Source organism: Delphinapterus leucas, chromosome 5 (assembly GCF_059928025.1).
Source record: "Delphinapterus leucas isolate spDelLeu-1000000601 "Yukka" chromosome 5, BTC_Dleu_Yukka2, whole genome shotgun sequence".
Taxonomy (NCBI): domain Eukaryota; kingdom Metazoa; phylum Chordata; class Mammalia; order Artiodactyla; family Monodontidae; genus Delphinapterus; species Delphinapterus leucas.
Genome location: NC_143133.1, coordinates 80,979,147 through 81,051,235, shown reverse-complemented (window position 1 = coordinate 81,051,235; position 72,089 = coordinate 80,979,147). Strand labels below are relative to the sequence as shown.

Below are 72,089 nucleotides of genomic sequence, written 5' to 3'. Positions count from 1 at the left end.
TACAACACAGAAATAATTATTCAAAAGCTTTATCTCTAGTCCTTTGTGTCTCGGTTCCTAACACAGTAAACATTCTCTTGCCAACCTATGGTAGCTTTTGGCAGAGAAAATAACCCTAGCAGGGTGTGTTTAAAAAGTTACTTACTTGTAAGTGACCCTATACATTCTTCCATTTCTCTATGTTACTTTCCTTCCCCAAGCCTGCTTAATGTAGTTTGAGACTCAAAGTTCTAAGGGGATTGCCATAAGGTTTATTGCAAAGGAAATCAGATAATAGCAGCCAAATAGCATGCAAGTCAGGTCATCCCTCCTCCATCGTCTCATTTCCAAAAATTATTTATTAAATGCCTATTCTGGGAAGAGGATTGTTCTGGGGATATTGTTAAATATTAGTGAAATAATTGGAAATAATTATTTGGCTAAGCTGTTTCCATCTAGCAGTAGTTATGTATTTATTAGTTCACTGACTCTAATAGAGTACTGTAACTTAATACGTAGTAGTAAATAAATATCTAATGGGATAATTAAATCTCAGTAGGGACATAATTGCTGAATAGCATTCTAAAACTCTGGAGACATCAGAGCTTCAGCTCATTTAATGAGAAAGGTTTTATTATTTGCATAGACAGCTTGTATTTTCCCTTTAAAGGATGGTCTTTACAGCACCTATTTTCTGTAACAGTCACATCAGGTTTTATTTGTAGCACAATGTGCTTAGTTACAATAGTCTTGTGAGTTATAATCCTTTTAAGCACTCCCTTCTCTTGAAAGCATTTTCAAACACTTTGGGCATGTGACTCTACAAGCCCCAAGTGTGATTTAATCCTCAGTATTTTGGTTTGTTCTTGAAGTTGATATTCCTCTGAGAAAAGTGAAAGTATATGTTGATTTTTTATGTTGTTAGCACTTATGTAGGGTGACAAGAAATGGTTGAACATTCTATCATCTTAAAAACTTTAGTGTCCTGAGATTATGCAACTGCTTTAATGTAAAGCATATATAGATAAAGGAAGAGGTCTTTTTTAGTAATCAAAATTCCATAATTCCAAAATGTAGGCTTTTAAATCTAGCAAACCTTCAATAAAGCATTAACATTCAATTGAATTTTACTTTTAAAATTGACAAAATTTAATCTTATCTGTAATTAAGTCACTATTAGACTTTAATTATTTGAATTAAAGATTTGTATCATTTTCTTATTATGGTTTCTCCTGTAGCTTGTTTTGAATTAAATCTACTCGAAATAGTAATTTCTTCTGACATAAATCCAAGTTTTTGCAGATTTGTAACACTTCAAACTATTTTTTTTAATGAGACCACTCAGTTTTTTAATTTTTGTCTAGCTTTTAACATTTCAGTAAATGCTTCAAAAGAAAAATCAAAATTTAGTAGCACTTCTAGTTTGTTTATCTACAAAAATCTCAATAACCACTTCCACTTAAAATAAAACTGAAGATACTAATAAATAAAACACAACTCTACAGTCATATGGGTCACTGCGCAGAAGATGCAGGACTGTAATTGTTTTTCACTTCTGACTTTGGAAATCCTATGGCACTATATACTAAGGGCTGGATCTTCTCCTTAACTCAGAGAATGTGGAGAACCCCAGAATATGCTGTATACATATACATCTTTCGTGAAATTGGGGGAAAACTGGTAGTATTCACTTTTGTTTGCTAGAATTGTGTATATATATTTTTCACTTGTTTTTTCCTCCCAATAGTTGCGTGTGTGTTGAAAAGTAAGATCGGCAACCCATGTTCAAATAAAATGCTTTTCGTGCAAGGCATACCTTGGGAAAAGTTCTGATAATTTTACCTGAAAGACTTTCTGACTGGTGGCAGCATTCTTTGTAAATATAACTGTTCTTTTATTTAGATGTACCATTGTGGTAGGGTGTATCCTCAGCTCTAAGCCTTCAGGCTTAGTAAGAATAACAGCTTTTCTGGATATCTCTTGCTAATCCTGGATTAAACCTAATAGCATTTTCATTTCTACCTTTTTTCTGAGAAAGAGTTTTCATCAAAACCAATTTAATTATCTTTTCAAGGACACATAGTATTTAGAAAAAGTAGTATTTCTCTACTTGAAAATTTCAAACTTACAGAGTGGAATTCAAGACCTTGATCTGAGAGAAGAGTGAGAAGAACAAAACATTCATTTCTGATTTTCTAATGTTTACAATTAAGGCTTATTAAAGAGAGGAGAGAAATGAACTGTAACTGATGGAAATGTGTCACTTTGTAGTATTGATTGAATTATTGGGTGCATTTGATTAGCAGTATACTGGTGAGATAGAACACGGAACTGAGTAAAGATACACAGTTAAGGTCAGTCAGACGTGAAGCATGATTTAGATAAGAAAGAGTGAAGTTTGCAAGGTTCATGTCTCAGATGGACTCAGTAAGACATAACACTGTAAGAACCGATTCTACTCCAAGTGTGTACTCAATCCTCTGGGCAAAACTGGTCCAGGGTAAGGTATAAGAACCAAGCATGGTGAATCTGAATGCTTCCTTGAGATTTTTCTAACCAAATGCCCTTTCATATTTTCATGGAGCTATTTGATTCAAAGTCCAAAACTGCTGCCAAACATGAGTCTCTATAAAAAAGAGACTGTCTTGTTGCAACAGTAAGAAAAGGGAACAATTCTTAAGCATGTATTATGTGTAAGGCACTGTTCTAAACACTTTATTAACTCGTGATTTTATCTCTATTATCTCAATAACTCTATTCAGTAGATTTTATTACCTTTTTTTTTTTTTTAATAGAGGAAGAGACTGAGCTATAGAGAGGAACTTGCTCATAATCCCAAGACTAGAAAATAGAGAAGCAGGCTTTTAACTCACAGAGTCTAGATTCAAAGTCTGGAAACTCAACCACCATCAGATACTGCTTCTCAGTAGGAAAAAATATCAAGCTAGCACACAGGGAAAAACAGAAAAAATAAGACACAGAGAAAGTCTTTACTGTGTTCATTGCCCTGGTTCCTAATTAGCCTTGGCCACACACATTTTCTCCATGATTAGGTGAGTCAATAAATCCCATTAAAATATTTGACCTAATGAAACTTAAAAGCTTTTGCACAGCAAAGGAAACCATAAACAAGACGAAAAGACAAACCTCAGAATGGGAGAAAATATTTGCTAATGAAACAACTCACAAAGATTAATCTCCAAAATATACAAGCAGCTCATGCAGCTCAATATCGAAAAAAATCAAACAGCCCAATCCCAAAATGGGAGGAAGACCTAAACAGACATTTCTCCAAAGAAGATACACAGATTGCCAACAAACACATGAAAGAATGCTCAACATCACTAATCGTTAGAGAAATGGAAATCAAAACCACAATGAGGTATCACCTCACACCAGTCAGAATGACCATCATCAAAAAATCTACAAACAGTAAATGCTGGAGAGGGTGTGGAGAAAAGGGAACCCTCTTGCACTGTTGGTGGGAATGTAAATTGATACAGCCACTATGGAGAACAGTATGGAGGTTCCTTAAAAAACTAAAAATAGAACTCCCATGTGATCCAGCAATCCCACTACTGGGCATATACCCTGAGAAAACCATAATTCAAAAAAATGCATGTACCACAATGTTCATTGCAGCACTATTTACAATCGCCAGGACATGGAAGCAACCTAAATGTCCATCGACAGATGAATGGATAAAGAAGATGTGGCACATATATACAATGGAATATTACTCAGCCATAAAAAGAAACAAAATTTAGTTATTTGTAGTGAGGTGAATGGACCTAGAGTCTGTCATACAGAGTAAAGTAAGTCAGAAAGAGAAAAACAAATACCGTATGCTAACACATATATATGGAATCTAAAAATATATATATTATTCTGATGAACCTAGGGGCAGGACAGGAATAAAGACGTAGACACAGAGAACGGACTTGAGGACATGGGTTTGGGGGAGGTGGAGGGGGAAACTGGGACGAAGTGAGAGAGTGGCATGGACATATATACACTACCAAATGTAAAATAGATAGCTAGCGGGAAGCAGCGGCATAGCACAGGGAGATCAGCTTGGTGCTTTGTGACCACCTAGAGAGGTGGGGTAGAGAGGGTGGGAGGGAGGCACAAGAGGGAGGGGATATGGGGATATATGTATACATATATCTGATTCACTTTGTTATACAGCAGAAACTAACACAACACTGTAAAGCAATTATACTCCAGTAAAAATGTAAAAATAAAATTTGATGTTTTTCATTTGTTTAGCTTAAGCAAGTTTGAATCATGGTTCTATTGCTTAAAATCAAAGGATCCTGAAATACTCATCTAGTAAGAGAGGAGAAACTAGATCACAGGTGAGGCAAACATGTTGCAGTAGAAAGGCTTAGCCAGGAAAATATTTTAAAAATAACATAGTAGAAAATATGCTGATCAGGAAGCCCTGCTTCAAGAATTAGCTCCAGCATGAATGAGCTATGACATTGAACAGTCACATGTCCTCTGTAGTCCTCAGTTTACTTATCTGTGAAGTAAAGGGATTGAACTAAATGATTTCAAGGGTTTTTTCAGGTCTGCAATTCTGTCAATTTACACTGTACATAGGAAGAACAAAGGACTTAGAGTGATGAATGGAGAAGTTCAGAGAGATGGATGAAAATGACCTAGAAAAAAAAAATGTGGTTGAGGGCTAAGACAAAGGTGGGTCTGGGAATTTTGAGAGAAAGAAGAAACGAAGAAAAGGACTATCTGATGCGTAAATCTCTAGACTGAGTGAGAGAAGATGCTGCTGATTTTTGGAGTTAAAGAAACAGCAGATAAGATAGAAATGACTTGTGAAACACAGACGTAAAAGGGGAAAACGAGTAAAACTAAGATTAAACATAAGAGGGAGACTGAGAATGAGATTGATAGGTAGGAAAAAATTAAAGAGAAAAGAGATCTCATATTTCTATGACAGTAGATGGAATTTAGCCTGTATCTGAGGGAGACTGGTCAGGGATGTGGTCAGATGGAGGTGATGACTGCATAGAGGAGGGGAGGGCTTAGGTATAGCTCTGTGAAAATAATGGGAAAGAAAGCTTTCTAAACATAGCCCAATAATTTATATAAAGCAAACATGAGAAAGAAGTGGAATGAATGATAGAAGTAATTTTTCTGCTCCCCTTGTAAAATATCAATATTTTCTATCATTGCATAATTGAAGTAGCTATCATCAAAAAGGAGTTAGGGCACTGGATTCTTCAAAAATATATGTCAGAGGTTCTTCCCTGGCGGCTCAGTGGTTAAGAATCCACCTGCCAATGCAGGGGACACGGGTTTGAGCCCTGGTCGGTGAAGATCCCACATGCCGCGGAGCAACTAAGCCCGTGCGCCACAACTACTGAGCCCACGTGCCTAGAGCCCGTGCTTGGCAACAAGAGAAGCCACTGCAATGAGAAGCCTGCGCACCGCAACAAAGAGTAGCCCCTGCTTGCTGCAGCTGGAGAAAGCCCTCGTGCAGCAACAAAGACCCAACACAGCCAAAAATAAATAAATTTAAATAAATAAATAAATATAAAATAAAATATGTGCCAGATATTTGTACTGACAATTTGTATACAAGAGATAAATATATATATATAATTTATATGTAAATTGCATGTGAGTTGATTATTACCCCTGCGGTTCTTTTCAATGACCATAGCAGACATAAATAATCCATCATGGAATTCTTTCTTACTAATCTTAGATGCAGCCTTCTGAAGACGTGCTCCAAACAGGCATTACCATTGGATTAGCTGTCACCAGAGTAAAAACTATTTGACACCCTATCACTTTATCCATGAAAGTTATGTGATAAGTATCTTGGTAAATTAGATGTATTAATTCTATATATTGTTACTAACCATTGAAGGAGAAGACTAGTGGTTGTGAGAACCCAAGAGGAGTGGTTATTTCTATCTAATGAATGGTTACTAATTTTTCTCTTACCTTCCATGGGGTCCTCCATGCTATTTAGAGAAACTTTTAGGAATCAATATTAGTTGTTTACTAAAACTTAAAAAGAAGAATGTGAATTGGGTGGCCAACAGCTAAATATAAGCTGGGAGTTATACTGAAGAAACTCGATTTACTGTCATGCATTTTAAATAATAAAAAATATATATCCTTCATCAATTTACAGCTTTATTCTGTGGAATTACAGTCAATTCACTTTTACAATGAGTAGATTTTTGAATAGCTGTGACACTGTGCTAAATACCAGGTAGATATATGGTCTGATAACAGTCAAATTTCCAGGAAAAACTTGAAGAGGCTTTTGTTCCATGTAAATAATTCTGATATTTATCTGTGAATTCTACATGATTTAAAATTAATAACTGACTTCTTTCTATATGATAATATTCATGGACCCTGAAAATGGTGATAGAAATCCAGATATTCTGAACAAGAGTTTTTGTTCTATGAATTAAGAAATGAAATATATATTTAATAATCCAGTTGATTTTTATTTTGAGAAATACAATTGTTGAGTAAAACCTCTTTGTCTCCAGCTGCTTTAGCCAAGTGGATATTTGATATTGGAAGATAGGAAGCTATACTAAAATCAAGGGATTCTATGATTAGGGCAGAATACTTAAGCCATCATTCATCTTATTAATTGCTCTTTCTCTACCTGAAGATTGGAACCATACATTTAGTGGAGAAACTTTTGTAACATTATTTTATGATGAGTTATAAAACCAATTAATATTGGAGGAGTCACACCTCCAGCATCTCATTGATGTAAAATACTCGGGGAAACTCAGCTGCAACAAAAATATTTTGGGCAGTGTTTTACAAACTGAGTTCCATGGGTTAATAGTTTTAAATTATTGCTCTTCAGGTTCCTTGAGGATTTCAGGGCCAAATTAGTTTAGGAAACAGCACGATAAATACTCTTCTACTTTGCAGCTCATTCTCTGAAATCTTGTAATAAAAAAGCTATTTTACTTTAGCCTGACATCTGCCAAATGTATTTAAACTCAAAAACATTTTTTTTCATCAAATGAGACCTGCTGAAAAACAAGACACACACACAAGGTCTATTTAGTACTAACCAAAAATCTGTTTAAGAGTTTTCTCGAGAATTTCATGTGTGCCAAGTACATTATGTGTCACATACAAATTAGGTATTGAATTTACTTTAGAGATGAGAAGGCTTATTCTTAGAAAAGTAATTTGTTCAAAAGTATAGAATCAGTGACACTTCTCTTTTTCTCTCTCTCTTTTATTTCTCCCAACTGCCTGGTAAAATGGAGTTTGCATAAACTTCAAAAGCTCTTTAAAAGCAGGCTCCAAGTTTTTTTAAGGTTTCCTTGAATGCCTGTTTCACCCGTTTATTTAAACGAGAAGGGATGGGTTAATCTCTTTTCAACTCTTCATTTAGTTGATGCAATGTAACATGGTTAAAAAAGAATAAAATGGACTTTAGACTGAGAGATTTTGGTTCAAAACTTACTAGCTTTATGACTCTGAGATCTGAATTTCAACTTCCTTCATAAAGCAAGTATGAAAAAAATCTATTTCACCATATTATTGAAAAGATCAAATGAGGCAATGTAAAGTGTCAGGCACATACTAGCCACTCAGAAGCTGCTGATTTCTCTCTGTTTCCTCTTTGGAATATTTCTTACGAAAATGTGTTTTCAATATTATAAAGTAGAGGCATCTAAATTAGATTACTCTAGCTGATATTTGTACTCATATTACTGATGCTAAGAGTTAGTAAACTAAATAATCAGAATCCCTGACACTACAGAATGATGGTTAAATAATGTCTACTTTTGTGATCCACATGTATACTAATATTTATTGTGCTCTTTATTCAAAAGAAGAATAGCATACAGTTCCTAACTCTTCTTTGGACCAAAGGTTCATTGGTGACTGACTCTCCTACTACCCAGTTTAAGATTAGGAGAAATAAATTGATCAGGCAGCAGATATAGGACTACCTCTGATTATATCACATCATTGGCAAACTTTAAGGGCAAACTGTAAGTTCTTAATTTAACTTCCTATCTTCCTGGAAAGAACAAATCGACTTACAGACACCTTGGGTGGCAGCAGTTCTCTGGAAACATAAAGAAAAAAGCCTCACATTTTATTTTCAATATATGAGAGGAGGTTGAAGGGTGCAGGGATAGTAAGAAAATATACTAGGAGTCCATGTTTCAGTTATTATCTTGTAGTTTGAAACACTGTCCCCCAACCAATGTTTGAGTATTACCATATAATAACAGTGACTACATCACTTATTGTTCACTGATATTTTTTATTGAGGTTTGTAGCTCATGACTTTACATGTGATTGTACAGAAGATTTAAGGGGGAAAAAAGAGGTTGGAAAGGTTGTACAAGGGAAAAAAATCCAATAGATTGAAATCTGGTGGGTGTATATGGTAAGAGTAATGCCATGTGTAATATATGAGAATGTAAGAGACCAAAGCTTGCAATAGCTATATTCTTGCTCCTAAAAAATGATTTTTCTTATCAATGAGAAATAGCCTAATTAGTTGTTAGTTTTTAAACTATCATTTTTTAAAAAGATGTATCTTGAATTAGATTTAATGCTTGGCAAGTGGGAAAACAGTATGAAAAACCTTTTTCAATTATCCTTCCATTTTCCAATACATTCACAGAAGCCATTAAGGGAAATCAAGTTGACCCTTTCTACAATTCTTGTCTTTGTAGTTCATAGGCAAAGAGCAGTGTTAGAATATACAAATAAGACTTGTTTATAAATGAAAACATTCTGATTGCCCACAGCTGTTTCAAGACATATCATCTTTTATTACTTAGGATGGTAAAGGAAATCTTTATTTTCAAATGCAGCATGAAAACCAACTTTAAATGTTTTTTTCCTCATCTCTTGATTCATGATGTCATTCAAAACATAAGATATTGTGACGAGTTGAAATTCAAGGCATTAAAAATGTTCTAGAGGACTAGGCAGTGGTCTGCATAAGAGGACACTGTTCTAGTCAGTGTATCCTGAGTTCCATCCCCAAAGACCTCTAGCTACTATTAGAGTTGATGGCATTCATAAATTTTGCCATTTTTTTAGGTCAACTAATACGTTTCATTTTGAAGCCAGGACTATTTTGCCAGTTTCACATTAAGAAGAATCAGAGGAATTTTTAACCTTTAAAAAGCCACTTTGGGTATGGATTTTAAACACATTTCCTTGCCAATGTACTGTGAAATTCTGCAGTCTTGGGCCACTGAGACAAATTTAACTTCTTTAAAATTTAGGGGCTTCCTTGGTGGCGCAGTGGTTGAGAGTCCGCCTGCCGATGCAGGGGACACGGGTTCGTGCCCCAGTCCGGGAAGATCCCACATGCCGCGGAGCGGCTGGGCCCGTGAGCCATGGCCACCAAGCCTGCGTGTCCGGAGCCTGTGCTCCGCAATGGGCCACAACAGCGAGAGGCCCGCGTGCCTCCAAAAAAAAAAAAAAAAAAAAAAAATTTAAAATCCTCCAATACTGGACTAAGTGTAATCTTTAATAACCTCTCCCTCAGACCACAAAGTGGAACGTTCTCATTTCAAATTTTCTCATTCTGAATGACAATATTTATCTAAATTAGATACTTAGAAGACAGCTTTACTTTCTCTTCTTTCAAGCTCTTTCCTTTAGCATTCTAGAATGAAAGAAGCACTGGAATACTTTTAGACACATTTGGATTATGGAGCACTTTGATAACATATCGTGTACAACTGTCTGCAGAATTTTATGAATTGACTACAATAATTGAAGAGAGAGAAGGACTTGAGAGTAATATTTTCAGCAGTGTAATTATTTGTTCAGTCTCAAAGTAATATACATATATAATGAATTATCCTATGACTATTGCTTGGTTATGAATTATTTTGCACAACATACATAATTCCAATTTAATATTAATTTAATGTTTATTAGAAAGATTCATAGTAAAGCTCTAAAAGGTACAAAGCTACTAGTAGCATTAACTGCGTTGGCATACAACAGAGTAAGCAGATTAGAGAGTGAACGTGAATTGAGGCAACAATACTTAGACAAGAAATGCCTAAAGAGTGTTAAAAGTGTTTTAGTGTTTTCTGTGGAATCAGCAGGTTAAAATTATAATATGGTAAACTTCAATTTTATTTTTTTCAACACATCAATAGCATTGGGTACAGTGTTTAAGATTTTTATCACTCTAAGGAATTTTATTATTTTTTTCCTGGATAATTTTTCTCTGTATCTCTAATTTAGGTCCAGTTACCTCACCATGAATTTGCCAACTTGGTTCTGCTCTCCTGTTCCTATTGTGATTGAAAAGACTTTGTTATCTCAATAGAGGTTATTTCCGTGTATAGTCTTCCTAGACTTCTTCACGCGAATCAAAGTTCTTCTTTCACATGCCTTCTTAAAAATCATAGTTTGTATTTACCTAAATGCAATAAATATTCTAAAGGGACACAAATTAAGAAAAATTTGCGTGATGTAATATTAAGAGAGAGAAAGAAACATCACAACATAGTTGAAATCAAGACATTTGAATAATAACAAAGATCCTAGATGTTAAAGAAGTGCTGACTTTTAACTTTTAAAAGAGAGAATAGCAATAATTTTATTTCAAATGAGAATATGCAAAACCATAATAACTACCTGTTTCATTGCAAAAATCACAAAGTTTGCAATAATGTAAACAAGCTATTTCCTTTGCAGGCTGGAAATAAAAGGAATGGAGTATGTAAGTATGTGTATAGGTGAAAGTTGAAGATTGATTTCCCTTTTAAAGCAAAGAAGAAGTAATCAGGTTAATTAGTAAACAGGAAAGATTCCTCTTACAGCCTAAGCAGGAAAGAAGCAGCTACCAACACTTTAACGTCTTCTAGTCTAGAAATGAAAATTTAGATATTTAGCAATATTTTCCAGATGGTTTAATAAGGACCTATTTGCTGATTACAAAATTGAATTTACAGTTTGGATCCACCGAATCTATTTTATAAGGTCAAAGATGCGTCTCATGTAGAATTCATCCGCACAAAAATTCTTGCATAAACTATTTTGCAAAGCTGCTGCTTCAGTCTTGTGCTTCCATGTTCCTAATTTACTGATGTGCAGAAATCTAACATGAGATATATTTAAAGTATTACTTAGAAATGCGTAAGAATTATCTATGTGGTGAGTTATGCATTGCTAAATGTGAACTAATTAATTCTTAATACCTTGATACTATAATATACTGGGGAGATCATACATATTGTTATTTTATCTAAAATATTTTTGTTAGAGAAGAAAGGACATTCATGTCAATATTTTCAGAATTGCTCAAAATCAAATTAGGGTTTGCGTTCTTTTTTTTTTCCTCTCTCTAAATTTCTCTCTCTCCAAATTTTAATTGACTGTATTGTAATTCTGCAGTGTTTTGTGTTTTTTGAAGAATGCCCCAAGAAGTAGCACTTTGGTACACTACTGATGGACAACTTCTAAAAATGAATTATTCTTTCACTAATAGGAGGTGATGATTGATTAATTTGCAGTTGATCCTTAGACAACCCAGAAGAAATATTTTTTCTCTCCCTTTTGGTTTCTATAATTGAGCAAAAAGTCAGTCTTTGAAGTTTTTAATGTCATTTTCAAAAAATAAGCAAATTAGTCAATGGATCTGAACAAGCATGAGGGGAAAAGCTGAAGATATTGCCTAAATTTATGTCTATGGGTTCTTTATAAAATTACTAATTCACTTACATGTTTATCTCCATTATTATGAAAACATGTCACACCAAGTTAATATTAAAAAATTACAAGATGAAATCTTAAAGACCTTTCATCAATATGTCAACATTTTTAGATTAATGGGGAATTTAAAAATACACATAATAAACTACATTTTAAGTCATTGTGAATTTGTATTACTGGAAGTTAAGGGGTTTCCATTACCTGAATTTGATTACTACATTTTCCCCACTATTTTTATCTCAAGAAGATTGTCCTCATGTCAGTTCTTTTTTGTCATTATGATTATTTTAGCATAGCAATTATTATTTAAGTATAGTATTTTTAATTGTAGTAGAGTGAAAACAAAGAGGGATGTTCAAAAATTGAATTGGAATTCCAGCCTATTCTCCTTCACAAAATTTATATTTCTCCATAAATATTATTAGTTAGGAATGTGAGCTGTGCAACAATCCAACAGCTTCTGAATCAAATAACATGAGGTTTGTTAGCTAGTGTCCTAATAAAGTATCAAGTGAAATAGACCTCAAAGAGGAAAAAAAAGTGTAAAATGTTATGAAAATATTATTTTACGTGGAAATAATAATTTGTTTCATTGGCATAACTTTTACTTCCAGCTATCCAAATAATGTGCTATGTATGTATAGTATATTTGATGAAAATTTACTTCTTAATGGAAAATCAGATAAACACATCAGAAATATGCAAATAAGGTCATGAATGTCACAGGGTATTGCAAATATAGAGACAGCCAAAATGGCAAAAAATGAGAAAATTTTAAAGTTATTAATTTATCAGTTGCTACACATGAAAATGCATGTAAAAAAAAGATTCAACTTCAGGAATTCAACCCTTGCTAGTGTAAAGAGGACTAAATGAGTACATGTTAGACATACACAAATTTCTATTGAAATGTATACATAATTAACTTTCATCCAGTTTTGTTTTCATTATAGTCACATTGAATTTGGGGGAATAATATCTTCATGTGAAAGTCTTTGGGATCTTAAGTCTTGCTGAAAGCACACCAGTTACGACGTATGCGAGTTCAAAAATCTCACCCTTTCATCTTGATGTAAGAAGTTGGTAGTAACTAACAGGACCGAATGGCTTTCCATACCAGTTTACGTATTCAAGTGATTTTCTTCAATTTGGACTATGTAGAGCTGGGAAGCTATTGGCTTCAAATTTCCATATAATGAAACACAAAAGATAATGGGCAGGGAGGTAGCAATAGCAGAAAATCAGAATTGGCAGCATCGGCAAGCTGAATTGAGGTAGTTTCCCCATTATTCTGTGAAACTAGCTTCTTATTGATGGAGCTGCTTTCATATAGATTACTGTTGGATTGGCAAAACTAGCATAAATACTCATAAATCCACAGACTACATTTGTGTTTCTGAAGTTACCTTAAACATGTCTAAAAAGGATTCTTTCATTACCAAATGTATTCTATGTAACAGATAGGCTAACCACCTTTCAGGTGCTAATATTGCCATATGTGGTATGAGAAAACCTAATTACTATTAAAGCTTGTGGTTCTCCTGCAACTTAGAGAAAATCTGTAGACTTAAAAAATACTTATGTCAAATGACTAAAAAGGAATGGTGCATAAGATATTTTGAGGTGATATTAATTTAAGGTTATGATGTACTCTGGCCCAGCACAGAATTTTTTCTTTTGTTATATATTTTAAAACTGTATGTATAGATTACTGGCTATTCTCTAAACTACTCCTTCTAATCTTAAGAAATTCATTTATAAGTGGCTGGTGCTTAAATTTTATTTGAAAAAATAAAGAAAAAGAAATTGCCAAGATATCACATAATATAACAGAAATTACAATTTGGCAAATGCATTCTAACTTTGCCCTAGGAGGATCTCCATGCTTGGACACTGCTGGTAAAGATTCTTCAGTAATTGGAGATCTAGGAAGTTTCTTTAAAAGGACTTTTTCCCTCCCATTTTATCCATATATAGAAAAACAAAGAATTAGCAAAAAACTGTCTTATAGTACCATCTTTATAAAATGGATATTCTCCTTGCCATTATTCTTGCATTTTTAACCAACTGAGTGAATTTAATATCCAACATCAAAATGAAGCATACAAAGGAGGAAAAAATATGATTCCCCCTTCCCCAGTTCAATACTGAAATCTCTGACTGAAGCTGACTTATCTATAATAAGCCGTGTGACTGCAGTTGGCTTATAAATAAGCACATAGTAACCTATATATTAACCTGCTCGAAAGTACGTTATGCATCTTATTTCAGCCAACATAAACATGCCCATCCCATTTTTCTGGATTACTTTGCAAAAACTGTATAATTTTGTGCTTAGTTTAGGCAGTTGATTTCTTTTGCATGGCTCATTTGGGCCATAGAGGATTAACAAAGTTTATATATTGAAAACAGAAGGAAAGACGAGAAAAATGAAAAGAATAATTAATCATATAGTACATACATCAATACAATACCTTCTAAATCTCAATCAGTTGTTTATTGGTTGGCAAACAAGTTTCCCTTTTACAACAAATATTAGTAATGAGGTCATCCAACTTTGAGACCATACAAAATGGATCATAAATTTAAAAAAAATTATATGTGCTGCTAATTTACCTCTTGTATTCCTACATTACTTAAAATCCTGTCAAATAAATAAATTTTCCTGTTAATAAACAGAAGTTTTTAAAAAAATCACTTCAAAATAATTGACCTTTCAATTCTTTCTACGAGGGAGTGAATTTCTTTTAAAAATTGGTAGTGCAGGTGCCCACCTGGGGAACAGACTGAGCATTCAGCACTTTCACATCCATGGGATACCATTTCTCACATGCAGAAGCCCCACTAGTTCTATTGACACCTCTTTACTTCTAGAATCATAGCTACTCTCTTAGTGATGAACTGCTTGCCAAATATGTTTTGCATTACAACAGATGTGCACTGTAAACAGAAAAGTTCTTCCTGCTCTAATTGCAAAAATGTTCTTGGAAATATTCTGACTGAATAAAGATATATAGTGAGGGAAGGAAGTCTAATTTTATTTATTTTATTTTTTTTGTAAAAAATAATTTGTTTGCATTACTAGAAAATGATTCTTATAAAGTGATAGCTTCATTTATTTTATTTATTTATTTTTTGCCATGTGAAATTTTAAAGGAAGAAAGGCAAAAAAAAAAAAAAAACGAAAGAAAGAAAGAAAAGAAAATGAAGAAAAAAAGAAGAAAGGAAGGAAACTTTGCTCTCTTACTGGTAGACAAACTTGCAAGACCAGCACGAAAGAAAAAGAAAATTTCTTTTTTTTCCACTACATTAACAGGACTCAAATTCTGGAGGAACAGAAAGCAGACTACATGTGCAATGCTAGTATCTGTACATTACATAGAATTGTTCAAATTTTTTTCTGCCATTAGTTTTATCATCAGTTAATACAGCAAATCATAAAATATGCATTTAGCATATTATTCTAGAATTCCCCTCCATTCCATTATCGATTTTGTTGTTTTATTTTGTACACCTCAGCTATTCCTGCTGTGGTGAATTCAGGTTGTGAGCGACTAAAAACCACTATGTGATAGTTTGCTTTGATTTTATGTTTGTGCAGCACTCCAATCTAGATGCAGCATTGTTACTAATTTTCAAACAAGTGTTCTGGCCTTTTAAAAAATCAGGTCCTTGTAATTATAGTAACAGAGCATCAGAGATGTTAGAACAAACACAACATAATTCAACAAGGCCACAATGAGCGCCATCTTCTTCAAATCTCGTTCATTAACATAATGAAGTCTCCATCTGAGGGGGGAAGGACAGGAAAGAAGCTGGCACAGGGGAATTTCAGCAATGATCTTTCTCCCCTGGGCTGACCTAAAAAAATCCCAGTTTAAAAAAAAAAAAAAAAAAAAGAAGTCTGAGAGTTTGTGTTTGTCGTTTAAGAACAGCATATTTAGGAGTACACACATTATTACCACTGCTTATATCAACTCAGAACAGTCAACCAGGTGTTAGCAGTTTTGTTGGCTTAAATTTCTGTCATCTTCTATAGGCTAGTGACCAAATGAGCAGGTCCTTTTGAACTCCCCTCTGGAGGGGTCCCATCTTTGTTTGGAGGAACTATAAATCCATCACTGCTACCGCGGCCTAGCTGGTAGTAGGTATGCAGCTGATGGATGTGGTTTCTGGAGCCTAGGTTTGGCATGCTTTTGTAGTAAACATCTTCGGCATCACCACATTTGGCCAGTGGGGGTTCGGTCTGGGTGCTGGTGGTAACGCTCTCTGCGGCGGGCACACCAGCCAGTGCCGGCATGCTGGTGTAGAGAGAGTCCCTATGGGGTGACTGGAGATCTTCTGTGTGCTCGTTGGTTAGCAAAGGGAAAAAGCTCTCACTGTGGTCTTGGGGGATCCGCCTTCTGGTGTAATGATGTGGCTGGTGGTTCTCTGTGGAGTAAACTCTTGGGGGCAGCAAAGGAGCATCAGATTCCTCATGAATAAGTTCTAGGCCCAGACTCTCCTCATGGTTAAAGGAGGTGGCATCATCCAGGACAATGGCATCATCTTCACTCCCACTGCCCAGGTTATTCACCAGCTTGTTCATCAGATTCCTGTTCTGTTCGCTGGAGCGCTCATGGTTATTCAGGTAAGATGGGATATAGTTGGAAGTGAGTTCCTTCAGAATCTTTTTCTCTAGGGCGGTCTCGTTATGGTTATAGCCACGGTCTATGATTTGCACACAGTTGCTCAAGTATTCGCCACTGGCAATGCTGTAACTATTGCCATGGTTACCATTCAGTGGTAGAGTATCCATGACACTTGTATCCCTGGCATTGTTCAGAAGCCCCTCTGAAAAAGATTACAAAACATTATGACATTTATATCCAATTGGCCATAGAACACATACACAAACACAAAAGCGAAAACACCCAACTATGAAGTATGTATAAATTGCTAGCAATTTGAATTAAGTATAAAATGTTTGGAAATAAAAAAATATTAAATCTGTATGTACATATCTGTATATATATATGATACTTGGACAATTGATAGAAATCTTATAAACAGAAAAGAAGTATTTAAAGTAAATCTTTAAAAGAATTTTAAAAAACCCTATAAATTTGCAATTTCCACACAAACATTGTTTGACAGTATTTGAAACATATTTGGTTATAACTTAGGGAAAAAAAACGCAAAATTTTGCTGTAGTCATTCATAGCTTTCAATTTATACACACCAAAGTCAATCTAATAATTCATTACCTTTAATTTTATGTGCTGTCTTAAAATTGAAATAGGTATAAAATTAACATAATTCATGTGTGGTACTTTGAATATACTGGTCAAAGTAAAAGATTTGAGCAGGCTCTAGTAATCTGATACGTAATTTATAAGATTGAAAATAATCCCTACACACAAAACCACAAAAGGATTATGTTAAATTTGTCAGAATGATATAGTCATGAAATAATGCCTAGTCAAATAAATGGCACTTCAAAGTAATTTGCACATAGGAACTTTCAAAAAAAAAAATTTGGATTTACTTTCCAATTTTTTTTTCTGCTATAAGTACTTTGGTTACTATTATATATTAATCCATTAGTAACTGTTTAGGGGCATTAGATAATTCTACAAAAGACTGTGTAAAGACATGGGGGATCTGATTCCTAAAAACACAGTGTCAGTATTAAAGGTTCCATTTCATAACGAGTGATGACTTTGTGTGCATATTAAACTTTGGGTTTAAAAGAGATTAAATGTCTTATTCTGGGAAGAAACAGCTGCAGTGAAATAAATTTGACCACATGCTTCTTCAAGGTTTTTGCATTTTCTTGAACGAACAGAAATCCAAGGATCTATAATAGTTCCATAAATCTCTCCAAATGCAAACACAAAAGAAAATAAAACACAAACATTTAACAAATACTGCTAAATAATAAAGGGTATTTCTTTATAGAACAATTAATTGAAGAATTCTATTAAACTTGTCAAAACATCACTAACTTGTGAAAATATAGCATTCATTCTATATCTGTGATGCAGTTATGTTTACCAAAACTGAACTAGTTCATTACTTGTTTAAATAAAGTATCCCAAATATAACAATTTTTATACGGACTTCTGATGCATACTCTGTATTCAAGTAACACAGTTTTCAAAAATAGCAATGCATTAAATACATTAAAAAAGCAGCCATCACAGACATAGGGTGAAGCGATTTATTTTCATGTTATAAGATATCTTGTAGACAAATCCACAATGTTAAGAAAAAATAAAAGTAAATGCTTTTTAAAGGGCCATATGTGATGGGTGATTGCTGCTGCAGAGGCTGCTATGGTAGGCTTGATGGTTATGGTTGAGCAACTGATGCATTGAAACATGTGTTTATTATTTCTGTTGTCAATGCATTGGGTATGGCTTGAAAACAGCCATAGTTAAATAAACTGGGTATGTTGCATGTATTTGTATGATGGAATGTAGTAATGAAAATTAAAAGTTTATGAATTACTTAGCAAAAATAAATGCTTAATTTAAAAACAATTTAACTCACACAAACATTACATGAGACTTAACAACTATGTTATGTGACACAATAAAAGAATCAGACAACAAAAGCGTCTAATCTCTATTAACATATATTTATATAAGTTGATTCATAGGTTCTTTAGTTTTTAAATTGTGAGATGAACTGTTTTTAATAACTACATCATCTATATGTGATGCAATAAAAGTGAACTGAAAAAAATTACATTTGATATGCAATGTTTAGCTTTACTCCCATACTTGTCTCTCTGTAGGGCTCTAAACGACAGCATGAAGAAAAGGAAAGAAAAAACAACAAGTAAGCTTACAGCGACAGTAGAAGAAACATGAGTAAAAAGCAAATTGATGATATGCAGAAAAAAGAGTCAAAGGAAATAGTTCCACTGCCCCAAAATTCATGAGTCTGTGTTACATGGTTTATCATAATTAAAAATACTGAAATGTTAGTCAGAAAATAAGAAACCCCCATAATACATGCTAATGAGTCTTTAATAAGCGTTTCTGCAGTTTGTAAATTTCAAACAAATACACACTTATTTTAAAGTTAAAATTATCACACCAACCAAAGAGAGTAAAATCTTGAGGGCAAGCTATGACTATTTCCACAACTAAAATTCAGTATTATGTATATGTGTGTGTGTATACGTTAGGACATACTTGCTTCTAAGGAATGTCATTTAACTTCAACATTTTTCAGCAAGATTATAAATAAATTCTTTTGTTTATATACAGAGAAAAATACCACAGTTTGAACTTTTCATAATTGTGTTTTCTCTTATGTATCTTCTCTTTTCATGTACAAAGGTTATTTTTCTCCCACTGTACCTATACAAGTGCTTTTTATCATTTGTAAATTATACTGATCGATACTGTCATTTCTGGAGCTCATATTCAAAAGTTGTATAACTATGGAGAAAGAAAAAGGCTAAATGCAACCATTATTCTGTATCAAGAAAATGTGAGGGGGGAAAAAATACCACCAATCAATATCAGGTTTTCTTCTGGACTGTTGCACAATCATATGCAATCTAACATTTTAAAAGTTAATCCTTTAAAAACAATAGTAGCAAAATTATTTAAAAAAAGAAAACTCTCATATTTTAATCCTGTCAAAAAACCTGCTCTTGCTGATTTTGTTTATAAGAAGGTTAAATCATCACAAAATAAAAACCAGCGATGTCATTGGGCTGTATCATTTCAAGAGATTCCAACTTGTTATAATTTAGCCGTTGCTTTAGAGATACTGTTTTTGTACTTTAAAAGTCGACTTGCTTCTCAGCAAAAGACCAACAATATTTCAAAATGCAGAGAAAATTTCTTTTAAAGTTTCAAAACACATTTAGAAAAAGAATTGGAAATAAAAAGCCAAACTAGTATAGCAACAGATGGAAATTGCTAGTAGGCTCATTATGGCTCCTTCCGTAAATGATAACATTTTAGAACTGGAAAGCACATAAGAGATAACTGAAGTTCAGCTCCTGCTTTTTAAGACGAGGAAGCTTCAACCAAAAGAGACTGAGCCTTATCTAACGTCACTTCTGCTAACAGTGGCAGAACTGGGATCATAATGGGAATCTTCTAGATTGCCTCCGTGCACTACTATCTACCTCCTTCTCCTCACATCTGCCTTAGGCTTTGAAAGCTATAACAGAATATTTATTTATATACTTTATACTATAACCTTGTATTCTTGACAACTATAATGTATTCTTCACTATATCCCATCCTAGAGATATGTTTTTCTTTAAAGTTTTAGAATTGAATTAAGTTACTTTAAAATGTAAATTAACTTGTAAAAGCATGACTTCTCTATATTACATTTTGTTGACAGGTTAATCTATAATGAGATTTATCTAACAAAAACTAAATTCTCCAATACTGACAAGAAGATAATGGTCCAGAAATACTATGCATGAAGTTTTAAATATTTCCACAAATAGAATCTGAATCTAATATAACAAAATTATATTATTTATCTTTATTCCTAACTCTATATGCATTAGTAATACTGTAACATATCTTTACATATTTTAAATAAAGGCATCACAAACAAAAATGGATACTTTAAATCTGAATGCTTCTTTGCTTGGATGGCATTGGTACAACAGAATTAAAGGACCAACAGAACAGAACCAAGTGGTAATTCAACATAATCCACTCCAGTACATACCGAGCCACCTATATTTCATGTAAGATTTCACCTTGCCAGTAAGAATATAAGTGCATTCATCTGAAAGCATAAGATTAGTAGCAATATGACAATCACCAAGTTTTTTGTTCAGTGGTAAAAAAATTATTTTAAGCACTATCATAGTTTCTTAATATCTCAAAAATATTAAAACATAAAGTAGTTGAACAATTCCATTTCTGACTCTGAAGACCAATAATAAAATTATTTACTTTTGTTTTTAAGAAAAGTCAGTAGAATTTAATTTACTGGCATAAACATCAAATCCATTCTGAAGAATCCTTTGTGTATTTTTTTATAATCTTAATAGCAGTATTCAGTAATAGGCTCGACAGGAATAAAACTTTGGATTTATATGGTATTATTTTAAATTTTGTCGTGAGAATTTCTCTTTGATAGTGTTTATAATAGTGTTCCATCCTTAGAAAAATCTCCTAATTTAGGATACCAGGAGTAAGATAAGACAAGAAGGCAGATAACTGAATTAAGGAAAACATACAGATTAATGATTGTTAGTTTTTCATTATTTAAGACATTAGAAATTATATCTGAATAATCAAAAAAGCTAAACAAAATATGATCTAAACTATTACTTATTTTAAAACAATTTCCAACAACTCTTTGTATAAGGTGAATAATGTAGAATAGATTTAATATGCAAATAGGGTGTAAATCTTCATTTAACATCATTCAAAACTTATTAATATGTCAGAACAATTTAAAATACTCTAATGACACACTTATGTCATTTAGCCCAATGAAAATAAAGGGAAAAACCCAAACAAGACTCTATAAGGTCTGCAAAATTGTTCTGACAAACCACATTTAGTGCATTATGTAATATACACATCATTGAGTGCTACAGTGAAATAGGGACATTGACAAATGGTAGACAATGTAAAGGGGGACAACCATGAAGAAACTTTCTCCTCCTGATAGCACTGAGGTTGCTTTACTAGAAAATGGAGGACTAAAAGAAGCCAGATTAACTGCCTTCAAATATTTAAAGGATTGCCACAGACAGCAGAAAAATGCTCTGCTCATCTTTGTTCTAGAAGGCAAACCTAAGCATCACAGCCACAGGCAAATTTCGACTTGGTGGAAAGAAAAAATATTTATAACGAATGGAGCACTTCAACAATTGAATATATAAAATCCCGAGGTAGGAAGGGCCTCATTAGAGGAAATACTTAAGCACAGGTTGACAGAACGTCCACAATGTGGTACAGAGGATTCAATGAGTTCTATCTCTTCTTTTGATTCTAAGTCTATGATTCTTAGGTGTAGGCCCTTAAGAAACTGGATAAAACTGACAGTTTGCTTAATTATTTAATCCTATTGAAAAACAACTTGACTATTCCTGAAGTCACTTCTGACTTACTGGCTTTGGTATTTTTGAAATAATTTAAAATTATCCTTCGTATCTGACAAGGTGTCACCTGGGAAACTCAGATGACCATGTTGCAACAAACATGCTTTTCTGGAATAAGCATGCACACCAAGTTTTTCGCACTCATGCCACTAATCTTTTACCTCTGACTGAGAAGAAACACACACACATACACACATACACACACACACACACACACACACACACACACACACAGACTCCCAAAGAGGATAATAGAAATTTTATTCAAGATTGCCTGGGAAAAATTTAAAATATTGCTAATCTGTCTCATCCAACTTGAAGGAACCACCAAAGTCTCTTTGTTTTTGTGAATTTTCTTTCAAATATAATTTTAAATAGGTGTATCACTGACTAAAATTTTTCTTTTATGACACTTTTACTTGAATAAATTTTTCCTGTGGTCACTTTATTTATGATATGAATATTTTAAATTTCTTGTACCCAAATACATTTTTTTAGCTTAGAAAAGGTAAAAAGTCATGTAAAAATGCTAGATTGTAAGTGGTTTTAAAGAGATTTATGCTTATGTGTTTGAGATACAATTAAATTTTTAAATCATTTAAAGTTGGAGGATATACAGAGGAACCATATTCAAAACCTTTGTTTTTAACATGCAGCCACAGTAGAAAAAGCATTTCATGACCTTCCTGAGCCAGTTCATAGAGGCAATATCAAGCTATGGTAGAACGTGATCTGCTACTGTTCAATTCACTGTTCTTTCCACCACAGCTTATTTCAGTGTTTTCCATGGAGTTGATCTAAGTGCTTTCACCTGTAGTGATGTTTGTGCCTAGAGTGTGATTCATGGTATAACAGAGTAAGATTACTTTCTTGATCTTAAGATTGCTGAACCAAGTCTTCCTTTATCTTACTTACCTTAGGCAAATATATCATTTCTTAAAATGAATACATAGGTATTTAATATAGAAACCAATCAACAAGAAAAGTACTGACAAACCACAATACATTTTACAACATTACAGAGAAACAAACACATATTGATGAATCAAGCATTTGTTTATCAGAAGGAAGGAATCCATTTCTTACTAAGGAAAACCTAAGGAAAATGGAAAATAAAAGCACCAAGAGGGGTGGAAGGCAAAAAGAGTCTGTGCATCTGCTTCCAAAAGAAAGAAAAGGCAGGAAGAAAGAAAGAAAAATAGAATGTGGCCATAAAAGCTACATAAACTGGGACTCTCACTTGAAAAAATTAAAATAAACTCCAGCACACCTTGTGCGTTGTACATGCTGACAGAAGGGTTGTTACAGACCGCCGGTTCCCCAAGCAATGTATTATAGGGATTGTTAGTACCATGCGGACGAAGCAGAGCATTGCTTATAAGATGATTAGCCATGGCTCCTGGAGCAGCCCCATAGAAAGACAGAGAAAAAAAAAAGGTCAATCAGGCAAATGTGTTTGAAAAAAAGGAAAGGAAACATTTAGAGTGACAACAGTTGATATAGTCCTGATTACAGGCAGGCAGCTGGTTAGACTCAAAAATATATGCCACTAAAGCACACGTTTCCATCAAGGCACAAATCCAACTCAAAGGGAAAGAAATTAAATGATTTACAATGTTGATGAAGCCACATTTAGGGTCTTCTCTTTCCCAGAGTGTAAGCAAAAATATATTACCATGCTTGTTAAAAATGAAAAAGTAAAAAAAACAGCAAAATATAGTCTTCCATATAAACAAAACATATAACACAAAACAAAAGCTGAAAGAAAAGTTTAAAACACAGAAAGAAAAGTTAAAATTAAACAAAACATTTCCTCAATCACGGAAACCATTGGGTTGTTTTCAATGAGATAATAAAAGGCAACATTTATGATAAAACACTCATTTGGAGAGCAGCTGTTGACACAACAGAAGATTTTGACATTACTTAAAATTCTATGAAGAAGAATTCTTTAAATTGAAATAAACTAAAATGCAATCACACTTATTAGTACACCATAGTAAGCATACTAATTAGGTGAACTTACAAATCTGATAAAATAATCATAAGGATATTATTTTTAAATATTTTAAATAAAATATTAACTTCATGGTATCAAGCAATATATATAATTCCATTTTCCATTTTCCAACTGGTTGTTTGGACTTTGGCATAGCAAAGTAACAAAGTTAAACTCTTTCATCTCTTTATGAACAGATGTACTTAATCTCTAACATACTGTCAGTATGCTTACAACCTCCCACCCTCAAGAGTCATTTAACCAAAAAAACAAAAAATTGAGAATGACAGTTTTATTAAATATAATTAGGCCATGTATGGAAATGATAGGCAGAATGTATATTTATGTTAGATGATAAAGAAAAGAAAAATGAAGAAAGAAAAACACAAATTATATAAGGATAGGTTGAAAACACAGGTATATATTAATTTAAATATATATTAGAGAATAGAAATATATAGAACAGGAGAAAATACTTGCAAACAAATTTACAAATATTTGCAATCCAACAAAGGACTAGTATCTGGGATATATGGGACTTTGGACAACTCCCAAAGGTCAACAGTAAAAAACAATCAACAGGAAACAAAACCAAAAACAATCCAATTAGAAAATGGGCCAAAGGTATAAACAGACATTTTATGGAAGAGGGTATACAGGTGGTAAACAAGCTCATAATGAGAAAATAACTGTTATTAGTCATTAGGAAAATGCAGGTTAAAACCATAATGAGATATCACTACACACTTAAAAATGGTGGTGACAAAAATGCTGGCATGGATGAAGAGAAACTGGATCACTCGTTCTTTGCTGGTAGGAAAGTAAAATAGTACAGCTACTCTGAAAAACAGTTTGGCAGTTTCTTATAAAACTAAATGTGCAATTACCATACCACCCAGCAATTGTACTCTTGAACATTTATGCCAGAGAACTGGAAATTTATGTTCACACAAAAACCTACAGATGAATGGTCATGGCAGCTTTATTTGTAATAGCCCATAATGGGAAAGAGCCCAGATGTCCTTCAACTGGTGAACAGTTAAACAATCTGTGGCACATCCATACCATGGAATATTACTCAGGAATAAAAAGGAACAACTATCAATACACATAATGACCTGGATGAATTTCTAGAGAATTATACTGGGTAAAAGAGACAATTCAAAAACTGAATGATTCTATAAATACATATATTCTTGAAATGACACAATTATAGAAATGGAGAATAGATTAGTGGTTGCCAGGGTTTAAAAATGCAAACGGAAGGGAGGTGCGTATGGTAATAAAAGGGCAGCATGAGGCATCCTTGAGGTGATGGAATGACTCTGTATCTTGGCTATGGTGGTGGATACACAAACTTACTCTTGTGATAGAATTGCAGTGAACTAAACACACACACACACACACACAGAGATACAATTAAATACAAGTAAAATAGAAGAAATCTGAACAAAATTGGAGGACTGTTTCAATGTCAATATCCTGGCTGTGACACTGTAGTACAGTTTTACAAGATATTATTGAGGGAGACTGGGTAAAAGGTACATAATCTCTGTATCATTTCATACAACTGCAAGTGAATCTACAACAAAATAAAAAGTAATCTATATTGAATGAATATGACAAGAACATTCAGTCACTCATAGAAATGTTAAAAAAATGAAAATGGAAAACTTGGCCATGGCAGTTTTAATTTTTTCTTAATCATAGCTCTTTGTTTTATAGTAAATTACCAGTCAAATAAATATTTTAACCTCAAAATTGGGAAAGTGAACTATTGATTTAAAGGACAATAAAGCTTGTCTGATCGCTAGAGCTAGAAAGTTTCAGTTTTATCAGGAAATAAGCCATATGTTTGCATCCTACACATTCTGCAGAGAACTAGCATAGAACTAGCACAGAAGTTTTCTGTGTGCTTGATGAATATTTGCTGAAATTGTACTTCATATACATTTAGATGTCTTTACACAGTGAGATGACAGATCTTCAATTTATCATATAATGGGCATATCAGGTTATTATTTCCCATTGATGAATTAAATACATGGTATATTAGTATGAAAAGCTAAAAAGAGTTGGCTATGGTGCCTTTCAGATAAGAAATGGAATACTGTTAATCTTAAACATGGATATTGTTGATGTTACACAAATTTAAGATTAATTGTTTGAGACAGGATTTGGTCTGCCCAACATTTTTAGAAAGCAAACTACCTGTAAATTGTATCTGCTACCTAATATTTATTATTGCAGCCTTTTCTCAAGTAAAAAGGAAAGTTAGTCTTCTAACACAAGTAGCTGTCTTCTAAAGTTACTCTAAGCATTTAAATAAAAAATGAAAGGTGTATAAGCAACTTAAAATGAACTAGGGTAGAAACCTTAAAAATATAAAATTGCTCAAACTCTTTACACTTCCTTATAGATCAAATAAGGGTAAGATCTTTATGTCTGGGACTTATATGTACATCTCTACACATTCCCTTTATTCCTACACATTATGTAATTTAAACTAACTGGAAAACAAACAGTAGGCTGGAAAGATGGCTCGTCACTTCTTTCTCTGGCTTCATATAGCTTATAAAAGAAAATATTCCTTTTTTTTTTTAACCTGCTGATGTAAAAGAAGATGATCTGCTTAAAAGTTCTCATCAGAAGAAAAAAAAACTGTAATTATTTATGGTGATGAATGTGAACTAGACTCATTGTGGTGACCATTTCATAATATATACAAGTATTTAATTGTTATACACCTGAAACTAGTATAATGTTATATGTCAATTTACCTGAATTCAAAAACTAATAAATAAATGATAAAAGAATGTAATTTTAAAAAAGATGATCTATACGTTAGAATAAGGAAACAATTGAGTTGGGAAGAATCAAGCATAAGCAAGAAGCAGGCGACTCAATATTTTGGTTTCTGCTTAGCGTTCAGTTTACAAAAAAGCTAATAATGTGAGAATAAAAAAAGTTTAATCATACAAAAATGGAGGTCCATAATGGAATTCTAACAAAGCTATCACAATTTGTGTAGATAATCTATCTGGTTCTAGCTTTCTTAGCATAAAGTTCCTTTTCAGTTTTTCTTAGTGTTTTTCTAATTTTTGAATGTACTTTAAATTTAAAGCACTTATATCAGTGAAATCTACTAATATAGGAAGACTGAATTTTAAAGTTCACTTACTTATCATCAATTCCTGCTGAGCTAGAAAGGCAAGCAACAATAGCAGAAATGGATTGGTATACAGCTGTATTATGACACAATGTTGGTGAAACGGAACAATATTCAGTCTCCGCCACATGGCTTTGGTAAGGTGCTTCCTCAAATCCGGGTGCAACACAGAATCTGTTACTAATCTACAGCCCTAATGAGTGACATGATTGGAGATCTACCTGCCGTTAAATCTAAAATCACACAAACACATTAAAAAAATTTAAAACAAAAATAAAGTCAGTTTTCTTTTTATCCTTGGTATTAAGGACATTTTTTCCTGATAGAAAAAGAATCACTATTTAAATTAAGTTGCTTTTTAACTATCGCTCATTTTTATACTTCATGCACCATTTAAAACTAATATAATTAGTGTCACTGAAACTGATTTAGTCCTGAAAGTGGAGAGTTATAACACAAGTGAGGGCTCAGTCACAGAAACTACAGAGCAGGATGTAAAGTTTGGTGATTAATGTTTTGCAAAGAATGTAAGGTTATGGGTAAGCTCTATGAGTTTGCTAGTTTGAAAGAATGAGGGAGATGTCTGAATAACTGAACAATTATCCCTCATTTGATTCACCTAGTGTAAGAAGTTAATAATTTTTAATGGACACTCACAGCTTGCTGTGACCTCAAGAGGCCATTTTTCCTGTTGGCATGCCAAACAAGTGCAATTTTCCTAGAAAGTGTTTCCTACAGTACCCACTCACATTTAGGCATTTCAGTTATACTTTTTAAAGGTAGCACCATCTGTGCTAAAAAAACCAGCTTGTTGCCAATGCCTAGATCTTTTCCTAAAAACCTGCACAGAACCTGTCTACCTTCATCTTTTATGTGCACAGTTACTTTTGTCTTTTCTCTGTAGCTGCACTGCATTTCACTTGTCTTTGCCTAAGTCTATTCTGTTTGCTTCTAGCTGCTTCTCCAATTTAATAGGGTCACTTTGAATTCAGATACTATTTTCCAAGGTTCAGTCCATCCTGCCTCTTTCTCTAACCTCCAACTAACTTCTGATTTGTAAACTTCCCTTCTAATAGCTGTGAAATTGCTGAAGACTTCCAAGAAGATCAGTGTTTACAGACCATCTGTCACTGTTTTTCAGCTGAAAAGTTAAGCTTACTGGTTAGTCAGTTTGAAGACACAAATCAGTTGATGCTGAGAGGTAGTTACAGCCTATGTATGTGAAAAGCATGTTTATGTGCTAATTTCACTGGAATGTAAACCCCAGGAAAACAGGGAATACATAGGGTTTTTGTTTTTTCACTGCTCTATACCGCATGTCTAGGTTAGTTCTTAGAGCACAATAAATATTTCCTTAATTAAAGAAAAAATTTATGTGAAATCCATGGCATCCTGAAAATATGAAAACTAAAACAAGTCATTTTATCAATTATGAGTAGTTTTATATTTTGAGTAAATTTTTAAAGAGTGCCATTTGTCTAATTTCTAATGTGATTTATTTCCTTCTAATACTACACCAGTGGCCATAATACTGAAACTTTTAAAGCAAAGATAAACATTCATATAATTATTTGGAAATAGAAAATGCTACCTGAATACTAACTGAAGATATAAATTAGAGGGGAAAAAAACAGTACAACCTGCCATGACTCAAAAAAGCTAAAATAGGGTAAAACAGCTCAAGGTGGCTGTGAAAAATAGCTGTTCTTTAATTCTCTGAGTCCTTAAATCCTGGCTACAGTCTAGTCATACCTGCATATTTGCTATCAGAAACAAGGGTCAGCTCTTTCATAAAACCATGGAAAAGGAATTAACATTGAATTTCAACATATGTGAATCATTAACAAGGCTATCGACAGAAGACCAAGCACAAAATCTTTATTTCTGGTGAAAGCATGATAGAAAGCAAAAGAGGATTTTCATATTCCACACTGAAAAACTTAGGGAAGTTTTTCTGATGATTTTTTTGTAAGACAATAAGTTACTGAAAAAAGACTAAGTTTAAAATCACAGATAATCATTTTAAGGAGAGTTTGTTTTTCTTTTAACTTTATACCTGAAGACTGATGTTTTTGATATAAAAGTTTTTAAATGAGTGAAATTTGAATGGAATAATGAGTACACTTTTCAAATGTGTAGTTTTTACCACAAAACTGCTACGTTTCTTTCCTTATGAACATAAAATAGGTGTTTTGACATTGGGAGGCCCTGAATGACAGCACTGCCTAGGCCAGTTCAATGTGAACATGTAATTGAGGACTGAAACTCCAAGGCAGATCTGCCTGCTTTGAAACTGTGAAGTGAAGAACAGATCTGAAACAAGGTGACAGTTGGATCTCACTTGAATCTATATTATATCATTCAGAAACATAATTCAAACAACGTTTCTTCTTGACAGCAGGCTAACAAAAGTATACTGAAAAGCTCTGAAAATAACTTGAACTATCACTCTGCTCGCCCCTCACACTTCATTTTTTAAAAAATGTAGTTACATTCTTATTTTATCATATTGAATGGGCAAAGTTTTATAAATTAAGACCTCGGTGATCTAATGAACCAAATGAATACAACCATTCTCTAATAGTCACATACCAATATACATCAATTTTCAAATTTTTATGTGTAAACATGTAACATGGTAAATGTTCTGTTTTATTTCAATAAAATAGCTTTACCTGGATGATTCTTTCTTTCTTAATGTACCTCATCCTCCACTTAATTCCCTCATGGTTCTCTCTCCTTTGGTTTGACATATTTTTCTTTTATGAAGTCATTTTCATTATATATATCGACTGATGCATACAAGTCAGAGTTATACACACAGCAGAGTTACTACTGAGTGATGACTTTGTGCTTTTGTTTTCAGCTTTGTGCTTGGGTTTTGTTTTGTTTTGGGCCACATTAATTTTGGCCCAAAGCAGAGACTTCATTTTGTAACAAGTAAAAATAATTTCACTAATGATGGTATTTTCTATAGAATTAGAATACTAACTTCAGTGTAAGGCAAGGAATCTTTCACCAGGAGATGGTATCTATGAAGTTGTGAAACCCTTAAAATTGTATGTAAAATGCTTTTGGTGTATGTTTGTGTGCTCCGTTGTGCACACACATGCCTGCACTTCTTTCCGGTGAAAGGGTTCTGAGGCTTTCACTTCCTTTTCAATATTTAAGAAAAGAGGTATACAGGAAAAAAGGCATGTCTCTTTCTTTGGCGAGTGACCTCTAATATAAACAAGAAAACTGGAAAAAATGATTCAGAATACCCAAAATACATCTTATGTATGTAAGTATCACCTAATCAATTGCAGTATAACATAATGGAGAAAGGTTATAATCCAGAATTTACAATGGAATAAGATTTTAATCTTATCTAATCTACTATCATTGCTCAATATGTAAAGAAACGCAGGTCCAGAGATTTATTCAAGGTCACACATGACTCTGATAGTTTTTCTTAAACATATTTATATCAGCGATTTTCAAACATTTTTTAGCACCCTCTCCCAAAAATATGTTTCAACAAAATTTTATTAGGAGCCTTATAGGAGTGCATTACTTTTTTATAGTATGCTTTTCTGTAATGTTCAATTATTTTATTTTCATATTCACATATTAATTCACATAACATAAATAAACAAACAAAAATAAAAGTAAATAGATAAAAGAGACTTCTAGAACTGTGGAGAACTGATTCAATAGGCATTTTCTATTTTAAATATTTTGTTTCCTATTTTTTGCTTTTCTATATAACAAAACAATATCAGCACACATGCAATCTACAGAAAGCCAGTGTAAGCAATGATTAGTTCAATTTTAAAGGGCTACTTTATAAAATAGAGACAGCCATATTAATCAAGACCAAGTTGTTTATAATAATAAACAAAGTTAAAATAATCTGCATACTATCCCTAAAAGTTATACAAGTTTTAAAGCCATAGAAACCATAATTTTATATTTTTTACTGTTTTTATTCAAACAATTAATGAAATTACAAAGTGTCAAAGAAATGCTTTATTGAAAGCCAAAATCTTTTTCATCATTTTTTTCTAAAGTCATAAATTGAAGAGCTGACATCTTGATTTATCACACTGTGCACTTTTAATAGCCAACAAGTTAGCTATTAAATTTTAATCAACCTGCCTATTAAATTTCTTTCAAATGGTTCAGGGATACTTCAGTTTCTTTTAATAGCTAATTCATTCACTGGGAATCTATTAATATGGATTTCAATGACATGTCTTCTCCAGAGTACAGATCGGGTCATTGTTAGTTCAGTATAAAATGAAATATTCTGAATGTAGAGGTGTTGCCTCTATTTCAATATGTAAATTCAAAGCTTTAGAGTTGGGAACCCTAGAAATTACGTATTCTGTTCTCCCTTATTTTGCACTAATTGGCTTTATACATGTCTTCTTCATCAGATACATGGGTTTTTCTACAATAAACATTTAGAAGTAAAATTCCTGGGTCATATGTGGTCCACATTTTCATTTTACAACATATTGCCACAATGCTGTCAAATATGTATGTATCAATTCACACTTCCCATAAGCAGTGTATATATCTTAAATTCTTGCTAGGACATGGTATTGTCAGGCTGACATTTTGCCAATTTGATAGAGTATGAAGTATCTCATATTACTGCTATACTTTGCATTTTCCTGAAAACCAGACAGATGGAATAATTTTTCATATATTTATTGGTTGTAAAGGTTTCTTATTCTGTGAATTGCCTGTTCTTATCTTTTGCCCACATACATATTAGGTTGTTGAATTTTATTTATTGATTATTTATTGATACAATATATGCATTAACATTTTGTTTTTTATATGTATTGTTTACACCTCCTTCCAGTAGCTCACCTGTTTTGAGTACTGTTTAAATTTTGAGATAGGACTCTTATCTGTCTTTTTCTTATAATCTATGATCTTTGTTTTCAAGAACTCCTTTAACCTAAAATCTAAAGTATATTTTCTTCTAAAAGCTTTAAAGTATTACTTTATGTATATACATTTTTTTTTTTGCCCTGAAATTCAACACAACCCGGTTGTGCTGCAATGGAGAAACTGATACCATTAGATACTCATTATTGTTTTTTATTGAAAAAGAAGCTTCTCAGAGCTCTTATGTTTTCTGACTGCTCTAGACAACAGTGGTAGGCTTAGAAATCATAATTCTTGACGAATCTTTGCTTTACAGTATAGGGAGTGGCTGATTTGCAAGTAGAAATGATGAATCTATACCACTCAGTCATTCATCTCTAAAACTCATTTTTTGTGGTCAAAGTCATGTATTTCTGTGTGCTTTTAACTTGGACATTTTCAATACATTGGCATAGTACTCAAAACAAAGAATACTGAGCCCAAAGATAATGGGTCAAGTATGCTTATCCACAGGTAAAATAGCAGTAAATTCCATTTCTTTCTAGTAAGAATGTAGTCATTCCCACAGCTGTGTTTATTTGTAAATCACACACTGCTTTACATTTTATTTGTAAATTCACACTGCTTGTGAAGTTTTGCTGAATAAAACAAACCTCAGAACAAAGGAAAGTATAACTATTTAACAATATAAAATAATTTACCAATTTGAAGAAAATATGACTCTTCATATGCTTCTCTGCCCTCTATTGGTGTACTTTCTTATATTGTACAAATTTTACAAACTCGTATGCAGAAAGTCTATACCAGCTAAAACCTGAATTTTATATTTGGAAATTTATTTGAAAAAAAGTATGTGAGAGAAAAGTAGATATGAATTAAAACAAGATATCTATGAATAAAGAGATTCTTGATTATGTGGTTCAGAGGTTTATTTTGTCATATAATCACAACCAGCTCTGTTGTGTTTAGACTGAGACTGTTTCAGGAAACATATTGTTTCTATTTTTCTACATCAAGACTAACTGTCTTCCTTCAATCTGTATATCCTCTTAAATCTTTCTTAGTTCTCCAGTGATTTTCTGGGGTTATAAATTACTATCTACGAATGTGATGGGTAACTTGTTTTAGTTTTTAAAGCACCCACATTCCTTATAATAATAAACTATGAGGAAAGTCTATTATGAAGATTATAGGAAAGCCTATCACATAAACACTTATTTTTAAATGGCATGCAGTATATAAGGCTGAACTATATAAAGTGCAAGCCTCAGTGTGCAATAAACAGGGGCTATCTTGGATAATACACAATTATTGGTATTTAAGTGTCTTTTTTTCTAAGACCTTCTTATGCTAAACATATATCCCATTTCCATATTTTAATTTTTCATGTAAATGAACTAACTTCTATTCACTTTCAAATAGCAGATATAGGTTAATATAATCTATTTCTTAGAAAAAAAAATCTGAACAAGTGATGACTTTTAGTTAACTTTGGTTATTATATACCACATTTATAGCATCACAATTTTATGCTTATAATACAGTAGGAATATTTTTCCAGATGAGAGGTACAGTCCAGTTTTTTTTGCTTTTAAAATTTGAATTATAAGGCATTTCATAGTTTTTTAAAAACTGGAATTAGCACATAAAAGTAATAAGAAGTTTAATTTATAACATTATCACTACCTATTTGAAGTCAACTCAAATAAATTTCCTATCTGTTCTAGGCATTATTATATTGCCCTGACAGAGGACACAGTTTCAAGGAACATCAAATTCAGGAGTACGGAGATTTGGGAAAGTTTATATCTTTGGTTCTATTACTAAATGATTATAGGCAGAAGCTATTTAACAGATTTTTTAAACACAGTCTTTGCTCTGACCAAAATATTTATCCTTTTACTGAAATATAAGAAATTAAAAATTAAAGATAAAAGGATTCTACTAATAAAATATCTTGAGATTTTTGGTATTTGAGAACTTCCAGGAGAAAAGAGTGATTATAAAATTCTTGCAATCTAAGTCCTACAACTGAACAGTTATGTATAGTAATTCAGCATATTTGATATCAAATAGTTTTGTAAAAAAATGTTATTGGTCAATCCATCTCCCCATATATTCACAATATTTTAAAGCTTCTCCTTCCCTAAGTAAATAGGATGAATGAATCCACTCTAAAGAATTGCACTTATAACAAAATAAAGTGGAAAGAAATGAATAGTACATCAAGGAAATTAAGAAATAAAGATGTGAATAATTGTGCTTTAAGAATATCTTATTTCCATGAGGTGATAAAAATCATTCTGAAATACATTCTTGGAAACTTAATTCTAGTCTTCAGCAAGCTTCATGTAAAACTGTCATCATAAGAAAATAACGAACATTTTTATTATTGTAAGTAGGGCTGTGTGGTCAGAAAGCCCTCGTTTGGAATCTAGATTGTGTTCTTTATTAGCCATGTGATTTTGGACAAATTGCCAGAAAACCCAGGTTCTTCATGGATATAAAGATAATGGATAATAAATAATGAACAGTGTAAAACAGGTAAGTGATAGTTACACACACTAAAGGAGAAATCCCAACTTCACCAAGAGTATAAAGAGGCACATTGTGTTCTATCAGAGAAAAGAATACCACTAATTTTTGAAGATAAGTTGTAGTATTCACATTTAGTTCTCAAAAAAGATACTGTTTTCTAAAAAAAATTACATCCTCAGCAACTTATACAAAACAGTAATATTTTAAAACCATTTGGAAATGTTCTATAGCACCATATTTAGAAGTTATCAAGGTAACCCACTGTGGCTTGTCTGATTTATAACAAAGAGGTAAGAGATACTGTTAACTATATATAAAGGCAGTAAGATAATAAATCATAAAAATGAGAAATCTACTCTACATAAATAAGCCTTTGTGAAGGGATCTTTGAAAACTATAATAATAATAATAAAACCATTTTTAATATTGCGTAGTTGACTGTGAGAGGCTGGATGATTTCAAGGATTCCGAACAAAGAGACAAAGTTAAGAACAAAACATAAGAAGGACTCACTGGGCAAGCATTTTAAAAGTTTTTCTTTTTCAGTTCCTGCTAACAATTTATAGAAAGAACATTTGCCCCAGATTGACTAGAGATCAATATTTAATATATTCCATTTTACAATGAAAAGTTCATTCTGAAAGTTATTTGGTCTCCTAGAATTAGGAATCAGGGTATTAGTAGTATTGTTTAATTATCTATTTGATGAAGCAACTCACTTTTTAAAATCTGTACCTATTTTGCTTTTGTATATTAAACTGATTTTCCTGAAACAGAAGATATCCTTATTTTATTGTACATTTTCTGATTATTGAGGACACGTACAAAGGAAAGAAATTAACACAGAAATCACTGTTGCCTCATTTACAATCAAGAATATAAAGGTCAAAAAATACTAGATATAAATATAATGGCGAATGTCAAATGAAAAATTTCTCCATGCCATGGGACACATTATATTTGTGCTCATATCATTGTAATACTTTCTCAAAACAAAAAATAATTTGTTATACAGCCTAGTCTGATTTGTTAGCTATGCAAGAAGTACTCTTAGGCATATGATTAACTGTTTCTGCAAATTTGACAAATGTCAGATTATATTAGAATCTGGTTAATATTTATAACAAATGATTTTATAATCCTTCAAAACAGCAAGGCTTTGGGGCAATATGACACTTTAGGCATATAAGCCAAATTATATTTACTAACAGTAATAAAATGGAGTGAATGAGTTTGTGTGTTCACCCTAGTAGCTTTAATTTATAGAAATCATTAATCGCGGTGAACACCACTTATACCTTTTCATTTGTATTTTTCTTTAAAAACATAAAAACAAAATATGTTTAGTAGCCTGAATATTAATGAGACAGCAGGTGATTTATTGTGAAGTTTCATCCGTGCCAGTGACCAGCCTCCTGGGAAAGACAATACAGGCTCTGAGAAGATATGAGTTTAAAAAGGGAATGAGTCACATCCCTACTCTGCTACATAACTGGTTATTTAGCAGGACTGTCTAACTAGTGTTCTCTAAACCTCTGAAGGGTAGGAGGGCTTGGAGGAAACAGAAGGCAGTGCTTGTTTATATCATTATCTAAGGTAGGGAGAAGAAATATTGTACCTCTATTTCCTCATTGCTAAAATATAGTTACAAATCAAAAATGGAAAGTACAACTATGCAGATGTAATTTGCATTTAATTTCTAATTTAAAAGAGATAATTCAGTTTTATGAGTTTATTTCCTTTTGTTAGCATCAAGGGGAGCACCATTTTAGGTAAATTATTTCTTTTACTTGACATTCAGGTAACCACTTAATTCCTTCCACCTATTATTAGAAAATACAAAGGAAAAGAAACCTTTGGTGGTGAATGATGAATTTTAATAACATTCTTGAGAGCACTGGCAAGGACCAGTTTTCACTTGTTAGAAAATATAAGTGAACTTCTTTTTTTTTTTTTTTTTTTTTTTTTTTTTTTTTTTATAAGTGAACTTCTGAATAGAATAATAACAGTACTTATTATGTCCCTGGCATGTTGTAAGCAATTAACACATATTAACTCAGTCCTCTCAGAGTCCCTCTGAAGTGGGTACTGTTTATATCCCTATTACATAGACACTGAGAAGTTAAGCAATTTACGCAAAGTCACTGGGTTAAAACTCCTTACTCAAAACTTCTATGCAAAAAACAACTACAGATTAGACACTCTTCTGCCATATAACACTTAAATATGACTTAAATAAATATAGCTTTACTGGTCAGATCTCCATGAATAAAAATCTATATTGCATTAACTTGTATGGGAGGTTGATAAGATGGAGAATGGGAGGTAGGGGAAATAAAACCCCACAATACAGGCCAAGTCATTGTTGCAGAAGGAGAAATGCCGTTTTGCTAATTCTGCCACTCAGATGCGGCACATTTTTGCAATCCACAGCTGGGAGGGGGGCCACCTTTTGGTAATTCATATAGCAATACCATATTGGTAGCAGCTACCTAGCAAACCTTGATTTTAAACTGAAATTTCTGATGTCAATTCAACGTATTAAAAAAAAGAAAGTGGGAAATGCAATTATATTATTCATGATGATAAAGCCTAGTAAAATCTCATTTCAGAAAAATTCCAATTTCCACATAAATCTACAGAAAGAGTGGAAATGTTTAACAATTAATTGAACTACCAGAGAAATTTCTCGCCAAATGCTTCATTTTTGGATCAAACTCAAGTTTTATAGGTATTGTTTATCTAAATCGCTCAGAATGCTGTTTGGCTAGCAGAGATTGTGGGTAGGGGATACAGGTGAAAAAGATTACCTTAGCTGCAAATCGTTTCTACTACTATCAGGAACTTAGAGCTACCAGAAATTTGGATTAGAGTTCTATTGGCCTGGGAGGAGCTTGGGGATTGAGGACTGACTTTGAGGTATGTGCAAATTGTATATGTTTAAATGAACAAATGAATAAACCCTCCTGTGGGGTTTGTGAAACTTGGGTTTGGATAAGAGTTAAATTTCCTTGAAACTCTCTGTAATCAACCATCACCTTAGGGCTCTCAAAAAGCTCCTTCTACCTGTGTGTACAGCGGCATCGGTGAAGTTAACTTGATGGTAACCCTGGAGTATTGGGTATTGCCCTCAAGAAATTCTGGCTTCGTATGAGTGTGTAGCATTGTAGCAAACAAGTCAGCAGAAGAAAAATTTTTGAAAATGTATAGAGAACACCTGGAAAACATTTTCATAAATATATTCAAAGGGCAATGTAATGAAAGTTTTTAAAGAGATGAGGTGATCAAATAACAAAATCCCAAAGAGAATATATAAGAATGATTACATAAATTGAAAATTATCAACAAATGTTCCAAGGTCTTGCTTGATTACAAGGAGTAAAATCCCAATAGTAATCAAATTTATCACATTGGGAAATCTGGACAGGTAAACTGATACATAGGATGTAACAAGCTGGTTCAAGAACAGAATATTAGAGATGATTTGAAAAAATAAAAACCACTGAGAAAGATTTCTGCACTGCATGGTAGATGCTTTATTCTTAATGAATCCCAAAGATGATACTGATGGATTCTTGTTTGGAAGAATAGGTGATAAGACGTACAGAATTTTAAAATAATTATTCTTTTGATGAATTGAGCAGTGGTTATGAATAGGAAAGAAAACCTGAAGTGAAAATAGGACTAATTTTTAGACAACTTCTTGTAGTTTTCAAAGGTCAGAAGTACTCTAAAAGCAAACATAAGAGATTTAATATATCTGTTAGAAAGAAAGGAAAATGGAGTTGGAATTTAAAAAAAAAATTGCAGCTGTAAGAAACTAAGAATGAATGGGAAGTTAGAATACTGTAGATGAAGATGTAAAAATGCAGTGCCTAACATTTTATTTTAATAATAGGGAATATAATTTTTTGAATAAATAGATGTGAATAATTATGTTGCTGAGGTGACTGAACTGTTTATCTGGAAAGGTGAATCTTGGATGTCACCTACCTAAATATGATACACACGCCTGAATGCAGGGAGGATAGGACCCTGGGAAATAAGACAAGATTAAAGAAGGAAGTTAAAGACTAGCTTCAGAGATATAATATGAAGAAATAAAATTTTAAAATACTGCACTCATCTAAGATAAAAAATAATGAGATGAGAATAAAATGAGGAGTTTCTGACTAGGGGAACTAGGAAATTAATATAGGAGATCAGGAAGATTACTATGATGTCTACCACCATTAAAGTCACTGAGTGAAAGGAAGAATATATATCCTGAAGGGAAAGATCACTGCATGAACATACAAGTCATAAATTCAATTTAACCCCCTCCCCAAAGCCATCATCAAAGTAACTTATTGGATGTCACAAGAAATTTTATACCCTTTCTTCAATAACTTTAAGAACTATCTTTTAGAGCTAAAGATTTTAAAAACAGATTTAAACATATAATCAGACAATATAAAATATTATTTTCTATAAATATATTTCAAATTGACCTAGTCATCCTCATAGCACATATTCCAAGTTGAACTTTCTGAGAAGGAACTAAAAAGGGCACAGCAATGTTATATAATGTGATTGACCTTAAAAATCAAGGTCATAAAAATTATTCATTTAAAATAATTTTTAATAAAGCTGCATACCTTATTATCTTTACATAAATTTAGATCATAATGCTAAACCAAATAGTTATTTTACATATTTTATCTGTCTTCACAGTAGGCAAATAAACAGTGCAACATTAAAATTAAATCTCATCTTTTGTTTAAATGACACTTATCCTATGGCTGCTGTGACCGTTAGATGCAAGATACTTCTAATAATAAATCTTATTAATAAGGATAGTTTTCTTAAAGGAACATACCGTAAATTTTTTATGTATTATTTCTATGTATTATTTAAAGTAAAAAGAAAAATCTGTCACTATGAAAGCAAATTTGTTCCTACACTTTGGAGGCATGTGTAAGTAATCTGTTCTCTGTGGTTTAGGAAGTATGTCAGAAAGTTAAAAGTATTCATATTTAAATTTTCACAAACTAACCAGTAAAACTAAACTTAAAATGAGAAGAATACTTAAGAGATATTATGTAAAATAAACTAAAAATGAAACAAAATAAAAGAAGGTAATTGTTTTATTTTAATGTATTTTCTTCAGATTTGGAGGAATATTTGCACTCACTGTTTTAACTTAAGCAAAAGTGATGTAGAAAATTTAATATCATTACTAGCTTATAGTTAACTATATCACTACCACAAATAAAAGTATGTAAATCAATCCAAATTAAATATAATATGAATGAATCCCTATATCAAATTCAACTTAGACACTACTTGTTGTAACTTCTTTTATATAAATAAGATGCAACTTACTTGAGTAAAAGTAATTAACAGCACCAGCATCTGAATCTTTCTTAATCGTAAACCATAATTATTAAATTGTTTCTAAGTAGCATTTAATATAACAGAAAGCTCTCAGAAACAGGTTTAAAACAAACAAATAATTCTAGCTTAGAGGCTAAAAAAAATAACAATGTCAATCATAAAAATAACCACTGAATATATGCATTAAAAATTGTCTCTTTTAGGACAGTGCAATTAGAATGTGCTCATAGAAGTGCCACCCCCCAGATAAAAGTGTATTCTAAAGATTTCCCTGTACAGACTGTAGTGTACTCTAGCTCTCCACAAACATTATATCTACTCATTTTTACTGCAGTCCATTTAATTTTAATCACACACACACACACACACACAGTGGGGAGGGGGAGAAGAGGGAGAAAGAGAGAGACAGAGGCAATAAAAAGATCAACCACAAACAAAATAGTAGATTAAGGGAACTTCATTTTCAAAATCAAAATGATACCCCAGAAGCATTTTAACCAGAAGCATATACACACCAAAAAAATCTTTTTATATATATATAAGATTTATATATAGTGGGTTTTTTCTTCTGTATCTTTAAATAGCCAATATTATCTGGACACATCTTTTTGATATTAAGATTAGGTGGGATTTTTCCCCAAATACACAGGTTGCCTTAAGTATGTGTTAGAGAGTATAATTTTACTTCCACAAAGACTATGAAATTGCTCTATACGTGGGGTAATGTGGAACTCTATAATGTTTAGCAGACTATATAGCCACATAATTGCCCATTTTCACTGCTTCCGATGAGGCCTGACAGCTCACCAGTTTATAACAGTGGCAGATGACTAGAGAAAGAAGTTTCTCACTTTTTAAATTACTTTCAGAAAAGATCTCCTGAAAATTCTGGATTGAAAAAACAAAAAGGTTTATGAATAATGGAACATACTACTACACTCAACCAGGTTTTATATCCTTGCAATATTCCTATCACATGGAACAAGGTCCAGAAGTTGCAAATAAAGCAATGCATTTAAGAACTTCTTAAAGTAATCACAAAAAAGAGTGAATATGAAAAATTATTTCTAATTACCTCTGTTGAGTGACGCTGAACTGTTTATATCTCCAGTAATGAAGGAAGACTCTGACTGCTTTCGGACCGTGTCATTCCACATCCTACGAATTCGGCTCTGGATGAGGGAAAGGAAAAAAAGGAAATGCGCTCACCACACTGTGAATTTTCACACATATTGTTCTTTTTTGTTTCTATTACAGTTATATGAGGCTTATATTTCTGGCATCTGGCAAATATACAACTTCTACATGCTTGTAGTACAGTAGCATAAGAACATCAGGAACTAAATTGATGATAATAATTGGTTCTCATTAAGTGTATTCTAAAATGCCTATGCCAGAAATAATTATAACTACTTAAAAGGAATAAATGTAACATACTATACCAATTTAAACATGAAGATACATAGAAATGTACTCTAGATAGAATTTAATAATTTAAATTTCTAAGGTAAAACAAATTATTTTCATCGTAACTTTTATGGGAATGGGATATTTAAATATGCATTAATTTGTAAGTTTTATTAACAAAAGATTTACTTATGAATTCAGAATCTTGCAAGAAGAAACAGTTTGGTAAGAAAAGAACAGAGTATATTAAAATGTTACTAAACTTAACATTTTCCATAAATTTTGTAAGACCAATGTAATTTTACAAGTTACATACTATCTCAACTTTTCTTTCTTTTGAAGGAGATAAAGGAAGTCGATTCATCTTTATTCATTTCTAGACAGTAGGAAGTTTTATAGAGAACTGAACATTCTTACATCATTATATATATTCTCAAATTCAATTTTCCAAGTGTCTGATAATTCAAGAAAGCAGTGTAATATTTTTCCATTGAGGGGGGACTTTTTTCTGGTTTACTGCTTTGCTACTTTATTTGAGTTAGGGATCAAAAAGTATTAACAATCTTGTGAGCAGGAAACAAAATATTTTCAGAAGCTTTTCCAAGGATGAAAAACTTCTTAGAACTATTACTAGTGCTAATGGTGAAATCAAGCTCACAAATGGGTTATGTTCCAAATATATTTGAATTCCTTGAATAACAGGAGTACCTAATCTTAAAATACTAGACAATTGGTTTTATGAATATTGGGATATGTTTATCTTTTAGAAATGTCTATATTGTTATATAGGTCAGCAAATACATACATACACATACACATACAGCAAAACTAATAAAAGTACAATAAGAAAACTGGTGCAGTAAAACCTGCACTTGAAAAATGTTTCTATTGAAAAATACTTCAAAACTTCAAGCTGAAATACTGAGAACAAATCTCTCACATTTGTTTTATTAGTTAACTAATTAAAAATATTAATTACCCTCTACTGCATGCCGAATACTAACCTAGGAAATACAAAGGGGAAAGGCAAACACAAACATCTTTGCCTTCATGGAGTTGCTAGACTAGTAAGTGACAGACAAATCAAATGTAAATTAACAAAAATAAATGCAAAAGTACAATGTGCCCACAAATCTCCATAGAAGCATTACTTATAGCTGAAAACTGTGAACAGTCCAAATGATTATCAGTGGTAGAATGAGTGAATAAATTATATAACAATATACAGCGATGAAAACAAAAGAGCAACATAGCCTCCTGAAGCAACATAGATGTCCAAGGAAAGGAGGAAAACATAAAAGAATATGTATTGGATGATTTCATGTGGATAAGTATCAAACACATGCAAAACAAAAAGTACTGTTAAAAGTTAAGATAGTGACTATGTTTTGAGGTGAATGATTAAGAAGGGTTCAAATGGTTTCTGAGGCACTCTCAATATTCTAATATTTGGTCTGGGGAAGGGTAATAAATCACCGTGCCATACGCTTATATTTTGCATGCTTGTTTAATGTTTTTTATACTGCTTAATTGAAATAATTTTTAAGTGCACGTAACAAGAGAACATGTTTAGGAAATCTGAGAACATTGCACTGAAGAAGTGACATCTCAGCTGAGAGTTGATGGAATTATGATCATTGTTAGGTGACATTTATTTGAGCTGCCCCCATTATCTTCTATTATTATTTTCGTTAGTCTCCCCTACCTGGGCTAGCCACACCTGTTCCCCTGCCATTCCTTAACACACCAAGCACAATTCTGCCTTAGGTTTTTTTGGGGTTTTTTTTTGCCGTACGCAGGCCTCTCACTGTTGTGGCCTCTCCCGTTGCGGAGCACAGGCTCCGGACGCGCAGGCTCAGCGGCCATGGCTCACGGGCCCAGCCGCTCCGCGGCATGTGGGATCTTCCCGGACTGGGGCACGAACCCGTGTCCCCTGCATCAGCAGGCGGACTCTCAACCACTGCGCCACCAGGGAAGCCCCTGCCTTAGGTTTTGTATGATTATTTCTTCTGTCTGGAGTGCTCCTTCCTCAGATACTGGTATGGGTAAACCTTTCACCTCTTCAACTTTCGCTCCTGAAAGAGACCTAACTTGATCACCCTATTTAGAACTGTATTGCACCCACCCAACTCTGCAATTTCTGCCCCCATAGCATTACCATCTTCTACAATATTATTATAATATAGCTTTTTCTTATATTTAATGTCCAATAATTAATGTCCAGTGTCTGCATTAGGTTTGAGGCTCTAGAAAAACAGAAGTTTTGGGAATTCTGTGGCGGTCGAGTGGTTAGGACTCCATACTTTCCCTGCCGAGGGTCCAGGTTCAATCCCTGGTCGGGGAACTAAGATCCTGCAAGCAGCGCAGCGTGGCCCAAAGATAAAAAGAAAAACAAAAATTTTGCCTTTTTTTGTTCAGTGATATATCACACACCTGAAATAATGCCTGGTACACAGTGATTATTATACGTGTATATACATAAAATATGTATTATAAATATAATATTTAAATATTTCAATTCTTTCTATGTTCTAGGTTTTATGCTATGTATTTTTCATGTATTCACTCTCTTATTCATTACAAAATTGAGGTTTAGAGGTTCACATGTCCAATATCACAGACCAAATAAATGGCATAACCAGTATTTGAATCCTGATCTAGGAGATTAACAACTCACTACATTATATCAAATAATTTCTGAAAAGGAAACGGAGAAAAGGGTAAAGTATTGCAGGCAGAAGAAAAGTATACAGTATGTGGCACAGAGCCAACACTTAAATGTTCATGGAACGAACCAGGACAAGCCTTAGAATATGGCAGTGAATAAAGCAAGTCACAGAAGACTACACACAATAAGGTACCATTTTAAAGAAAGATTTTAAAAAGGTGAAGTAAACAACATCTTTTCTGGAGGTGAAGAAATTATTAGAAAAGTCAAGGAAATGAAGAACAGAAGCTAGTAGATGTCTCTGGTAGGGAGGCATAGGGATTGGTTAGGGAGAGGTTTCAACAAGGGAAAAACATATGGAAAATATTGTTTCCTAAGTTGGTTGGTGAGTTCACGGGTATTGATTTTATTATACTATGCTTCACAATTTAATATATGCCACATATATTTTTTTATGTTTCAAATATTATGTAACAAAAGTAAATACATTTACAAAGTCAGTAAAACAAATGAAAGATAAATGACAGAACAATTAATGGAAGGTCAAAGTGGAAAGGACAATACTTCAGCTCATAGTTTTTAAAAATACACACACATACCAATCCTATACACATCTCTGTGAATATATGTTTGTGTGTGATTATGGATATTACCACCTTTTTATAAGTGATTAGCACCAGGGGATCAACAGGTGGAGAGGATTTTTAATTTTTAGTCTTGCCAGTCACACTCTTTCATTACCTACATAGTAGCCACATGATCTTTATTACATGTGGATGATTTCTTGTCACTGCTTTTTCTAAATGATCCCATTACCTTTCTAAAGTAATCAAAATAAAATGTGAACTCCCATACTCTTAAAGTACCTAAGGATCTGTCTCCAGCCTTCTTTGACTTCATCTCCTACTCACTCTCTCACCACTTTAGCCAATGACATTCTTCTTATTCCCAAAGTTGCAAGGTCTCACCCACCTAAAGGGCTTTGTATTTGATGTTCTCTCACCTGGAATTCTCTTTCCCTGAACTCCCTTCCTGTCATTTCCCCAAAGAGTCTTTGCCTAGCACTTAATCTAAGTAACTACCTGGACTTTCTGTATCATATAACCATATTTGGTTATCCACCAGCTCTCATAATCTGATATTCCCTGTTGGTTTATTTGTTAATAAATTTTCTGCCTTTTACAATTAGAAGGAAAGCTCCAGATCATGGGGAAAGTTATTTGTCTTTCAACCATTTTATCACCAGAGCTTACAAGACTGCTTGGCATTTAAAGAGAAACTCAATGTTTCTCAAAAAAAATATAACAATTGTGATTTTAGAAGTTCTCTGATGTGGAAAAAGGCATCTATACTCCCAAAAGTTTACCTTAATATCAGTGACTGTTTTAGACTTTGCTCATGGAAGTTCACAGTTAATATGAAATATTTATTATTTTTACCTAAACAGACTAGATTTAAGTGACTATCATTTTATGTAGGGTTGGATTGTTGTAGTTAATCAGAATTAGTATTATATTAAGCATAATAAAAAAACCTAATATTGGGTTTTTGTTCCCACTATTAGAATTGTGATGTTATAACTGTAAAAGTGAAAAAAATGACACAGCTTTAAAATATATACCTGAAATTATAGTCTGCAATAATGACACTAGTAAGTGGTACCTGCTCCAGTTTATTGAGCATGTACAGTATGTTGTGTTTGGTATACATTAGCTTGATCTTCCTAACAACATAAGAAATCAGAAACCACTTTACTTATGAAAAAACTGAGGGTCAGTGAGATTTAATAACTTGTTTTGTGTCACAGCTGGTAGGTACATGGCAAGGCTAGTGAAATTCAAACCGAGGTCTCCCCACCCACCAAGTTTATGGTTATTCTATTAAGCTGCACTGCCCTATCATGTAGCTTAGAAGTAATGCTAAACACTGCACAACTCTGTTTTAACATAATAAATGAAGCTCCAAAGTATTGTTTCATTAAGGGCATATGTCAATAAAATAACTACGGGATAATGGTTGATGCATTCGGTTTTATGAGAAGTATGCACAAACAAATCAAGTTAAATGACATAGAATCTCGGCAATTTAAAAGCTGTGGAAAAGATTGTTACAAAAAAGAGAGTTAAGCATTATCAGGTCGAAAATAAAGGAATGGATTACAAGGAGGTCACGCTGGAAGCATCATCCAGGTATGCCCCAACTCTTATGTGAAACTTCCGATTTCTAACTGACAAATTTAGTAGTCCTAGACTAAGAAATCTCAGTCCACCTAACTTGGAACATTTGCTTCCCCTAATTTACAATTTTGCAACCTCAGTAAGGCATAGAAATAATAAAATAAATTCAAATTATTAATAGCTGTATATTATATGGAGGAATAAGTTTCATGATCATTATGATAATTAGTGCTTGTTAAGTGTTGAGATAGTCTGATAGGTTTGACAGTTATAGGTTAGTTTTAAAATTTTTAGTTGGAAATATTAGATTGATATTAGATATGTAGTTTTATTTGTAAGATAAAAGAGAACTCCTTTAGTGTGAGAAAGTGTTTATTTCCGACAATATTGTTCATTATCTTTGGTTTATAGAGTTTATCAAGTGCTAGTTAGGTGTGTACGACAGTCCAGTCTGACAGTGAATGTGTTTGAGAGAATCAGATATATTAGATTTGTAAATGATATTTAAAGGTTATGAGGATATTTAATTTTCTAAGCATATGAATGGAATTGTTTAGGTGAATTTAATGGATTAAATTTACAAGCTGATTGGAAATTAGTCAAAGAACAAATGAAGTGTTCTTTTTTATATTATATATAAAATTACCAAGTTAAAAAAATAGATTTATAGGTTGAGCTGAGTTAAAAAAATGTTATTGATTTATAACTTTATTTAGGAATTAAAATTCAAGTCTTCTTCAGAAAATTGCTATTAACAACACTGAAAAAAATGATTGTTTTTCCCACTGAACCATACAATCTTAAAAATATTAGTATGCTAGTTGGAACCCAAACTCATTCATGCATGACCCACATATGTCTTTTATTTGACTGGCTCATTTTAGTCATCCTAGAGTTGCTGAACTTTCTACGTAATAATCTTTGGGCTGACATTGTGGCCTAGGAAAAATGGCAGACAGGTTACCTAAAAGTTTAAAATTTCCTTGATGAGGGATAATGCAGCTACTATATTTAATGCTGGACTGATGGGAGTAGCACTTAGATCAGTTAAGTCAATGATGCTATTATGGTATTCTTCACTACCTGAATTGCCCTTTGATTTACCAGCATACAATAAGGTATGAGTTAGAACTGTTTTTATTAAACATACCATCTAATAAGTAAATACAGTATATGATAAAGAATTATTACACTAGTTAAGTGAAGTAATTAACTCAAGAATCATATATCTATGTAAAATATTACTTTCTTAGAATTTTGGGTGAAATGCAAAATTCCTTTCCTTACCTTCTATATTCATTCAACTGGGAATAATCTGAAATCATGAATTATTATGCAAACTTAGACCCTAAACTTCACTTCTTTGCAATTTGGTTTCTTAAATTTCTGTCATAACCATTTTCATTTGAGACACACTAAAACAAAACAACAAATTTGATATGTTAAATACTTGGGATAGAAAATAGATCTCATCAAGAAAGGATAGCAACCCATAACAGAAGATAGGTAAGAGATATTTCATTTTAGTTAACAAATATTGTTTACCTGTGAGCCTGTGGAGTACCGCCCAGGAGTTCGAGAACCAGATGTTTTCCCTGAGCCAATGGAGCTCTCTGTACTTTTGCCACTACAACAATGTGTTCGCAGACATTTCCCATACTCTTTTCGTACCTAGCCAAAAATATTAATTTCTGTTAGCAAGTAATTCATTTCAGCTAGGAAATATAAAATGCATGTGTTTTATTTTAGATAATTAATATAAAATTTTTTTGCCCTACAGATATAAAAAAGTCTGTTCGGCATATATTTTATACATTTTTCACAATATAAAATAATATTCATACTGTCAAGATTGAAATTTTGCATAATTGGAGCCTTTTAAAACACGCAAACACACATATATCCAATCACACTATAATGATACAGTCTCAGTTGGAAAAACAAAAACTTAAGACTCTTCAAGACACTATTTTTAGCTTCACAGATTTGATATGAAGTAGCCTATCTAACTCTTTCTCCATTCCCTCTTCTCTCTAACTTCCTCACTAGATTTTTTTTTTTTTTTTTTTTTTTTTTGCGGTTACGTGGGCCTCTGACTGTTGTGGCCTCTCCCGTTGCGGAGCACAGGCTCCTGACGCGCAGGCTCAGCGGCCATGACTCACTGGCCCAGCCGCTCCGCGGCATGTGGGATCCTCCCGGACCGGGGCACGAACCCGTGTCCCCTGCATCGGCAGGCGGACTCTCACCCACTGCGCCACCAGGGAAGCCCAGTTGAACTGTTCTTTAGGCAGAAGTGTAGTGAGGGAGTTAGAGAGAAGAGGGAATGGAGAAAGAAGGAGAGGGAGAAAGAGAGGAGAGAGAATATTTAAAGACAGAACAGAAAAAAAAGGAATGTGTTGGGCTAAGCATTTTTTAAAATTTTATATTTCTCTGAAGTTTATTTCTCTTAAAAGAGGTCAAATCTGCAACTTAAGACTATAAAATATTCTCAAAATATTTTAAATTCATTCCTTCAAAATAGTTCTATTCAATAATTACAGAGAAATATGATTGCTTTTCTATATAGCATTGTGACTACATTATTAATCCTTGCTGTAGTATAAAAATCACAGGATAAAAGGAGATAATCATTTTTTAGCTGATGTTTTCAAACAGGAAAATATATCAACAATTTTGGGGAAAACTTTGATCATGTTTATTTAAAAATTTTTATTACTGCCTATTTAATCAAACAAGACATACAAAAATAAACAGTAACTGTTCTAAAACTCACCTCCACTAGCAACATCAAGAAAAATAATTACCAACTACTTGTTCATCAATTAAAAACACATTCTAGGATAACTTACTGGTTTTATAGTCACAAATTTTATATTCATTATGAAATAACACTGTATATATGTTATTCTTAGCACTTTATTGATTTCACATGAGTTCATAGTTTCCAGAAATTGTGACAATGTAATATTATTTAAAACAAAGTTATAAAAACATGCTTTTTTGAGAAGTGTTATTTAGAATCAAAAACAAAAAAAGGAGTGTGAATGACACATCAAAATTAGTATTTGAAAAAAAACATTATATCTTAATATATGAACATTCATTCTATCAAAGATATAGCAAAATCAGAGACTGACTATATTCAGATTTGTTTGAAGAACTCACATTCATTAAATCCTTATTATGTGATAGGAACAATGATACAGAGTGAGGTGAATCAAAGCATGGAGGAGGAGAGCCTGATAGGAAGTGGGTAGGCAGACCAAAGAAGGCTTCTCAGAGAAGAGGACTTCTTCAAGCTATTTTTAAAAGATAGGTTGGAATGTGTTGGTTTAGAAGATCAAGTTGAAAGAATGGATAGTTAAGAGAAAAAAGGCATTCAGTGAGAACAAAACAAAGAGGCATGATGTGCTAAGCTTTGAAGCCTTTCTCTGATTTGTAATGTCAAAATTACATATTATTTAATATATTTAAGTTATATTAATGTTTTCCAACCAACCTCTTCTATGCTATATTTCTCAATAATTAGAAATAATTATTTTTATTCACTATTTACAAGCCAATTCATATTTTGTTTATTTTTTAGAAGAAGTAAGTTTGTGCCCACCTGTGTGTGTCCAAGACATGTGTAAGTTTTGGGAGGGTGAGATGAAGAAGCTTCTACTTTTTAATCACTATTTGCTAGGAACTATGCTAGGCTCCTCCCTCAAAATGATTCTGGGAAGGACTTCCCTGGTGGCGCAGTTGTTGAGAGTCAGCCTGCCGATGCAGGGGACACAGGTTCGTGCCCCGGTCCAGGAAGATCCCACATGCCGCGGAGCGGCTGGGCCCGTGAGCCATGGCCGCTGAGCCTGCACGTCCGGAGCCTGTGCTCCGCAACGGGAGAGGCCACAACAGTGAGAGGCCCGCGTACCACACACAAAAAAACCTCCTATAGGAAATATGATTGTTAAATGTCCATAAGAGCCAATACTGTCTATAGATTCAATGTAATCTCTTGAAAAAATTTCAATGATATTCTTCACAGATACAGGAAAAACAACTCTAAAATTTGCACAGAACCACCAAAGACCTCAAAGAGCCAAAGCAATCCTGAGAAAGAACAAAGATGGAGGTTTCGTGTTTCCTGATTTCACACTATACTGCAAAGCTAGAGTAATCAAAGCAGTATGGTATTGGCATAATAGACACATAGACAATGGAACAGATGGAGAGCCCAGAAATAAACCCTTGCATATATGGTCAACTAATATCTGACAAGGGATCCATGAATAATTAATGGAGAAAAGACAATCTCTTTAATAAATGGTATTAGCAAAACTGGTTAACCACACGCAGAAGAATGAAATTGAACCCCTATCTTATACCATCCACAACATTTAACTCAAAATGTATTAAAAAATTAAACATAACACCTGAAACCACAAAACTCCTAGAAGAAAACAGGGGAAAACTCCTGGACATTGGTCTTGACAATAATTTTTTGGATATGACATCGAAAGCACAAGCAACAAGAGCAAAAGTAGCAAGTTGTACTACATTAAACTAAAAAGCTTCTACACAGCAAAAGAAACAACAGAATTTATTGGCAATCTACAGGATGGAATAGAATATTTGCAAATCATATATCTGAAAAGGGGTTAATACCAAAAATATATAAAGAACTCATAAACTCAGAAGCAAAAAACCAAACAATCCAATTTAAAAGTGGACAAAAGAAATGAATAGAAGTTTTTTACCTAAGAAGACATACAAATGGCTAACATGAAAAGATGCTCAACATAACTAATTAGAAAAATGCAAATAAAATCACAATGAGATATCACTTCACATCTGTTAGAATGGGTAGCATCAAGAAGACAAGAGATAAGTATTGGTGAGGATATGGAGAAAAGAGAGCCCTTGTGCACTGTTGGTGGGAATGTAAATAAGTACAGCCATTATGGAGAACAGTATGGAGGTTCCTCATAAAATTGAAAATAGAACTACCATATGATTCAGCAATCCCACTTCTGGGTATATATCCAAAGGAAATGAAATCAGGATCTTGAAGAGATGTCTGCACTCCCATATTCATTGCAGCACTATTCACAACAGCCAAGATATGGAAGCAACCTAAGTGTCCATCAGTGAATGAATGGATAAAGAAGATGTGTTACATATATCTAGGAATATTATTCAGCCACAAGAAGGAAGGAAATCATGCCATTTGCAACAATGTTGGATGGACCTTGAAGGCATTATGCTAAGTGAAGTAAGTCAGACAGAGAAAGATGAATCCTGTATGGTATCACTTATATGTGGAATCTAAAAAAGCCAAATTCATAGAAACAGAATAGATTGGTTGTTACCAGAGGTTGGCTGTGTGGAAATGGGGAAATGTTGGTCAAAGGGTACAAACTCCTAGCCATAAGATGAATAAGTTCTAGAAATCTAAGGTACATGATGATGATTCTAGTTAACAGTACTGTATTATACAGTTGAAAGTTGCTAAGAGAGGAGATCTTAAATGTTCTCACCACAGAAAAGAAAAGATGTTAGATGACAGAGGTATTAGCTGTTCACACTATGGTGGTAATTATTTCACAGTACATAAGTGTATCAAATCAATACATTGTATACTTTAAACTTACACAATGTTATATCTCAATTATACCTCAATTTTTAAAAAAGGAATAAAAGAAAAATCTCCTAGGACTGTTTCTGCAATTTCAAAGAGAAGTATCTGGATTTTTTGTAGGCAAAAAAAAGGTGAATGATAATTCGATGTCCATATTCTCTGATGTTGGGCCATGTTCTTGACACCCAATAAAAATGCCACCAAAATCGAAAAATTCAAAACACAGAATGCATGAAAGAAAATATACTTATTACTAGTTATTATAAATCATAAAAATAAGCTTCTGAATCAGGACCTGGCACTTTTTTTCATGAAGGGCCAGACAGTCAATATTTCAGGCTTTGTGAACCAAGAGGCAAAACCAACAATGCCGTGTGTGTACTTATTTTAAATTTTAAATGTATCCATTTAAAAATGCAAAAACCATTCTTGGCTGACTGACTGCAAAAATTAAAAGCAGCTGGACAAATCTGGCCCACAAGCTGTGGTTTGCTGAACTCTGTTCTAATGAATCACAAAATTGAGCTTGATGACATATTTTTAAAAATTTCACTTCTGTTAAATATGTTCAATATACTAAAAAGTCTAGACTTGTTTTTGGATCCTGAGGTCTGGTATCTCTACCTGGACATCAAAACATTGACATGTATTTGTAATACAAGAAAAATAATAATTGGGAAAACTAATAGGTACTGGCTAATAAAAAATAATTACAATCAAAATCATTCATGCACAAAGCACAAAACTATTTTCTGTTCTGTAGAAAACTTCAATATAAACATTAAAATTTAAAAATGTGTTAGTCCAATTTCCAGCTAATACATAAAATAATTGATAAAGCTGGTTCCCTATATTTGAAGATGTTAGTATGACTAAATATGATGGCCCAATATTTCCTTATTTATATGGACAAATGCCACCCTTTCCCTTAATCTCCTGATTTTGCACCCATCATTCTACATATTGCTCTTGACAATCAGTTATAGCTTTTTTCTACCAAAATCTAGAAATCCTTCCAAGTGCTTAGTCTTTCTGACTTCTCTGAAGTGTTTTATAATACTGACCAGTGTCTACTTCTGGACATTTCCGCCTTATCTTTCATTTAGGTATTACCTTCTCATTCTTCTCCTCAAACACTTTCTTCCTTCCATTTCTATTCTTACTCATTACTCATGTCTCCTACTCTTCATAATCATCAAGTGTGGTAGACTGTTAGCTGTTTGTGATACCCAATTCCTCATCTTCCTGGGGTACAAAAAGTAGAGTATGTTTCCCAGTTTTCCTTGAAGTTTAGTTGGTACTATTTATAGTGTCCTATCTGATGGAAGGTGAGTAGAAGTGATGTGAACCACTTCCTTTTTATACAAGATCCTCTCTCTCTTTCTCAGACTATCTGCTAGATGTCAACACCCAAGGTGGTTGTGGAAATCAAACAGTGAGGTTGACTGAGCTTTCATTGGGCTGTGTCCCTCCATGAGGCACCCTCATCAATTGTGCAATGAGTAAAAAAAACCTTTATTAGGTTAAGTGATGGCAATTTGGGGTGTGTGTACACTAAGTATTTGGGAAGATTCATCCCTCCCAACACAACCTCTTTTCTAAGTTAATTCTAATCCATTAGATTAGAATCCATCCATTCTAACATCATAAACTCTTTTCTGTAACTTACATTTACAGGTCTGAGTCATCAATACAATTCTAGCCTGTATTTAAGATCATGCCAACACATTTTTAATACCTACCACCACATAAAACTGAAACAGGATAAAACTGGATGCATCTCGACAAGTGGACACATTTCTCAACTTTTATTTGAGGTTCCCTTAGTCTCTCAAGCCAAAAATCGTAGAGGTGGATATCTTTACTCTTTATCTTCCAAAAACAATTTTAGGTCTTATAGTTTCTTTCTTAGAAAAAAAATTTCACTTCTTGCCATTTCATTTTCAGAGCCACCTCTCAATATCTCATAATTATTTTTATTACCTCCATTTTACACATGAGGAAACTGGGGCATATAAAGGTTAATTAAATGGCCCAAAGTCACATAAGCCTTTAAGTAGAGGAGCTAGGATTCGGACCCAGTCTTGGCTCAGGGGTCTATATGGTCAACAACTAAAAAGACCACATTTATAATAGAGTTAAACAGTGTAAAATGAGAAAATCAATCTTGAGATTAAAAAGAAAATGCAATTTAAGTATTTAGTTGCTAAAATTAACTTTGAAAATGAATATTTTCATCCTTATAAATGTGAAAAATCATAAAAATAGACAATATAAAAATTAAATATTGCATTCTAATCATCAAAATCATAGATTTTATAAAAGATGCTTTTAAAGAAATACAGAGATCTTTACTAAGTTTCCACGATTCATTTAAAAAATAAATGTTTTTATCATAAAATGTTTAGATAATTATATTTTCTAGAATATATCAATACAAATTAGTTTAAAAAAAAACAGAAAAATATATATTTCCTATGCCATGCCATATATGTACATATATATACATATATCCCATGCCTCCATAACATCTTAGAAAATCTACTCCCTAATACACAAATTCCATGTGTCTGTCAATAAAAATATTAAAGACTATAAGGTCAAATCTATAAGAATATAGTTTTTGTACATTGTCCAAATCAAAATATTTTGATTCTGTTTTTTGCTGTCAAGCACATTTGCCAACTTTTATGCTTTCATTTTATGTCTGTTTTGTCTTCACTATTATAAAAACGAAATCAAATAAGTAATATATTTATTTCTTAGAGACAAACACATCAAGAATGATTTATGTTATGGGTACTTTGCTGTCATAGAATGTATGCTATTTATTCTTGAACAGAGAATTCTAGCTTACCTTCTTTTGTAGGACACAATGGAAAATGAATATAAACATTCCCTGTAGAGAATTGAAAATGGTGAAGAGATACGCCATGATGACTGTGCTTTCATTAATATACATGAGTCCAAAGGCCCAGGTCAATCCTAATAGGCAGAGAAGAGCTATTGCACCTATAACCCATGACCTGCAGAGAGAAGAGAAAATTAAGGGTTATCAAATAATTTGTCTTTAATTAACACAGTCATATTGTATCAACAATACTGACACTGAAAAAACTGTTACAGTTTTATTGACAGAAAATGTAAGACAGGTGGTATAAGTACTTTAAGATTTTAATGAGAACTTACATGTTTTCAAGCTTGAGGAGATATACATGAATGAAAATGCTATAAACACAGAAATTCACTTATGCAAAAGCAGATTTGTACTATTAAATTATTCATGTATTTGCAGCACATACGCAAATGGTATGGAGATGTAATTATGGTGAATGGCAAGGGGGAAGAGTCTGTAAAGCTATGTTAGTCTCCACTGGTCTCATTGGTATGATAACATTTGTTTGATTGGACTCTTTCCATTAATCAAACACTTGTTTGATTGGACTCTTCATCTGATACACTTTTACCCCATTTTTCCAAATTTCCTCTTTTTCCATAAAAAATTTAGTGTTTACAGACAAGAACAGAAGGAACCAGTATATGGAAGATTGTATAAAATTTTAAACTTCTATTTGTCTGATTCTATAGTTAAGTAGAACAAGTGTGAGATACAGTAAATGGGAAAAAATAGTTCCCCTCTAGATCACCATCTACTCTTTCAGCCTTTGGATTGCTGTGTCTTGGGTTATGTTGGACTAGACTTTGGATATCGGGCAATTGGCAGCTTTGTTGAAAAGAAGCCCAATAGCTCAGGACACCTTCATGTCTTTGAAGTGTCTGCAAACTCGCAGGAGAAAATGAAGCTGAGAATGGGATGGAGAGGGATGAACAAAGTAGTCCAGAATGGAAGACAAATTCTCACTCTCACTCCATTCCCTTAGTTTCCTCCAAGCTGCCATTCACAATAGTAATAAATGGGTGACAAAAGTCCATATATTTGTAGTTATGTATTATGTATTTACTATCAAAATAAAATGAATCTTTCCAATAGACGGGAATCCAATAATTGAAAATGGAATCTTCTCAACTTCTCTCTAAGTATATAGAATAGGACCAAAACAGTCTAGATCTCTATACTCTTATGAGCTCACCTTTTCCTTTCCCAGTATACCTTCCTGAACATGGTAATCTAATATTTATTTTTAGCAGACTGCTATCTGCTACTTACATTGTCTAAGGAATAAATATGGGGATTGAAACTTTACAAAATGAAGGGGAAAAATCACATATGTTTACTATAATCTGAAGCTGGGTTTAATAAATTTTTCAGAGAGAACTACGTCTTAAGAAACATATGTCCCAAAGTAGTCAAATATTATTAAAGTCTTATTAAAATTAATCTCAAATATTTACCATTTTCCTTCTACAACCATCAGCCACTATATTTCAGATGTAAACATCCATTAAATTTAATGTGCTTAATTTAAAACTTTAATACTCTTGAATAAAGAATCCCTAAAGGAAGCTTGCCATTGTATGTGGCATGTTTGCTTATACAAATTAGAAAACATCTTAGATATTAATATCTTATTTTACAAGCAGATTCAGAAGTATGGGAACTTTCAAAGTAAAGCTCTTATTTGTTTACAGGTATTGGAATAAGGAAAAATGGGAAGAGTCGCCATTAAGTCAAAATTGCTATTCAGATTTAGAAATAAAATGATAGGATAAAATACTCAAGCCAGCTATTATCCACTAGAAAACACATGATGGGCCCAAGTGTTAATGATATAAAAGAGTGATGAGCCCAACTTCAAAAGAAAAAAATAAGCAAGAGCATGAAGAAGTAAGTGAAATGGTATTGGAGAAAATGAAAACAAAGGACTCTTCACCAGAAGAACAAACTGAAAGTCTACAGCAAGGTCACCCAAAGGTTGCCAATCTTAATTACAGGACATGTAATTTTAAAACGTACAAAGGAAAAAAAGCCCAAATATTAGCATTTGTGTTTATGCTTATAGATTAGTACAGACTTGTAGCTTTGTTTTAGAAATTTAAAAGATACGTTCATAAACAATTGGATCAACAATCAAGTGACATATCGAATTTGAAAGAGACAATTTTGCATATGTAAAGTTTAATTTTTGAAGGAGATATTTTCCCCTCTTTTGGATATTTAACCTAAAACTTCATTAGTTTCATTTGCAGTTGGGTAGTTTCATACCCCTGAGATCATTTGAAGATGTAACACTAAATCACAAAATAATTTTAGATGAATGATGTCCAAACAAACAACAGAAATGAGGACATATGCAACACAGAGGAGCACACCGAAATGAAAGGAGAAATCTATTAAAAGCAAAACAAGTCTGTACCACATGAAATTGCTATTACTGTGGCACTAAATTCAGGTGATATCCAATTAAAAGAGGTGAAGCAGAATTTTTCTGGCAATACACCTGCAGCATATTTATTCTGCATAGAAGTTGTATGCCTGATTATTTTCCTGCACAGTTTGCTCTTCTGCCTCAATGTGAATGACAGAAGCTCTAATGATTTTTCAGTACTGATCTGACAGCTGGTTCATGGGACCACACTGATAAATGGAATTTATCAGCCATTCAGGTCATTCTTACTTGATGAAGGGTCTGTTATCCTCATAGCTAAAGAATGCATAGACATAAAGACAAGAACACCAACATTAGCATTTTATGACAAAGAATTTCATATGAAAAATATTCTCCTGGTCCCCAAAAAGGCCTCTGTCCCCCACCTCCCTAAAAGGCATCATAAACTTCCCTTTATATCTAAAAGGTAAATGCTAAGATGACCATGAGAACTTAAATAACGAGGAATAAAATCAATTTTACAATACTGCAATATCCCTTATGAGACTAAAAAAATCCATTTTTTCATCATATGCTCATATTACTTGTGACTTGACAGAGACATTTATTTCTAAGAGATCACATTTCTCTAGAGAATGAGAAATCTTATGAGCAATCTGGAAAAGGCTTGGGGGCATACTTAAAATGACAGATTTCATGTCACCTAAAGGTCTTCTTATTGTATCATAGTAGTAGGTAAGATTACTTAATTATGGACAGTACACTTCTGAGTAATTTTAACTTGCAGATGATTGACCTGAGTTAAACCTGAACATTATAGATCTTTAAAAATAATCAACCCAACTACTTTAAAATTCTTTCTGATAGTGCACTGAGAAAAAATTTTGAATAATCTTTTGTAGTAATACGAGCAAACAGATGGCACCTGTTCATTATCACTTATATATACTAATCTATTTAGTATCATCCTGATGAAATGAGATCTAAGCACCAAATTAGTAAAGACTAGTTAGGGGATATTTTGGATATTTTTTTACAAACATAGTTGCTACTCGGTGAATTGTGATAGGACAGAAAAGAAACAGAAAACTGTGTCCTCTTTTCTCTTACCTCTTGCAAGAGGCAATAGTTTCTGATATTATGCATATACAAGTAAGGCTCTTAGAAAGGCTCCAACTGTGATGCATTTTGAACAAAGAGAACCACTGATAAAAAAAACCTTACTCTCCAGGGTGATGAAAGGGTAAAGAATAGAGTGAGAGCCTGGGCTTTGAAGCCAGTTTGCCTGAGGTTTACATCCTAACTTAATTCACTTACTAGCTATTTGATCTTAGGCAAAGATTAATTAGCCTGTGGTTGTGTCATTTTATACATCTATAAAATGGTGTAATTTTCTTGTGATAATGAATGATATACTGTGTATCGAGGGCTCAGAACAGTGTCTGACATATTGTGTTTGATAAATATCACATAGTTATTATTAGACTATTTTCACAATGAAAATACAGAATTTCTTACCCAAAGAATAAAACACCAAATAATAAGGGAGAGGACTGGCAGCGTGAACACAGCCTGAAGGGGTTAGTGCACCTCGGCTAGCTGGGAGGGAGTCCGGGAAAAAGTCTGGACCTGCCGAAGAGGCAAGAGGCTTTTTCTTCCCTCTTTGTTTCCGGCTGCGTGAGGAGAGGGGATTAAGAGCGCTGTTTAAAGGAGTTCCAGAGGTGGGCGCGAGCCGCGGCTAACAGCGCGGACCGCAGAGACAGGCATGAGATGCTAAGGCTGCTGCTGCCGCCACCAAGAAGCCTGTGTGAGAGCACAGGTCACAATCCACACCTCCCTTCCGGGGAGCGTGTGCAACCCGCCACTGCCAGGGTCCCGGGACCCAGGGACAACTTCCCCGGGAGAACGCACGGTGCGCACGTGCAACGTCACGCCGGACTCTGCCGCCGCAGACTCGCCCCACACTCCATACCCCTCCCTCCCCTCGGCCTGAGTGAGCCAGAGACCCCGAATCAGTGGCTCCTTTAACCCTGTCCTATCTGAATAAAGAATAGACGCCCTCCGGTGACCTACACGCAGAGGCGGGGCCAAATCCAAAGCTGAACCCCGGGAGCTGTGCGAACAAAGAAGAGAAGGGGAGATCTCTCCCAGCAGCCACAGGAGCAGCGGATTAAATCTCCACAATCAACTTGATGTTCCCTGCATCTGTGGAATACCTGAATAGACAACGAATCATCCCAAATTCAGGATGTGGACTTTGAGAGCAAGATTTATTATTTTTTCCCCTTTTCCTCTTTTTGTGAGTGTGTATGTGTATGCTTCTGTGTGAGATTTTGTCTGTATAGCTTCGCTTTCACCATTTGTCCCTAGGGTACCATCCGTCTGGTTTTTTGTTGTTTCTTTTTCACTTGTTAAAAATATTGTTTTCTTAATAATTTTTTATTTTAATTATTTTATTTTACCTTACTTTATTTTATTTTCTTTTATCCTCTTTCTTTCTTTCTTTCTTTCTTTCTTTCTTTCTTTCTTTCTTTCTTTCTTTCTTTCTTTTTCTTTCCCTCCCTCCCTCCCTTCCTTCCTTCCTTCCTTTCTTTCTACTTTTTCTCCCTTTTATTCTGAGCCGTGTGGATGAAAGGCTCTTGGTGCTGCAGCCAGGAGTCAGTGCTGTGCCTCTGAGGTGGGAAGGCCAACTTCAGGACACTGGTCCACAAGAGACCTCCCAGCTCCACGTAATATCAAACAGTGAAAATCTCCCAGAGATCTCCATCTCAACACCAACACCCAGCTTCACTCAACGACCAGCAAGCTACAGCACTGGACACCCTATGCCAAACAACTAGCAAGATAGGAACACAGCCCCATCCATTAGCAGAGAGGCTGCCTAAAATCATAATAAGTCCACAGACACCCCAAAACACACCACAGGATGTGGACCTGCCCAGCAGAAAGACAAGATCCAGCTTCATCCACCAGAACACACGCACTAGTCCCCTCCACGAGGAAGCCTGCACAACCCACTGAACCAACTTTAGCCACTGGGGACAGACACCAAAAACAAGGGGAACTACGAACCTGCAGCCTGCAAAAAGGAGACCCCGAACACAGTAAGATAAGCAAAATGAGAAGACAGAAAAACACACAGCAGATGAAGGAGCAAGATAAAAACCCACCAGACCTAACAAATGAAGAGGAAATAGGCAGTCTACCTGGAAAAGAATTCAGAATAATGATAGTAAAGATGATCCAAAATCTTGGAAATAGAATAGATAAAATGCAACAAACATTTAACAAGGACCTAGAAGAACGAAAGATGAAACAAGCAATGATGAACAACAGAATAAATGAAATTAAAAATACTCTAGAAGGGATCAATAGCAGAATAACTGAGGCAGAAGAACGGATAAGTGACCTGGAAGATACAATAGTGGAAATAACTACTGCAGAGCAGAATAAAGAAAAAAGAATGAAAAGAACTGAGGACAGTCTCAGAGACCTCTGGGACAACATTAAACACACCAACATTCGAATTATAGGGGTTCCAGAAGAAGAGAAAAAGAAAGGGACTGAGAAAATATTTGAAGAGATTATAGTTGAAAACTTCCCTAATATGGGAAAGGAAATAGTTAATCAAGTCCAGGAAGCACAGAGAGTCCCATACAGGATAAATCCAAGGAGAAATATGCCAAGACACATATTAATCAAACTGTCAAAAATTAAATACAAAGAAAACATATTAAAAGCAGCAAGGGAAAAACAACAAATAACACACAAGGGAATCCCCATAAGGTTAACAGCTGATCTTTCAGCAGAAACTCTGCAAGCCAGAAGGGAGTGGCAGGACATACTGAAAGTGATGAAGGAGAAAAACCTGCAACCAAGATTACTCTACCCAGCAAGGATCTCATTCAGATTTGATGGAGAAATTAAAACCTTTACAGACAAGCAAAAGTGGAGAGAGTTCAGCACCACCAAACCAGCTTTAGAACAAATGCTAAAGGATCTTCTCTAGGCAAGAAACGCAAGAAAAGGAAAAGACCTATAATAACAAACCCAAAACAATTAAGAAAATGGGAATAGGAAACATACATATAGATAATTACCTTAAATGTAAATGGATTAAATGCTCCCACCAAAAGACACAGACTGGCTGAATGGATACAAAAACAAGACCCATATATATGCTGTCTACAAGAGACCCACTTCAGACCTAGAGACACATACAGACTGAAAGTGAGGGGATGGAAAAAGATATTACATGCAAATGGAAACCAAAAGAAAGCTGGAGTAGCAATTCTCATATCAGACAAAATAGACTTTAAAATAAAGACTATTAGAAGACACAAAGAAGGACACTACATAATGATCAAGGGATTGATCCAAGAAGATATAACAATTGTAAATATTCATGCACCCAACAGAGGAGCACCTCAATACATAAGGCAAATACTAACAGCCATAAAAGGGGATATCAACAGTAACATATTCATAGTAGGGGACGTTAACACCCCACTTTCACCAATGGACAGATCATCCAAAATGAAAATAAATAAGGAAACACATGCTTTAAATGAAACATTAAACAAGATGGATTTAATTGATATTTATAGGACATTCCATCCAAAAACAACAGAATACACATTTTTCTCAAGTGCTCATGGAATATTCTCCAGGATAGATCATATCTTGGGTCACAAATGAAGCCTTGGTAAATTTAGAAAAATTGAAATTGCATCAGGTATCTTTTCTGACCACAACACTATGAGACTAGATATCAATTATAGGAAAAGATCTGCAAAAAATACAAACATGTGGAGGCTAAACAATACACTACTTAATAACAAAGTAATCACTGAAGAAATCAAAGAGGGAATAAAAAAATACCTAGAAACAAGTGACAATGGAGACTGTATAGCTTTCTCTGTATATCTTTGTCTGTATACAGCAAAAGCAGTTCTAAGAGGGAAGTTTATAGCAATAATATCCTACCTTAAGAAACAGGAAACATCTCGAATAAACAACCTAACTTTGCACCTAAAGCAAATAGAGAAGGAAGAACAAAAAAACGCCAGAGTTAGCAGAAGAAAAGAAATCATAAAGATCAGATCAGAAATAAATGAAAAAGAAATGAAGGAAACGATAGCAAAGATCAATAAAACTAAAAGCTGGTTCTTTGAGAATATAAACAAAATTGATAAACCATTAGCCAGACTCATCAACAAAAAAAGGGAGAAGACTCAAATCAATAGAATTAGAAATGAAAAAGGAGAAGTAACAACTGACACTGCAGAAATAAAAGAAATCATGAGAGATTACTACAAGCAACTCTATGCCAATAAAATGGACAATCTGGAAGAAATGGACAGATTCTTAGAAATGCACAATCTGCCAAGACTGAATCAGGAAGAAATAGAAAATATGAACAGACCAATCACAAGCACTGAAATTGAAACTGTGATTCAAAATCTTCCAACAAACAAAAGCCCAGGACCAGATGGCTTCACAGGCGAATTCTATCAAACATTTAGAGAAGAGCTAACACCTGTCCTTCTCAAACTCCTCCAAAATCTAGCAGAGGGAGGAACACTCCCAAACTCATTCTACGAGGCCACCATCACCCTGATACCAAAACCAGACAAGGATGTCACAAAGAAAGAAAACTACAGGCCAATATCACTGATGAACATAGATGCAAAAATTCCTCAACAAAATACTAGCAAACAGAATCCAACAGCACATTAAGAGGATCACACATTAAGAGGATCAAGTGGGTTTATTTCAGGAATGCAAGGATTCTTCAATATACGCAAATCAATCAATGTGATACACCATATTAACAAATTGAAGGAGAAAAACCATATGATCATCTCAATAGATACAGAGAAAGCTTCCGACAAAATTCAACACCCATTTATGATAAAAACCCTGCAGAAAGTAGGCATAGAGGGAACTTTCCTCAACATAATAAAGGCCATATATGACAAACCCACAGCCAACATCGGCCTCAATGGTGAAAAACTGAAAGCATTTCCACTAAGATCAGGAACAAGACAAGGTTGCCCACCCTCACCACTCTTATTCAACATAGTTTTGGAAGTTTTAGCCACAGCAATCAGAGAAGAAAAAGAAATAAAAGGAATCCAAATTGGAAAAGAAGAAGTAAAGCTGTCACTGTTTGCAGATGACATGATACTATACATAGAGAATCCTATAGATGCTACCAGAAAACTACTAGAGCTAATCAATGAATTTGGTAAAGTAGCAGGATACAAAATTAATGCACAGAAATCTCTGACATTCCTATACACTAAAGATGAAAAATCTGGAAGTGAAATTAAGAAAATACTCCCATTTACCACTGCAACAAAAAGAATAAAATATCTAGCAATTAACCTACCTAAGGAGACAAAAGACCTGTATGCAGAAAATTATAAGACACTGATGAAAGAAATTAGAGATGGAGAGATATACCATGTTCTTGGATTGGAAGAATCAACATTGTGAAAATGACTCTACTACCCAAAGCAATCTACAGATTCAATGCAATCCCTGTCAAACTACCACTGGCATTTTTCACAGAACTAGAACAAAAAATTTCACAATGTCTATGGAAACACAAAAGAGCCCGAATAGACAAAGCAATCTTGAGAAAGAAAAACGGAGCTGGAGGAATCAGGCTCCCTGACTTCAGACTATACTACAAAGCTACAGTAATCAAGACAGTATGGTACTGGCATAGAAACAGAAATATAGATCAATGGAACAGGATAGAAATCCCAGAGATAAACCCATGCACATATGGTCACCTTATCTTTGACAAAGGAGGCAGGAATGTACAGTGGAGAAAGGACAGCCTCTTCAATAAGTGGTGCTGGGAAAACTGGACAGGTACATGTAAAAGTATGATATTAGAACACTCCCTAACACCATACACAAAAATAAGCTCAAAATGGATTAAAGACCTAAATGTAAGGCCAGAAACTATCAAATTCTTAGAGGAAAACATAGGCAGAACACTCTATGACATAAATCACAGCAAGATCCTTTTGACCCACCTCCTAGAGAAATGGAAATAAAAACAAAAATAAACAAATGGGACCTAATGAAACTTCAAAGCTTTTGCACAGCGAAGGAAACCATAAACAAGACCAAAAGACAACCCTCAGAATGGGAGAAAATATTTGCAAATGAAGCAACTGACAAAGGATTAATCTCCAAAATTTACAAGCAGCTCATGCAGCTCAATAACAAAAACCAAACAACCCAATCCAAAAATGGGCAGAAGACCTAAATAGACATTTTTCCAAAGAAGATATACAGACTGCCAACAAACACATGAAAGAATGCTCAACATCATTAATCATTAGAGAAATGCAAATCAAAACTTCAATGAGGTATCATCTCACACCAGTCAGAATGGCCATCACCAAAAAACCTAGAAACAATAAATGCTGGAGAGGGTGTGGAGAAAAGGGAACACTCTTGCACTGCTGGTGGGAATGTGAATTGGTACAGCCACTATGGAGAACAGTATGGAGGTTCCTTAGAAAACTACAAATAAAAGTACCATATGACCCAGCAATCCCAGTACTGGGCACATACCCTGAGAAAACCATAATTCAAAAAGAGTCATGTACCAAAATGTTCATTGCAGCTCTATTTACAATAGCCAGGAGATGGAAACAACCTAAGTGTCCATCATCTGATGAATGGATAAAGAAGATGTGTCACATATATACAATGGAATATTACTCAGCCATAAAAGGAAACGAAATTAAGTTATTTGTAGTGAGGTGGATGGACCTAGAGTCTGTCATACAGAGTGAAGTAAGTCAGAAAGAGAAAGACAAATACTGTATGCTAACACATATATATGGAATTTAAGAAAAAAAAATGTCATGAAGAACCTAGGAGTAAGACAGGAATAAAGACACAGACGTACTAGAGAATGGACTTGAGGATATGGGGAGGGGGAAGGGTAAGCTGTGACAAAGTGAGAGAGTGGCATGGACATATATACACTACCAAATGTAAAGTAGATAGCTAGTAGGAAGCAGCCGCATAGCACAGGGAGATCAGCTCGGTGCTTTGTGACCACCTAGAGAGGTGGGATAGGGAGGGTGGGAGGGAGGGAGACACAAGAGGGAAGAGATATGGGAACATATGTATATGTATAACTGATTCACTTTGTTATAAAGCAGAAACTAACACACCATTGTAAAGCAATTATACTCCAATAAAGATGTAAAAAATAAAAACACCAAAAAATAAATGTTGAATAGTTAAACTCATTTGAGGATGTTTCAGGAGTAATATTATGCTGTAAAATAGATGTGGCAGAAATAAGTTTGTAGATGGAGCAGGGAGTGACTAACCATGATGTCTGATATGGAGTTACTGGCCACATGGGCTTGTTTAAATTTAAATTCATTAAAATGAGATAAAGTTTAAAATTCAGTTCCTTAATCACACTAGTTACAAGTACTTAAAAGCTTCAGTAGCTGCCATATTGGACAGTGTAGTTCTAGAACATTTCTGTCTTCATAGAAAGTTCAATTGAGCAGTGCCAGACTAGAAAGAGTTTTAAGCCAGGAAATGAAATTCCAAGAGAAATTTAAATAAAGCCATGGGTATGTGAAAAGATAAAGAGAGAAGAATTTCTAAGAATTGATATTTAACAGCTGTAAACTGTGCCAAAAAAGAAAATCCTGTACTTCTGCTAACATTGAAAAGTTACAGAACTTAATAACATGATATTTATTCCATTATATGCATTCCCATTGCATCAATATGTTCCATCTGTGATGCCAAGTTCATGATTGGAATGACTGTAACTTAATCTGTATAGTACAATGTTAAGTAAAGAAAGTTTCAGACGTTAGCATGTAGGAAAACATGCAAAAATACTCTACAAAATTTTATTAAGCTATCCAAATGTTTCAAAAAATAAAATATAGAACTTGCACTGTAATTGCTGGAGTGAGATGTTTGCCTTTAATGAGAACCACTAAAGAGAGATATCAGGGTGCAATTCAGTAGTTTTGTTGGTAATTGGGGGGATCAGCCGCTTTCTCTAGTCAATAACAAAGATAGCAATTCCAGCTTTACTTAGAGTTAGCTATAGCTATGTGTTTAAGTAGTGTCCACAGGAACGTGAACAGAAGTGAACTGTGACATTTCTGGGTCTTGCCAATTAAAGGATTGGAATTGGCCTTCCTTTGACCATTTTTTTTCCTTCTCTTTTGCTAAGAGAAAGTGACAGACCTAGAAAGAAAGCTGTTTATTGATGTGGAGCCACTGTATTAGATTAAGACCACTTATTCTAGACCCATATAAGTTTAAGCAACTATAATTTAGAGTAATTTTTATAGTGTCTTAGCCTATGCAATAATTGCTAAAGCATTTAATTTGTATGTTTTAGCTATAAGAATCCCTAGTTCATATTCAGTATAGAAATTCATGCTAATGGCAAAGAACTATTCATTAATTTTACTTCCAGGATGACATGAATAATATACATGGTTCAAAATCTAAAGATCACTAAAGATTATCTATAATATTTCAGTGCCTTCCATCATTTTGTCAGATATTCTATTGGCTTAGAGTATCTAGTTTTAGAATGTCTCTCCATCAAATCTAAATTAAATTGATGATAATGTTGACACCAGTTATGGTGCTAAAGTGTATGCTATAGATTCATTTTTTTATTCTAAAAAACATATCTATGTAACTAGTTTCTAAAGCTGAATAATTTTCATTTTGATTTACCAATGAAAGTCCATTGAAACAAAACTTCATTCCAAGGTGTAGGACTGAAACAATTTTACTGCAATTATTTTAAGTTTTTATGAAAATATGGACACAAAGGCTTAAGATGTTCTTGGAAGACATTAATAGGAACTTACAGGTTATCTTAGAATTTATAAATGGTGACACTGAAAATGAGGTAAAACATATTGTACAAACAATTTTCAAGGCACAGTAAGAAAAAAAGACCCTCCTTTCTTTAGCATATCCACTTTTCTTTTCTTTTTTTTTTTTTTTTGCAGTACGTGGGCCTCTCACTGTTGCGGCCTCTCCCGTTGCAGAGCACAGGCTCCGGACGCGCAGGCTCAGCGGCCATGGCTCACGGGCCCAGCCGCTCCGCGGCATGTGGGATCCTCCCGGACCGGGGCACGAACCCGTGTCCCCTGCATCGGCAGGTGGACTCTCAGCCACCACGCCACCAGGGAAGCCCCCCACTTTTCTTTTATCAGACATTTTATCATTTTATTCTTACATCTAAATTTGAAAGCTTTATTTAAACATTAATGTCATAAAATTATCTTTAAAAGTGATCATTAGAATCAAGATCAGAATTGTTAGGGGCCTCTGCATAGATTGATAATAATTATGCATATGCTTATATATTCTACAATTCCAAAGAACTTTATAATCTAGCCCCATAGAAGCTTAGCAAAAAATATATCTTCAAGAGGACAGATTTCTTAATGAAAACATTAATTATAAATAAATTAATGCTATGATATAAAGACTCATAATATAGTATATCAGTATAGACAGATGATAAATGGACAGAAACAATATGAATGAATCACATTAGTTATAGGATATTCTTTCTCTGACCTTAACAGTTCAAAGTATAATGTTTTTTGACAAAATTTTTGAAGGAAATATTACATAAAATTCAAGATATAAAGAACATTAATTTAAAAAATAGTTTTAAACTTTCCCTTTTATTATATAAAATAGTACAGAATTGTTTAAAATAGTGGCATGGGTAAGGTTTGGTGTGAAGAAAGATGGAGTCATGAGAGCCATATTTGAGAATTTAATCCCCAAGCCAAAAGATCTGTTCATTGATAAATCACAACAGGTAAAGGAAAATGAATGCCTTTAGGCAGAATTGTTGATCTCATCAACTTCAAGACTAATACATTCTGGGATCCTCTGGAATTGTCGAATTAGCTAATTGCTGTTGGTGAGTGAACTGTGTACTTAACAGTGAGAAGGAGTGCAATCATGATGTATATATACATTCTGGTTAGTGCTCCAGTATTTCCAGGTTCAGTATGCAGCTGAATTAACTTTCCCTGATATAAAACTAATTATATCAAACGAATAAAGATTTTTCCCTTGGATTTGGTTTGGGTTACTGTAGGAATGATAAAGGTAATATGAGTACGTTTCTCAAAATGAAAGTATTCTTCACTTTTCATTGAAGGAAAAAAAAAGTAATAAATACTTATGTATCTGTATGTTGAGTGGGCTTTCCCAGTTGCCCCTCATCGATAATGAGGCTCTCAAACTGAGGATAAAAAGGATTCAGTTACCCATATTTTAGCAACCCAAGCTAACAGACTTCATTTACAAGTGATCTATGAGACACTGCTTTGTCATACTACCAAATCCAGGGGTCCCCAGTCTTTATTTAGTTAGTTTTAATTAATTTTTATTGGAGTATATTTGCTTTACAATGTTGTGTTAGTTTCTACTGTACAGCAAAATGAATCAGCTATACATATACATAATCTCCTCTTTTTTGGATTTTCTTCCCATTTAGGTCCCCACAGTGCATTAAGTAGAGATCCCTGTGCTATACAGTATGTTCTCATTAGTTATGTATTTGATACATAGTATCAATAGTGTATATGTGTCCCCAATCTTTAAAACTGGAAGCGTAAAGACATGGCCTTTTAAGATTGCAATGTTCATAGAATACATAAATTAGTGCAAAGAGGAAGGAAGAAAACACCTTTACTTATATGAATCCCCCAGCCACAAATCTTAACAGGCAATTAAGGAAGTATGTTTTAAATGGGATGTGATTTAAGTATTAAATTGGTTTAAATTTAATAACCAGAATGGACTGACAAAGCATCAAGATCTGTCTAAGGTGGCGTTAAGATATCTGTTACCAGGTGGGTTAAGGGATATTTGAGATAGCATAGTTGGAAGAGTAGTGATCAGAGAAAAATCTAAACATATCAATGTTTATACCTCACTGTATTGAAAATGCTCAATCAGTTAGTAACTCTTATGATAGAAATCTTGACAGCTTTATATTTCTTTCAAATATGCTTTATACTAGTGGGACTCTACCATCCTAGAATTACATTATTATTCAATTCTCTCTCTTTTTTTCAACCAATATAGGAAGATTAAAAGGAAACATCATTTAGAATGTAATTCAACATTTTTGAGTAAAATATAAGCAATGTTTCCTCATGGTCTTATGTTTAAATCACTAACTATCAAAGGTATTAAAAATCCTTTCAAAATATTTAAGTTATATAATATAAATATAAAAATTATAAACAGCGAAGATGATTTTATTTCAACTGTGGATTTTACTACTATTAAAGTAGTACTACTAAAAGCTATATTTCTACATTTTGTTCATATAAAAATATTGAGGAGAATGAAATGAACCAAATAACTAAAATAAATGGTTTTGAATATATCATAAACATTTTCATTCCCATGCCTCAATTTCCTTACAATAGTATTGGAGACTTGAGAGCATACACCAATATTAAATTTTTAATCACAGATTTCACACTGCTGATGAATTGGGTAAGTCTGAAATTAGGCAGAACTGAGTATAATAAATCAGGATCAATAAATATTAAATCAATGACTAATAAAACTTTAATTATATTATCTCCACAACTCAATGTTATACAAATTTTTATAACTCAATATAATATGGTCAAAGAACTAATATATGAAAGAAATTAGGGGTATCAATTATGAGAATGAATAATGAATTAGTATATTGTACACAGACAGCTACAAACTTATTACAGTTTAGTATCTCCATCTATCAGATTTATAAAAATGAATTGGAAGATTCCATGCAAATAAGATATAAAATTCTGGAATCATGTTGAAAGCAAATAAGATCACTGTATGATTACTTATTACTATTAATATATGAAAGATAGTATATCATAGTGACTGAAAGTGTGGATTTGTGAATCAGCCTGCCTGCATTTGGATGCCAGCTGAGCATTCTACTAATGCTGCAACCTTGGGCTAATTATTCAACTTCTCTGAGCCTCACATTCTTCATCTGCGAAATGCGGATAAATACAGAACTCTGTTCATAGGGCTGTTGTGTGTATTAAATAACAGGGCTTGGAACTTTTATTTAATATACAAAAATTATTCAAATACACAAAATTTTAACATACAAAAGTACTATATACAGGGCTTCCCTGGTGGTGCAGAGGTTGAGAGTCCGCCTGCCGATGCAGAGGACACGGGTTTGTGCCCCGGTCCGGGAAGATCCCACATGCCACGGAGCGGCTGGGCCCGTGGGCCATGGCTGCTGAGCCTGTGCGTCCGGAGCCTGTGCTCCACAACGGGAGGGGCCACAACAGTGAGAGGCCCGCGTACCGAAAAAAAAAAAAAAAAAGTACTATATACATATGTGCTATTACATTTACTGTTGTGTATTGACCTTCTGACCTCAAAAAACAAGCTATAGGGAAAAAACACAGTTTTCCTTTTAAGTGTTTTGGAAATTCATATATTAAGTAGAAATCCAAAGAGGAAGAGGGAACCACTGTCTCTTTCTGAAATGATATGTATTATTTACATTTAGAAAGCTTCAGTTTATCCAATATTTCATTCTAAGATTTCTTTAGGCTTAGTAAATGCTATGAATTTTTACACTCTCATTTGAAATGGGTTATATTCAGATGCCTAATGAACATTAAAATAGAAACCCAGAGTCCTCTGGATTACATGAGAAATCCAAATTTATTTCATAAATATATTGTATCTTCAGTGTCAAAAAGTCCATTAAGTAACTGCAATGTGTCACTAAATGTAATCATTTGATTGTAAAGTAAGAAACAAAGGACATAAAATTATGTGAAATGTTCATGAAAATTCATTGAGATATATGTTCTAAAATTGAACTTTATTAATATTTTCTTATGATTTTTTGAAAACTTGAAACTTTGAATAGGAAAGATAAAGTAAATGACAAAATATATAAAGAGAAATCTGTATTTCTAATTAGTAATTTTTATCTTGTAATCTATGAAAACTGGTTTTAGTAAGAAACATCTCAAGATCTATAAAATAATGGCAAGTTATGTTTTATTTATTAATACTTATAGTTAAAATCCTGTTTCCTGGTTCACTATTGAAGGGCCAGTGTTTTTCAGACTTACATGAGTCTTAGAATTCACTGACTCTTTAGAACAAGAGAGCTGATAAAATCTGGTCATTGGAATTCAAAGAGAGGAAGTACTTTAAAGAATATATTACTTTCAGGGTTTTTTTTTGCAACTTAGAAGATACACAAACTTTTAACTTAAGTAAAATAAGTCAGGGAATTCATAACTTTTTGATATTCTTGCCAAATGTGTTCTGACAGGTTGAATGGCTGTTATACTCTTTCTCGTACCATATGGTATCATCACCTCTCATTTCAACAACTTGCAACAGAAACATTCATCATAACCCTTCTGTGAATAAACACCTTATTATAAATTGCTTGTAAGAACAACTAAAACATAAAAAAAGCACAACTGAGTAGTTAAAACATGTTTGTACTTACTAAAGATGCCAATAAATGGAACAAAGGGAGGCCTTGAAACACAGTAGGAAGCAGACAAGTTTTATTTAATTTTGGTCAAGTAATTTAACCTTCATTACTTAGTTTACTCACCTTCACAATGAATAAAACAGTCTTACTAGGATCTTTTTAGAGTTTAATGGACCAAGAAAAGAATAGTCTATGCCCCAGCTAGTTACCTAGACAATGAGTAGACCTAGTTAATGACACAAGATCTCCACCACAATTCTGCTTCTAATACAGAAGCCCTGTAAGATGTTGTTGTTCCTAATTAAATTTATTACTAAAAATCTAAATATAATCTTAAATTTATGTCAGTGAGAAAAAATTTTTAAATGTTATAGAAAATTTAAGCAAATATAGTAAATAAATCCAATTTTATAGATACACAAACTCCAAATACCAAAATAACAATTCTTAAATCAATCACATTTTAGGCCAAAGGGCAGCCTCAATAAAGTACTAAGAATCAACATCAATCAGAATGTACTCTCTGATGATCGTGATGTTAAATTAGAAATAAGTAACTAATAAAATATGCATAGATGCACATGAACAATTATCCTTCTGTTGCTACATC

At 33.5% G+C, this 72,089-nt stretch overlaps 1 protein-coding gene across 1 annotated transcript; it reads right to left on the bottom strand.

Annotated features, from left to right (window-relative positions):
* Positions 1-40,751: 40,751 nt before the first annotated feature.
* Positions 40,752-55,110, bottom strand: LOC149749164 (adhesion G protein-coupled receptor L3-like). Its single transcript, XM_089911997.1, has 3 exons — positions 54,489-55,110; positions 47,557-47,682; positions 40,752-40,931 (listed from the first exon to the last, which is right to left on the bottom strand). Exons 1-3 carry the CDS (start codon positions 54,591-54,593, stop codon positions 40,827-40,829), a joined length of 336 nt encoding a protein of 111 aa, XP_089768123.1. The 5' UTR covers positions 54,594-55,110; the 3' UTR covers positions 40,752-40,826.
* Positions 55,111-72,089: the final 16,979 nt, after the last annotated feature.

Bases quoted from the DNA above. Each gene is read 5' to 3' on its own strand.
- LOC149749164 (XM_089911997.1), bottom strand. From the start codon at position 54,593: ATGTATATTAATGAAAGCACAGTCATCATGGCGTATCTCTTCACCATT. The intron at 47,683-54,488 runs GTAAGCTAGAAT...ATTTTTGGCTAG, and splicing joins ATTGTGTCCTACAAAAGAAG to GTACGAAAAGAGTATGGGAA. The intron at 40,932-47,556 runs GTAAACAATATT...TCCCTCATCCAG, and splicing joins GGTACTCCACAGGCTCACAG to AGCCGAATTCGTAGGATGTG.